Source organism: Humulus lupulus, chromosome 3 (assembly GCF_963169125.1).
Source record: "Humulus lupulus chromosome 3, drHumLupu1.1, whole genome shotgun sequence".
Lineage (NCBI taxonomy): Eukaryota > Viridiplantae > Streptophyta > Magnoliopsida > Rosales > Cannabaceae > Humulus > Humulus lupulus.
The window spans coordinates 189,469,367-189,541,455 of record NC_084795.1 but is presented as its reverse complement, the minus strand read 5'-3'; positions in this window follow the sequence as shown (position 1 = coordinate 189,541,455).

The following is a 72,089-nucleotide window of genomic DNA, read 5'->3' as shown; positions in this document are numbered from 1 at the left end:
CATGGGATGCTATATTCAGGGTGGGACCCAAGGGATACATGAGTTATCCTCGCGGTGAGAACCGATACCCCAGGGCTTTGGTAAGGGTCCTGGGGCGGCATGGCCGTGTTTGCTTAGTCTAATGATTGACTTGTTTATTGTGGATTATCTGTTATGATAAACTGTATACATTGCATATGTTATGTTCTGCATGAGTTTTCTTGCTGGGCTTCGGCTCACGGGTGCTCTGTGTTGCAGGTAAGGGCAATGACTGAGTCAACCAACCATGAGTACGGAGAGCGTGAAGCGACGCGTACATGTTTGGCCTGCCCGACTGCTTTGGTTGGGGGTTTATTTGAAAATGGCTGTAATAATCTATGATTTTTATGATTTATCAACTGTGAACTCATTTTTTTGATGTAAATAGTTTTCAAACCTTATTTTGGGATCCCAATGTTTAATATTATGAGTTTTATTGAAACAACGCATTTTTCTAATATTACAGCCTTAACTTTTAATTAGTCACACTTTCGTTTCAAAACCTCGGTTAGCGGGATCTTTGCACACTGATTTGTCTTAAAACTCACTAAGTAACGGCTCTAAGGAAGTAGGGCGTTACAGGACAAGCAGAAGAGTCATTCAAGAAGCAGAAGCTATGATCCATTCGTTCCTAGAACCAACTCTCTTCCTTCTTCCAAAGACAATTCATAGTTGCTTGGAAGGTGAAATTTGAGGTCAATGCTTTGGACAACATAAAGTAGAGACCACTTGAGACCCTTAAACCCTACATCAAGTGCTTTAAGGAAGAAGCAGATAGGACCAAGAGGGTCGATGATGGCCAACAACTGGTGGCCTTATAGGCTAACATCCGAGCAAGTACCCTACTATGGGATGAGCTCCAGCGAAGAGGATGCCACAGGCTTGACGACTTGATACATCGAGCCTAAGAGTACATCAACTAGGAGGATGCCTAGATTGGAGCCTTTGGAGGATCAGTCCCTTTCCCCGCTCCGTTGTTCCCAAACACCATGGCTCCGAGAACCCAATATTTGCCATACACTCCAGCCCAAACAAGTGTTATGAGCTATCCACACTTCAACCCAGCTGTTCCACCAACTGGCTTTAGTTCCGTTCCAACAGTTGGTTTCGGTAGCGTTCCCACAACCAGCATCAGTACTGTTCCCACGACTGGTTTTAGTGTCGCGCCCTTCGACTATGGAGCAACTCCCATTGGATACAATTATTTTCAGTCTGCATTCAATGCATGAACAACGAATCCAACCCCAGCAGCGGCACCCATAGAGAACCCTAGCGGTAGCAAACGCGGGGGAAATGGGAAAGGTAAGAAGCCCAAGAAGAATAGATCAACTCCAGATGAGAAGTATGCTCTCCAGTACTCCAAGTACACTGGCTTGGTGAATACTCGGGAGAATATTTTCCTGGCCACGAAGCAACAGGTCCACTACCGGAAACCGCAACCTATGTGGAGGGATCGAGAGAGAAGAGATTCCACTAAGTTTTGTCGTTTCCACAATGATGTGGGGCACCACACCAACGAGTGTAGGAAACTTATAGATGAGATTAAGAGTCTAATCAAACTAAGGCACCTCCACCAGTATTATAGGGCCAGAGCACACCCAGCTCAGGCTCCAGCTGCAGGATTGCCTCCACAGCAGGTGGTTCCTCATGCTCTGGGCCAAGCGCCCGTGACCCCACAGCATCAGGAAGCCTATGGACCTCCACCGGTGAATGGGAGAGTAGGGACTATCTCAAAAGAGCCCCAGTCAGGGGGCACTATGAGGGGCTCGGATAATCATTATGCGCGAGCCCTAAACCATGACGACGAAGTGTTTGCGCTGGCTCAGCTGCCAGGACAGATGCCAGAAATGACAGACCAAGTCATCACCTTCTCCGAGGATGATTCTCGAAGAGTGTATTTTCTCCACCACAATCTCTTAGTGGTGGAGAGCCAAATATCGAACAAGATGGTAGCTTGGATCCTGGTGGATAACAAGAGTTCAGTAAACATCTTGTTCAAGATAGCCTTCGAGAAGATTGGGCTGACTACGAGTGACCTGTCTCCGTGCACCTCTACTCTCTACGGGTTCTCGGGGGAAGGTCTTATTCCAATGGGGCAGATCAAGCTACTAGTGACACTTGGAGAAATACCTTGTCAAGCCTTCAGGTACTACACATTTATGGTCGTAGACTGCTTTTTCGCTTATAACGCCATTCTGGGATGTCCAACCCTGGTGGAGTTCAAAGCCGTCACCTCAATACGCCACTTGTGCATGAAATTCCCCACAAAGGCAGGAATAGGTACTATTCGCAGAGACCAAAAATAGGCTCGTCAGTGCTACAATGTGTCATTGAAACATCCCGTGATGGTTGTTGAAGAAGTTTCCCATGAGCAGCCTCTTCTTGAGGAGATGAAGGTCCAGATTGTTCAAGAGGAGTGGGAGTCCAACGAACTGGACCCCAGGGTTGGAGAAGAAAGGGTTGTTAATCCCATGGAGTAAGCTGAGGAGATCACCCTAGACACCTCCAATCCTGATAGAAAGACTAAAGTCAGGACTAAGCTCAAGGTGGAGGTCCGAGAACCTTTGGTAAGATTTCTCAAAGAGAACTAGGATGTCTTTTCCTGATCCCACTCTAACATGACGGGCTTGACCCTAATATCATATGCCATGCCTTGAACATTGATCCAAGTGTTTCCCCAGTGCAACAGAAGTGGAGGAGAATTGACCTGACTCGGGCAGAGGCATTAAAGGCAGAAGTCGACAAGATTCTCACAAATGGTTTTATCTGAGAAGCCCAATACCTAAAGTGGTTATCAAATCCGGTCCTGGTGCCTAATCCAAATGGAAACTGGAGGACATGTATAGACTTCTCCAACCTTAACAAGGCTTGCCCAAAGGATTGCTTTCCATTTCCCAAGATCAATCAGATGGTCGACACCACCTTCAGGTATGAGCTTTTGTCCTTCATGGATGCATACTCGGGGTACAACCAGATATCCATGCATGACGCGGACCAAGAACACACCAGCTTTAGAACAGAAAAGGATGTCTACTGCTATAAGGTGATGCCTTTTGGCCTCAAGAATGCTGGTGCCACCTACCAACAATTGGTAGACCACATGTTCAAAAGCCAACTTGGATGGAACATGGAGGCCTACTTGGACTACATGCTGGTGAAGTCAAGAAAAACCCCCAACCATGTGAAAGATCTGGAAAAAGTATTCTCAGTTTTGCACAAGTTTGGGATGAAGTTTAATCCCTAGAAATGCACTTTTGGTGTAGCCTCCGGGAAGTTCCTGGGATTCATTTTCAGTGCCTGAGGAATAGAGGCTAACCCCGAGAAGATAAAGGCTTTGATAGATATGACATCCCCCAGGAAGCACATGGATGTGCAGAGCTTAACTAGTCGAATAACAGTCCTGAGTCGTTTCATCTCGAAGGCGATAGATAAGTGTGTTCCCTTCTTCAACACCCTCTGCGGAGGTCCGAGATTCGAATGGATGAATGAGTGCGAACATGTATTCCAGCAATTAGAGGCTCACATGGAGAATCCCCCAATTTTTTTGAAGCCCATAGATGGAGAACCCCTCATTATCTTTATTGATGTCTCCAAGAACGCCATTAGTTCTGCCTTGGTTCGCGAGGAAGGCCGTGTCCAGCATGTTGTTTATTATGTGAGCAAGTAGCTCCTTGGAGGTTGGCTTCCTACTTGATGATGGCTTCTCGTAAGCTAAGGCATTACTTCTAGGCGCATCCCATCAGGGTCCTTACCAACCAACCCTTAAGGCAAGTCCTTTAGAAGTCGGTGTCCTCCGAGAGACTCATCCAGTGGGCGGTTGAACTGAGCCAATTCAACTTCACTTATCACCCAAGGACTTCCATAAAGGGACATGAATTATCAAATTTCATTGCCGATTCCACATGAACACATGAGCGACTCGGGGAGGCCTTGGTGGATGGGCACACGTGGAGGTTGTTCGTTGATGGGTCCTCCAATGAGAATGGGGCCGGAACAGGTGTCATCCTACTATCCCTCAAGGGGCACAAGGTCCATATTTCTTTAATGTTAAGTTTTGACACCTAAAAAAAATGAAGTCGGATACAAGACACTCATTGCTGGTCTCTGAGTAGCCCTAGAACTATAAGCTGAAGGCCTTGAGATATTCAACGATTCGCAGCTCGTGGTAAACTAAGTCCTCGGAGAGTATCAGGCTCGGGGAACAAGGATGGCTGGATATTTGGCTAAGACCTGGGAAATGTTGCACAGCTTCAAAAGGTTTACCATCCGACAAGCACCAAGGGAACAAAATTCCAATGCTAATGCCCTGGCCAAGCTTGCAACCACTAAGGACGCTGAGTTGATTAATATGGTCCCTATTGACCACTTGGCTGCTCTAAGCATCTCAGCTCCCAAAGAGGTAGATGTAGTCCAGTCTCAGGACGATTGGATGGAACCAATAGTGAAGTATCTTGCCTCCAAAGAGTTACCACAAGACAAGAAAGCAGCTCAAAAGTTGATTTACCATGTGCCTCGGTACGTGATCATGGACAGTAAGTTGTACAAGCAAGGATATTCATTACCACTACTCTGGTGTGTGTCCAGGCAGGAAGCCAACCTCATTCTCCGAGAAGTGCATGAGGGCTTTTGTGGGGACCACGCTAGGGGGCAGAGCCTCACCAAGAAAATTCTTAGACATGGATACTTCCGGCGCACGATAAATGGTGATGCAATAGATTATGTCCAGAAATGCGACAAGTGCCAACGCTTCGCCAACATACCTCGAGCTCCTCCGAATGAGCTCACGCAAATGACAAAGTCCTTGACCCTTCATAGTCTGGAGCATTGACCTGATCAAGTCCTTTCCCACGGGAAATGGAGGGGTGAAGTACACTATTGTGATAGTCGACTACGTCACGAAGTGGGTTGAGGCCGAACCTCTTGCTACAATAACTTCCAAGAAGATGTTGGACTTTGTCATCAAAAACATCGTTTACCACTACGGGCTCCCAAGGAAGATTGTCTCCAACAACGGCCTGCAGTTCGACAGTGAGTTGTTCACAGATATTTGTCAAAGGCATGGAGTTATGAAGAGTTTTTCCTCCGTAGCTCACTCGTAGGGAAACAGACAAGTGGAAGTGGTCAACAAGACACTTAAGGCCACTTTAAAGAAAAGGTTGGAGCATGCGAAAGGCGCCTGGCCCGAGGAGCTGCCTAAGGCATTGTGGAGCTACCGCACCACTGCTAGGACCTCTACTGGCCATTCGCCATTCTCCATGGCCTACGGATATGAATCCATGCTCCCAGTTGAGGCAACAATCTCCACGCACCGACGAGACACATAAAATTCGACCACAAATCATGCTTTACTCCGAGAATATCTGGACCTTGTGGAGGAGCTTCGAGAAGCTTCACACATGCATGTAGCATCCTACCAGCAAAAGGTGGCTAGATATTTCAACTCTAAAGTGAAGGACATGAAATTTGGGATATGAGACTTCATGTTGTGAAGAGTTTTCTTAGCCACCCGAGATCCTAGTGCTGGATTATTGTGCCCAAACTAGGAAAAACCATATCCAGTCAAAAGTAGCGAATGTCTAGGGACATACAAATTGGCCCGACTAAACAGGGAGCTAGTGCCCCATGCCTGTAATGTCAAGCATCTCTGCCACTATTATCAGTGATATAAGCAATGTATTTTCCCAGTTTTTAGTCATTTTGGCCGCCATGCACAATTAATGGAAATCGTTTATGCAAAACACGATAGACGAAATTTAGAAAAATTGCTTTTATTTTAGTTTTAATTTTAGTAATTTCACATCCCAAGGTGTATCAACTCGCTGGCCTAAACAAGTGAACGCAGACAAGTCTCCAATCACTTGGGGGGATTGTTAGGTCTCCTCGCAGGATAAATGCTTGTGGAGCATGACCTATGAAGTTAAGCTTATTATGAGTGGGGCAAGACTAGTGTCAAAGCTGGCGAGAACAGGCTAAAAGCTAAGTAACCTCCGGGGCGAAGAACTTGAATTATTTCCTGAGGACTATGCGCCCAAGGACCAAGTAACAAGTTCTCAACTTCTGATAGGCGAACATACCCTCAAGTTCTCAAGAAATGAGTCATGGTGCGCCTACCTAGAAGGTAGAAAAAAAGGGGAACCACCATACTGATGTGGGGCGTGATTTAATATGTCCTCTTTCCTTATTCTTTTTGTGACACGTTGGGGACAATGTGTACTTTAAGTTTGGGGGAGAGTTTATTTTATTTTTAGTTATTTTTCATATGTTGCATGTTTTTAGTTTATAGTTTTGAATCAAGTTATTTTGAAACCGATGATACTTATAACCATGTTATGTGACTGATGTTTTTAGAACTATGTGAATCCGTGTGCTTGGTGAAATTAATTTAGTGATTAGCTTTGATCTGAGTTTTAATTTCCATGAAAGCTTTAATTAATAAATTTCTTACAATCCTTTAATATATGCATGTTAAGTGGGTTTGTGGAATGAAATTTGAAAAATATTTTAGAAATTGTATAGTTTGTTGATTAAGCTGAAATTGGAATGATGCATGCTTAGGAAGATGATTTAGGCAATTCTTTGGACGATTGAGCCTATCAAGCGAACCTTAATGTATTAAATCCCTAGTTACCCAATTTTGAGCCTAACATGATTCTTTTGTTGTTTGACACTGATTTTGAGCCTAATTGAAACCTTGTTATTTATCTTTCCTTTTGATATGCCATGAGCATATGAAAAGTGATTGGGAGATGGTTTGTAATGGAGTTTATATTTAGAAATTTGTGTCAATAGAAGAATAATAAAATTGAGAGAAAAAATATATTGAAAATGAACTACACTACAAATAAGAATATAAAGAAATAAGTTTAGGGGAGTGTAGTATCATTAGAAAATGAAAAAAAAATCAAAATTCAGAAGGATGAATTCTCTCAAAGCAGGAAATTTTGAGAAATTTGGGGATTGTTTTGTGGGTTTTCAAGCTGGAAAAAAGATCTGGTTTGATTTATGATGTGTGCTTATGGTATATGTGAGCCTAAATGAATTTTATTTAACTACCTAAGCCTAAGCCTTTCGTTATAGGCTTAAAAAGTTCTTTTGATTCTTGAGTATGTGTTATCGTATTAGGGGAGATTGATGAATTATGCAACCATATGAAATATTTAGTTTTGATGGAATGATTAGGAAGATTTGACATGTATATGGTATTGTGATTGTGTTATCTATTGGTCAAGGCTGATTGGTGTAGCAAAGATCGAAGTTGATTATTGAATTGATTTTACTGAAATTCTGGGTGAAACGTAGTTGAAAATTCTGAGCTTGTATTGCATAGTGTTTTTTAGGTTGAGGCTTGTTAGGTTATAACTTGATTCATGTTTTTTATTAGTTTGTTTTAGAAAGTGTCAATAGGTTTTACTCGAGGACGAGTAAAAGTTAAGTTTGGGGGAGTTTGATAGAGTAGATTTTATAGTGTTTTAGAGAGTTTTTTTAGGGAATCTTATTTAGTTATTTTTGTGCAGTAGGATGCTTTTGTTGCCTTTTTTTGGTTAATATTTTTAGGATTTATGGAAGAATTGATGAAAAGATTGTGTTTCACCCAAAAAGAAGTAAATTGGCGAAAATCAAACATTAGAGTTGCGGTGCTGAGTATTTGAGCTGACCTCCCTCTTGAGGAACTCCACCTCCTATTGAAGAGACTTTGCCCCCTCCGCTGCTTGGGTGGCTTTGTCTTCGCTGACTGTAGCTTTGCCTAGGGCAATCACAGTTGCTACTTCCGCCATGGTGACCTCCTTCGCAGCTCGGGTAACTTCGCATGCAAACTTTGCAGCCTCATCCTTGGTTCTCTAAAACTCCTCCCTGACGACCTGATGTTCCTCGAATGCTCTATGGGCTGAATCTTCAAGCATCTTGGTCCGAGTCTGCTTTGCCTCGAGAAAGGTCCGCAGGCGAAAAAGTTCCTCCAGAGGCACTCTGACCTATTTCCTTGAGCGAGGAAACCTTTGCCATAGCTCGGTGAAGCTCATAGGACTTTTCCATCATTATGTCCTTGAGACGTTGGTAGGCCAAAGCCAAATGAAAAACAAGGCATACAGCTGATTAGCTGGTACCACTTACAAAAATATGGTAAGCTAATGGTGAGCAAACTTAAGCAGACGATGGCATATTGGCAAGAAGTGACAAGGGTCGCCTCATTGCTGTCACCCAACTGGGCAAAACTCTGATTGGTGAGCAGACACATGGCAGAGCTCACCCCCTGGAGAAGCTCCGTCGCCAGCGGAGCCACCACCTCTCCCAACTTGGCAAAGAACAGGGTCTCTAATAGAGTAGTTTTTATAGTGTTTTAGGGAATTTTTCAGCTTATTTAGTTATTTTTGTGTAGTACTACACTTTTGTTGCCTTTGTTTTTTAATATTTCAAAATTTATGGAAGAATTGATGAAAAGATCATGTTTGGCCCCGAAAAGAAGTAAATTGGCAAAAATCGGGCATTAGAGCTGCAATGCTGTGATGAAACAGAGAGTTGAAGGTTCTGGGCAAACAAGGTCCGCGACGCAACCTTTTGGAGTTGCGGCGCTATTAATTGAGGAATCAGAGCTACGACGCAAGCATAGTAGGGCTGCGACATTGGTTGAGTCAGAGACGAGATGATTTCAAATCGTGGACAAGGACCGCGATGCATACTTGTGGGGCTGTGGCGCTTGAGGCTGATAATGTGCAGATTAGGGCATTTTAAGCAAGGGAAAAAGTGGAATTTCACGTTCAAAGCACAAACTACTATTTAAGCAACATTATGACGGTTCTTGGAAAAAAACCCCTAAGAAGAGACTGAAGGAAACAGTCTGTGGAGGCAAAATCTTGGAGACTGACTAATTCTATCATTCTTTTTCTTCTTCTTTTACTTTCTCTTGTAGTAATGTTTATATTTAGTCTGATGGATTTGATTGTGTTTAGCATGGACTAATTTTCTTATTTAGGGTGTTAATGGATTCTCTTGAAACCTTATGATGATTTAATGAAGTTTTATTGTATTTCCTATCAATATTGTGAATTATTTGACTTGTGTTTAATGCTTGTGAATGCTTGATCACCATTTGCATGATCTATATAATTTTAACCTGAGATCTGAGAAGTAAATAATAAATATGCTATAGTCAAATAATCAATGATTTATATTGGATGAGAGTACCTGTATGCTTTGTGTAGCTTAGGGATTACATGTTTAATGATTGCAATATGTTTGTAATGCCTTACTACCTTAGAGCCGTTACTAAGTGAGTTTAAAAACGTGCAATCACTCGCTAATCGAGGCTTTTTAAGCAAAAGTGTAATTAAGTCATAAACAGAGTGGCAACTTTAGAAGTAACTACATTTTATTGAATATCATAAAAGTTTAACACTTGGGATCCCAAAATACTGTTTAGAAATATTTACAACATATAAGTACAACCAAGTCGGCTAAATGACAAAATCTAGGTTTTATTACAATCATCTCCCAAAATTCACTGGGTGTGGCAGCCAGGCAGGCCAAACATGTACATGCCGCCTCATGCCTGCTACACTCATGGTTGGTTGGCTTTCTCCTTGCCCTTACTTGCACCACAGAGCACCCGTGAGCCGAAGCCCAGCAAGAAAACCCATAAACAGATAACATATGCAGAATCAACATAGCATATAAACAGGCCATCAATAGGCTAAACACATACGGCCAAGCCATCCCAGGCGCTTTACCAGGCACTGGGTTTGCGGTTCACACCGTGAGGATATCCCAGGTATCCTTTAGGGTCTCGCCTTGGCAACTCGCACTCCACGTGCTCAACGCTGCTCCCGGCCCCTGCCGACCTCGGCCTGCACCGTTCCTGGCTCTTGCCGAACATTTACACCATAGCATTCATAGCATAATAAACAAATACTGAACACTAACAAATTCAACCAAAGGGCTACGCCCTGCAATTCAGACATATTGGGCTCAGCCCTGCATACAAGCTCTATGGAAACAAGGGTTTTCTTACATGCGTTCCGAGTTCTCCGAGCACCGATATCCCGAGCACAGCCCTCTAACTTGAGCCTCGCCGAAACCCTAGTCACAACACATTAACAATATCCATCCATCAAGTTCTAATCCATTAAGTAACTTTGAATCACAACTCTAATCTCCGGAACCTTGGATTCTATCAATCCGGGTGATAAAATCCATCCTGAGCCTTTGAGTTCCCAAGCCTAAACACACATTAATACACAAACTGTCACTAAGAGCCGCGGCCCCACCCATGAGTGTCGCGGCTAGCCTCAAAACAGAGGCTAGCACTTCACTGAAGCACACACGGACCGCGACGCGCATCCAACTCCTTGGCCTCCCATGGCCGCGCGCGCACACGGGCCGCGGCATGCCCCTCCTAGGGTTGCGGCCCTCGCCTCCAAACCCAGAAATCTCCATCCTTTTCCTGCGTTTTCTTCAAACCAACTCATCCAAAATCACCTCAACCCAGCAATTTAACCCAAAAATTAAGCTTAAGTCCCTCAACCACACCATCTAAACTTTGCTATAAATTCACACAGCCATGAAACTCAGCTCACAATAAAACTTAACATCATAATCCCAATTCACATGCAACTCATGATTTAAACTACAATTCTACTGAAACTCAAGAAGTTTGAAGGTTAAACTCCTTACCTCAGTTGATAGTTCCTAGCCTTCTTTGCTCCTCCACCTTCAAAGCTCTCCCAACAAGCCTCAAGCCCTGGATTTCTGCTGTAAATCTCCCAAGCTCATACACCACAAGCCAAAATAATAAACTGACTTTGAGAGGATTAAGCTGAAAAACTGATTCTTCCCTTTGATTCCAGCAGTTTCTTTTACTTAACTATATCTAACTTTATTCTTACAAAATGACCAAGCTGCCCCTTAAGCTTAGCCTCTATCCCTAATTGACCCAAGGGAAATTTAGTCATTTACCTAATCCCACTAAGTCCTCGAGGTCCAAAATATTAATTCCCCAATATTCTTTCCTATACACTCTAATCTCAAATATATCTCCGAATATTTATTTTCATACCCCAATAACCCAATAATAACTAATACCCAAATTACCCCTCGACTCGCCCCGAGTCAGATTCTCAACCCCGTTGTGACTTTCTGGCTAATTGCTCCCCAGGATTGTCTCGGGTCATGCTACACAGAAATATATCACATGCATATCATATTTATCACATTTATGCCCTCAACGGGCTAACATCACAAACATACCCCTAATATCCAAACGGGGCCCACATGCACATTTAACTCAACTAAACATGCATCTCTATCACATACTCACATAAATTCACATATTAACACATTAAATCATTTATTGCCCTCCAGGCATGCTAATCTAGGCCCTAAGCCCTATTAGCAAATTTGGGTCATTACAATGTTAATTTACCACAAAGATGTAGGAGATTTACTTATTGAAGAGAGTTATAAGTCCTAGGAAGAATATAATTTACAATTGTAATCCTCTATCACAATAGAGATAGGAATTCTTAAATTCGCATTAGAGAGGTGTAGGTGGATAGTTGATGAAGTTAGTAACCGTAATTCTTATTCCATTAAAGTAATATTTAGTATTGAGTTCTCTCTTGTTCTATTTTATTGTTTTATTCCTTTAGTTATATAAATTCAGAATTCATTATTTGTCAATCAATTAGAATTAAAGATTAATTTTTCGTTGTTAATAACAATCTTCGTGGGAACAATACTTGATTTATCACTTTATTACTTGTTACGATTACGTATACTTGCGTAGTTCAAAATTCTCACAATAGTCTCCAACTCTGCACAACTAACTGGGGGCTCAAATGGCCTTTCCCTTGGAGGATTTAGTTGTTGCAGAGCCTCCGCAGTCTCGTGGAGGGCCCTGTTCCCTTCCTCCATGTGGGCGTCAAAATTCTGGAGCATGTCTTAGTAGCGATCTAGCACCTCCCCTTCGAAAGTTTGTGAATAAACTAGGAGTTGGGGGCAGGTCAGCGATTGCTGGCTCTCTACTCCCGACACCTCCTCGCTAGCTGGAGATGGATAAGAAAAATCTCATGCATAGGCGTCCCCTTAGCCCGAGGAACCTCTCCTTGGGGGAAAAAGTTTGCTGCCAATTTGCTGGTGAAGGGGTCCTCTCACTGAGGATGAACCCGGAGCCCCTTTGAGTCTGAGAGCTGATCGGATAATATCTGCTAGTCCCATGTGATCTGCAAAGCAAAAATGACTGTCAGCAATTGCATGGAGACAAAGAGTAAGCATAAGTCGAAAGCACGAGGGCTTTTCGAAAGCCCTACCACTAAGCTCCTCCGGGTGAAGGACTTAGTGTGCGAACTCCCTAACTAGCCTTCCCATTTCCTGGGTAGTGTTAGTTTCGTACTAGTAAAACCATGCCGTGTGGAAAGATGTCACATCGTCCAGAGGCACAAACCCCCGCAGAGGCAACTGTCTTCGCGGGTGGTGGAGATAGGTATTTATAAAATCTTGGTAATCCTGAAATTCCTCTGTGGTCTAGTGGCGGTTGGAGATCAGGCCACACCGAAGGAGCGATGGAGAAGCCTCTACGTGCTTAGGGCTTATGACATCCCCTACTTGTCTAGCTTAATAAATTACTATAGGAGTTTTACCTTGGTCTACGAATGAGCTCTTTATTCCTGCTTGGAGTTCCTCGTTGAGCTCCTGGTCTACCCGGGCTTCTTCAGCCACTTAAACTGCTTGGACATTCTCGAACCGATCCTCCAACAATTTTTGGTTGAAGATTTCAAGGGCCCACCCATCCATGTACTTGATGTGCCAGGAAGCCAGTTCTTGAGATTTGTGGGAGCTCTTTAAGCCAGTCAACTGCATGTTGCTAATGTGTTGCTCTAGTTGAAGGAGACCCACTTCTCTCAAGTTCTCCTCTGTCAACAGATGGCTTAGTTCTAAGTCGATGTGGGGAAGAGCCTTCATCTCCTGCAAGCGGTCCTTGTACGCTTGGAAAAATGGGTTTCGACAGAAATGGCTTATGGCGACAAAAATTACTAATTATGGGACAAACTATGGAAACATGAAAAGAACAAATTTTAACTAAAATAATACTTGCCAGCCCTAGAGAACTCGAGTAAAAGTGTGAGGTTGGTGTGAGTCATGAAGCTGTTGGTGAATAAAATTTGGTCTTTGTGGTCCCGAGAATGATTCTCATTGTGGTGTTGTGCCTTATAGTTCAACGAGGGTTGGCTATACTTCTTCAATGTGTAATACCCATCGAGATCACTCTACTTCTTCCTTGGCGTATTTTGGTAGTTTTCAAAATACAAGATTTTTTGCAGGAGAAGGTGTTGGCCAGTTCTTCGTCTGATATAGGATGTACATGCATGCCAAGACCCTGTACGCATTGGGGGAGAGTTGGAAAGGATCTATTCCCATGTACTTCAAGAAATCCATGAACTATTGGTGCAAGAGAAAGGCGGCTCCAGCCATCAGGTGTGCTTGAATCCATGCTCCGAGACCATGGATGTTGCGGTTCGCTCTCTATGTCTCTCGACAAAGGCACACTAGTAAGTCCTCACCAATTCCATAATGCTTCACTATGCACTCCAAGGCAAGAGGATGCTTATGCTTGCTAGGGTATTGCTTCACCTTAAATCCCACAGCCTCATACTTTTGAGTGGGATGGGAAATAGGGGTTTAATTCACCTCCGCCTTAGTCAAGCCACGTTGTACTTGTGATGCGGGCCTCTCGACAAATGGAGCCACTTCTCTTACCACTAGTACTCATGAGGGCCTCTGCCCGAGAAACTTCTTGTGGCCTATGATCTTCTTGGGTCATTGTCAGTATCTCGTGATCAAAAGAGTAACGCCTTTTTGGTGCAAGTGTTGGAGCTCCTCGGACATCTGAAACAAAGCCAAGCACTTAGAATCTTAACTAGAAGAAAAAAAGGCCAAAATATGAGAAACACTAAGACAACTGCTCGAGAAGTGTAGAAGGAAGAGAAATCTAAGGGACTAGGGTGTCCCCAGATCCTTGGGTCCGATTCCAGATGGCACCACTGGAATTCAAGAATTTGGAAATTTTCTAGATTCCAGTCGAATGTCTGAAAATGCAAAAATAACGCAAACCTAAATGGCCCATTTTTCATAGCCTTATTGTGAAAATGGACCTAAAAGGACCCTAAAGGGGTCGAAATGACCTCTAATACTTTGAAGACAACAAAATACATAAGCATGCAAACTACAAATCATCTCGAATAATCCAGACAGGAAAAAAAAGGAAAATTCTTACCCGGGATGAACCGACGATAAGTGCTAAGTCGAGTCTGGACGCAAAGATATTTAGTGTCGTTGACCCAGAAATATCTTGCTTCCCTCCAACTGTCCAGAATTGCTGGTGAAAAGGTTTCTGGTGACGATGTCGATCATGGGACGATGAAAGGGCTTGTGTGAGCTATGGTTTGCGGAAATTTCAAATGTTAGTGTAAAAGAATGGGAGGCAAATTTTGAGTTTTATAAACCAGAACATTGAAAGGATGTTACTCTTTCCTGACCGTCGATCACCTATGGAGTAGGCACGTGAGCATGATCCAATGGTCACAAATATCGAGACATGGATCGTAATCATAACACGGGAAAAGGACGCCTCGAATGCAGCATGAAAGGACACTTTGGGTACGGAATAGAAGTTTTGGGTATGGACTAAACCCTTCATTAAATGGAGTCGATTGATGGGTTAAATAGTAGGAGGCTGAAACGTGGCTTCACCTTTTGGTAGGTTTGATGTCTCGAGGAGCCCAAGTGTCTCCCCCCTGGGTTCGTTCCTTGAAAGTACTACTCTTAGTCTAAGTCTGTACTGTCCGAGGATGAGTGAAGACTTGGGGAGCAAATGTTGTCCGTGTTTTCACCAAGTGACACATGGAAATCTCTGAGAGTAGTAAGGTTCTTCGAGAGGGTTTAGTGATCTTTATTAAGCTCATTGTCTATTCGGAGGATAGGCTTCCTCCCATGTTTGGAAGGCTCCTGAAAGTTATCCTCTGACAGGCCACGCCCCGAGAACCTTGGATATGTTAGCTTGAGGTTCCTCCATGTGAGTCCCTAGGTTCGCAAGAAGGCCTTTTGAAGTCTACATGGTAGCTCTAGGTGTCGAGCGTAGATACCCTAGCCCATAGGTATTTGTCTGACAAAGCTACTGTCCTACAGATCGTGGTGTCAAGCCCGTATAGGCAACAAACAACATGTTCCAATGTGCCGCCTGGCGTGGGAAAACGTGCGGTCACTATATGAAACTGCCAAGAGCGTGTCTCCTTAGAAGATGGTGGGATGCAACCTCGTAAATGGGCCCTGTGTGATATGCACGGGCTCACCACTACATATATTAGAAAAGGAATATTAATTAGCTTTTAATCCCAATTATTTGGGAATATTATTGTAATAACGTCCCATTAAGGAAATTAATTTTTCTCATTGTAAGGGGATCCCTAATCTTTTGTATTCAAAGCATTGCAAAACCACTACCTGAAACTCCATAGAAGCTTGCCTAACCAAGCTTCACCAATCCTAATACAATAGCCTCGTGGACTAGGGTTGATTACTAACCTAAACCATGTAAATATCTTGATCTTTACTGCATTTTCTTAAAGTTCTATTTTTTAAAGTTGATGGTGAAAAAGACAGTCAACAACTTTCTCTATAAACACACACACACACACACACACACACACCTTTGCTATGTTAACTTAACACCCCAGTGTCTCGCTTTGCCTCGTTCATAGAATTTCTAGAGAATGAATCTCAATTCTCATGAGGGGCAGCACCACCCCTAGGTCTAGATATGTAGTTTTCTTACAATATTATTATACCCTAAAATACTTGTCTTCTTAAGATTGGGTTCTATTAAAAATCCTTTCGGTTTTAACCCTCGATTTGGTAACACACTTGTACTCATATCTCAGATGAGACACTTTTTGAGTACTACTAATATTCACTCGATTGAATTGTTACTACCTATTGAACCTAATATTTGTTAAGTAACTAGTATTAAGAAAGGTTACCATAAACTGTGATTCTCTTTAGAGAGTTTTAGTCAAAAAAATTTAGTTATTTGTCAAGTTTTCACTTAACTTCTCAAAATTAATTCCATTTTGAATCACTACTTTTCTTACGCGTGCATCTCTCTTTTTTTTTATTCAAACTTTATGCTAGTTATAATTTGACTAAAATAGTTACCCTTTTATCAAAATAGTGAGTTTGAATATAGTCAACACCCCCACTATTTTCACATTTCAATGCTCAAGATAAACATATTTTCTTACATATTGAATTAAAAAACCTCTTTGTTTCTATAACTCCATTAATCTTCTAAATTGATTCCTTCTTGAATCTAAATATTTCATAAATTAACCTTAGACATCAAGCATGTCTAGATAGATTATCCATATTATACATAAAGCTAAAATAATTTAGAATGTAGAATTCCAAATCACATAACTTGTATGCATACATTTAATAAGATGACCAAATTAATCAATCATTTCCAAAAATCAATTTACTAATTTTGGAGCATCACCCCTAGATTTCTCATAGATGATGAAGTATAAATATAAAATAGAATTCTCTTCATTTCTATTATGTCCTTTACATTATCTTCCAAGGTAATACCAGACCTATAATTCCCAAAAGTCATCACGAGTACTTAAACCACATGATGATTTCACAATAGGTCAAAATAAATATAACCTTAATGTTAGTTTATTTTGACTCATTTACTTGCAAAAGCAAGACACACTCCTATAATGTCCCAAATTTGCTAGTAAGGCTTAACGCCTTGATTACTGTGCGAGGATGGCATAATTTGATTTTTATGTGCTAATTGTGATTATACATGTGCAATTACATGAATTATATGAGTTATATTATGATATGACTGCTTATGCATGTTTAGGAGTATTAAATGTGCTTATAGGCCCGATTATATTAAAAATGGCATTTTCATAAATTTCAAACTCGTTGAGGGTATATTTGTATTATGCATGCGTTATGAGTGAGACCACGTTAATATGTTGATATATTTGAGATGTGTGGCCCGAGGCGATCCTAGCGAGCAATTTGACCGAAAGTCACATTGGGGATAAATACCCAGCTCGGGGTGAGTTTAGGGGTAATTAAGTAATTTAGTACCTTACTGGGAATTGGGAATTTCTTTGGAGATTATTTGGGCATGTTGGGATTCTAGGTATAATTTGAGGTTTAGTGGGAATTGGTGGAAAATGACGATTTTTCCCTTTGAGGCATCAAAGGACTAAGGTTGAGGCTAGGGGAGTTTTAGTCTTTTCCCTAACTTTAGATAGACATAGGCTTTGGAAGCCTTTAGAAAATCATAACAAAACAAAAAAACAAGGAATCACTCAATCACCTCCTCTCCCTCTCTATTCGGTTCTCTCTCTCTCCCTTGAGGCAAATAGGGATTATTTTTTGAAATTATTGGAGGGGGATTGCTAGGGTATTGAGGGCTTGGGCAAGGACTTGGATTAGGAGGCAACTTGGGGTCATAAATCACAGGTAAAGTAAAACCTGTCCTCTTTTTTCTTGATGGAATTCTGTTATGGTTTAAGTGTTGTTGAGTTTTAAACTTTAGTTTCTGACTTTGAGTTTTGGTAAGGATTTGGGTTAGTTTTGGGGGCGTTTATGATGCTTAGGTTGTGTTATTGAGAGTCCTAGAATCAATTGGGACTTAGGTTCAACTTTGGGGCTAATTTTAGGAATTTTGGTTCGAAGGAAATAGCTAGAAAATGTTGGAAAAATCTGAGTTTGCGGGGTCACGCCGTAGCATTGTGCTTGGAGCACCGCGACCTACATGAACTCAGGGGCTAGAGCGGTTCTCTGAATTGCCTTAGTGGCACAACACTGAGTGGGCTGTGTTGCGGCACGCGTTCAGGGAAAATTAGGCATAGGCTCTCTAACTTGTAGAGGGTCGCGGCGCTTGTGAGGGGCGCCGCAACTCAAATTGGTGATTTGGCCAATTAGGGTTTTTAAGCTGGGGAACTCAAACCTAAAGGCTTGGGAATGATTCTTCTACCTAATTTAGTTGAATTCGAGGTTCTGGAGGCTAGGAATTTATCTTTAAGCTTTCAAATAGTTTAGTTCTTGATGGTTATCCGCTATTATGTTGTGACTAGGTTATACCGTCAGGCTTGGGAATAAGGATCGTGCTCGGGGTTGCTATACACTATCTGCTCGAGACTCAAGGTAAGAAAACTGCACCTTAGTTGTAATTGGTGCTTGGACCCCTGTTAATGAATATGACTATGACTGAACTTGTGATAATCTGGTTAGGCAAGCTTGTGTATGTTGCATCTGATTGTGTGTTATAAAATCTATATGTTTGATTATATATAATCTGAAACCTCGGCCTAAGAGAGTCGGGGCCGGCAACAAGCGTGCGGAACACAACTTGACCTAAGAGAACTGTTGACCCAGATTTTGGTCAACTGACACGGAGTCAGAATATGCTTGATATGAATTAATGGGCTGAGAAGAACATAATGACAAAAAGTAATAAGAACACAATAGTTTTATAGTGGTTCAGCCCCAGAATCTGGTAATGACCTACGTCCACTTAGACTGTTATTGATATAAGAATCAAAGGAGTGATCAAAGAACAAGGGTTCAATGAGTTTCACAAACCTCTGAAGAACAATACAATATTCCAAGGAGAATTACTCTAATCTCAAATAATTCAAAAGCCAAAAAGTCCCTTCCTTGAGCTATATTTTTCTATTTATAGGCTCAAGGGGGATTACAAAAGATTGGTACAGATATTCTCTCCTGAATAATCGGATACTCAGGAGATTGTGTGAGTTAAATTCGGGATTCACAAAGATCTTCACAGTAATGTTACTTTGTATGCGGAACCATCGACCAGACTGGTCGCAGGTAAGACTGGGCTGTTTACTGCTTCTAGTGCGTCCTCTGGTCGATACCCTAGCAGAGTTCTTCCAGGTGTCGGCCACGTGTCCAGGGATCACTTGCCACGTCATCAATGCTAATTTTTTGGATAACATTTGCCCCCCAAGTTTATTTATCACGAGCAATAAATAAACTTTTGAGTGAACGACTCTTCGGTAACCCCGCCTTACGTGTCAGAACCCTTCGTGTGTTCTTGGAGAAAGCAACCTACTCCTGTCTAATCATGACTTTTCGGTTCCCTAGTAATAATTCGACGGCCATTCCGCTTCCCCATACTTCGAAAAAGGAAAACTGATGATTACACCTTTTTAATGCCACAGACAAACTTATATAATACCTCCGAAATCTCCTTTTTCATTTTACACACGCCATTGCCTTCTCAAGAAACCCTAAAAACCAGAGCTTTAATTGTCTCCGGAGACCATTTCTTCTGTATTTTCAAGACTTAGTTCGAGAGTTCCTTGATCTCCGAAGACCCTTTTTCCATCTCCACGATCATTTTCTTGGTAAGTTTTCGAATTCTTATGCTTCAAATTTTCACGATGCATGCTTCTGTATGTTAACTGTTTGAGTTCATCTGCTTCTGGTTTGAGACACTTGTGAGTAGAATGTTCTGTAGGCAAAAAAGGGTTACGAGTTAGTTTAATAGTCAGGATCATACTTTTAGGACGTAAAATCGAAGTAAAAATTCGATCTTTAGGCTAGTTGGAAAATAGGTTTTTCCCGCCCTAAGGGGAGTTGAAATTGCTTTCTTGAAAAACTTTTTACTTTCACCCTTTGATCCGTCTTTCAAACTGTCCGTGCGGAAAAATTAGCTCTTTGGTAGAATGTTGTTGTATAAAAGCTTGGCTTTTATACTCGACCAGTGTTAATCTAAAAAGCCTTTAAAAATTCTTTATCCTCACCTCCCCATTCTTCTGTTTCCAGACATTGATGCCAGATTTGTGGGGAGGTGAACGGCCCATCGACGACGATCTTCTCGCCCAGTTGCTCGAAGGTGAAGAACAACCGGCCGACCGAGTCCACGAGATCCCCTTCTCACGATCCTCTACCAGACCTCGTCCTTCTCCTCCTCAAATGGCCCGTTCCAAATCTGTAGGCAAGAAAAGACCTGAATCTGACGATAGTCCAAACCTTCCTGCCCAGCCTGATTCACAGGCTAGGGCTCCCTCGACCAGTGGTCGAGACACTCCTGTTCCTGACCCTAACATCCAAATTAGAGCCTGCCCTCACCATCAGAATCTGCCTGATGTTGAGTGGTATACTTCCCCGACCAGCGTAGTGACCCTTCGGATGGTTGCAAACTATTTCAGGAAGTACCCTTTCACAGGGGTTTCCATTAAAATTCCTGCCGCAGACCAAAGGGCTAACCTCCCCGGAGGTATATATAGTGCCAGGTCTCGGTATCATATAGAGGCGGGGGCTTTCCTCCCTCTACATCCTTTTTATCAGGGGGTGGCGAATTATTTCGACGTCGCCCCTTTCCAAATTACTCCAAACGGATATAGAATGCTGGCCGCACTCTATATCCTGTATAAACTTAAAAAATGGCCAGAACCTACTCCCCACGAGGTCAATTATCTTTTCGACCTTAAATCCAACCCGCAACAATATGGGACGGGTTTCTTCCACTTCTGTCACCAGGAGACGAACTGGACATTCCTGAGTGACACTACGCACATATCGAATGTGGGGCAGTACAGTAAGGAGTACTTCCTTACACTGGATATAACCAGCAACAACCTGGCCTTCGCTCGAGGAGGTAAGTGCCGTCTTTGACTGGTCGATACTTTTAATCAAAGAGTCTCCTTTCATTTTTCTCAAACTATACTTTGTCTTTCAGGCCCATGGTTACGTCCGACCCCAACACCAGACATGGTGTTGAGGTCCAATACTTTGGCCAGCATGACAGACGCAGAAAAAAGCGTCAAGTCCCTGGTTACTGATGAAAACCTGAGGCTATCTGGCCTCCTGGCTCCTCGCCATGAAACAAGAGGGTCTGTGGTAGCCGATGCCACTGGCGAGGGTGTAACGCCCTACTTCCTTAGAGCCGTTACCAAGTGTGTTTAAAATCGTGCTTTCAACTCGCTAGTCGAGGTTTTAATTCAAAACGTGTAACTAAGCCATAATTAAAAAGAAAACATTAGAGAAAGTAGTTTTTCATAGCTAATCATAAAAGTTTACATCTGGGATCCCAAAACATAGTTTAGAAAATATTTACAACACAAAACTAATTAGAGTCGACTAGACGACAAATTCTAAGTTCATTTACGAGCATCTCCCAAAATCCCCTAGCTGTGGCAGCTAGGCTGGCCGGACATGTACACGCCGCCTCACGCCAGCTGTGCTCATGGTTGGTTGATCTTCTCTTTACCCTTACTTGCACCACAGAGCATCTGTGAGCCGAAGCCCAGCAAGAAAACCCATAACAGATAACATATGCAATACACGAATCAAACATATAAACAGGCCACCAATGGCTAAACACATACGGCCTAGCCTTCCCAGGCGTTTACCAAGCCCTGGGTTCGCGGACCACACCGTAAGGATATCCCAAGTATCCTGTTAGGGACTCGCCCTGGCAACTCGCACACCACGTGCTCAACGCCGCTTCATGCCTCTTGCCGTTCTCGGCCTTGCACTCATCGTGCTTGACGCCGTTCCCGGTCTACACCGTTCCCGGCTCTTGCCGATCACACACATAATATCAAACATGATATAGCAATAAGCACAAAATTCAAGCATAAACAGATAAAGAGCCATGCTCTACAATTCTAACATATAGGGCTCGGCCCTGCATATCATTTCCATTCAACACATTGGGCTCAGCCCTGCACACAAGCTCTATGGAAACAGAGGTTTTCTTACCTGAGTTCCGAGCTTCCTGAGCACCGATGCCCCGAGCACAGTCCGCTAACGTGAGCTTCGCTGAAATCCTAGTCACAACACATAACAATATCCGACCATCAAATTCTAACCCAACAAATAATCTCAAACCATAACCCTAACTTCCAGGACCTTGAATTCTATCAATCCGAATGATAAAATCCATCCCGAGCCTTACCCTTTAAGTTCCCAAGTCAAAAATATCATTAAAATCCTCACTGACACTAAGGGCCGCGGCCCCACCCTCTAGAGCCGCGGCTAGCCTCAAAACAGAGGCTAGCTCTCCACTGACCCCTACGCGGGCCGCAGCGCGCCCTGCAAGCGCCACGGCGCACTTAAATTCCCTCAGCCTCCCATGGCTGCGCGCGCATGCGGGCCGCGGCACACCCCTCCTAGGGCCGCGGCGCTACACAGCGAACCCAGATTTTCCATCAGTTTTTCATCCTTTCTTCAAGCCAATTCCCACCAAAGCTAAGCCAATAATCCCAGATAATAATACCTTCATTTCAGCTCAATATTAACACCAAAACTCAACAGAATTCTACTCCAAAATACAACTAGAACACCCAAAAACAGCCTAAATTCTATCCACATACAAAGCTTAAAACTTGGCTGAAACTTGAACATAACTTGCATGGAAAACTTACCTTTTGCTGAATTCAAACCCCTGATGTTGAACCTTAATCCACAAGCTTTAAGCTTCTGAGTTAACACAACTGAATCCCCTTGCTTATGCTAGCTTGCACCAAGAATTTCCTATGAGTTTCCTCTTGAATTTTACCTTAGAGAGTGTAAGAGAAAGGAAAGAAAAAGCTAACTTCAGTTCTAGGAAAGTATGGGTCGGTTTCTCAAGGTTTCTAAACAGTTCCCCCTTTTTTTTTTGTTTTATATAACTTAAGTCTAAAGGTTACCTCAAGGCTCGGGGTGCCAAAACGTCCCCGAGGGCAAAAATGGTAAATTCCCCAAATATTCCCACCTAAGCATTCTATCCTCAAATATATCTCCAAATATTTATTTCCATGTCCCGATAATCCCATAACTCAACTAATACCTGAATTACCCCTCGACTCGCCCCGAGTCCGAATCTCAACCCTGTTGTGACTCTCTGGCTAACCGCTCCCCAGGACTGTCTCGGATCGTGCTGTACAGACATATCACACGTATACAACATATACTTCATTTATCACATTTAACTCAATTAAACAGGCATCATAATCATATATACACATAAATTCACATACAAGCAAATTGAATCACTTATTGCCCTCCAGGCACACTAATCAAGGCCCTAAGCCCAATTAGCAAATTTGGGTCGTTACAGAGGGGGTTCCCGAGCAGCAACCCCCTGCGTCCCCTCCTCGAAGGAGGCCAACGGGGGTTACAATTAGGGAGCCCACGGGCAATACTTCCACAAAAAGGCCTTCTGCCCCCCAAGGCAAGGGGAAACAAAAGGCCAAAGAGCCAGTTGTGGACCTGGGGGAATCCTCTGATGAGAACGGTAAAATTATTTTGCTTTTAAATAGTTTGCCAATTCCCTGTCCTCAGGCTTTGCTATCTGCCACCACTGCTCGTACCCGCACCCAAGCCACCATCGAGCAGGCTAGGGTAAAGGCTATTGAGAGGCACCAGGTGAAGGCAGCCGAGGAACTTTCGGCTGCAGAGGCCAGGCGCACAAAGGAGTTGGAGGCGATGGCTCAGCAGAGGGATGCCGCAGTGACAAAGCTATTAGAGGCTGAAGCTACAAAGGCAGCTACAATAAAGCAGAGGCAGGAGTATCAAGATGCCAGCCAAACCCATCTTCGCAAAGTCAAGAGGTTGGAAGAGGTGCTTAAGTCCAAGGACGATGCCATTGCCACTCTTGAGGGAAAAGTGGAGCAGCTAAAGATCGATAACTCCAAGAATCTGGAAAGGTACAAGAAGACGACGCTCCGGTGTTTTTATAACTTCTGGAAACACAATCAGGGCGCCGATTTCAGCTATCTTTCAGAAGATGACAGGACTGCTGAGCTGGCTCGCTGTACTGCTCAACTGGCTGAGGAGGAGGCAAGAGCAAGGATCCCTGCTTCCCTAAGCCTGGCCGATGCTGAAGAAGAAGGATCCCTGCTCCCAGTGCCTTTTGAGCTTTTAATATTTTTTCTTTCTTTCGATTATACCACCCACGGGCTGTGATGTAAAGACAATTCCTTTTTTGAATTTGCTGCATGGGCAGCAAACCTTTTCTTTTATTTGAACATTTACATCCAAGTAGTGTAAGAGATTACATCATGATGCTATAACATTTTTATTTATTATAACATTTGTTCGTATGACCGAACTTAGCATAGTACTTTGGCTTGATTTAACAAAATATAAATTTTGAAAAATACTCTAAGTACCTTAGCATGCTTTCACTCATTTTGTTCATGTGTTTACATACTTCATGGTATGCTTTGCTATCGATGTGCCTTATATGCCTCCCAAGTGATCGAGGAGCTTTAGGTCCTTGGTCACTTGCCTTGCCCACGACCTGTTCGAACATTTCTGCTCGGGCGAAAAAGTAATACTTATAATATAGCAAAACAACACACGTAATGAACAAATACTTGTAAATATAAATTCACAAAGGTTGGCAAGAATGAGTGGCTGCGCACAGTCCCTTATAATCTCGTATTAATAATGGACTAAACATGTCTTTACGAGTGATTCTAAAATAGAATCTTACATATACAAGCGATTAGCCATACATCGTGGCTAGCCCTCTTTGCTAAACTTGTAAAAAGTAAAATTTAATACAAGCCTGTCCTTTAAAAAGGACTGTTCACTGATAGTACTTGCGCAGGTGTTCTCCATTCCAATAATGTGGAACGAGATCTCCGTTCAAGCGTGCAAGTTTGTAAGTGCCCGGATGAAGGACTTCTTCAATCTGGTAAGGTCCTTCCCAATTAGGTCCGAGTACTCCAGCAGTGGGGTCGCGGGTGTTTAAGAAAACTCGTCGTAGCACCAAATCTCCGACGTTGAATTTTCTTTCTTTAACTTTGGAGTTAAAGTACCACGCGACTTTTTGCTGGTACGCAGCAACTCGGAGTTGGGCTTTCTCCCGTATTTCGTCAATCGAGTCTAGGGATTCCATCATTAGTTGGCTGTTCTGGTCTTGGTCGTATGTTAATCATCGATGTGGGGGGGATCTAATTCGATAGGCAACATCGCCTCATATCCGTAGGCTAAGGAAAATGGGGTATGTCCTGTCGCTGTTCGGTGAGACGTTCTATACGACCAGAGGACTTCAGGCAGCTGCTCTGGCCACGCTCCCTTAGCTTCTTCAAGTCTCTTCTTCAGGGTATCTTTAAGAGTTTTATTCACGGTTTCGACCTGCCCATTCGCTTGGGGGTGTGCAACTGAAGAAAAGCTTTTGATAACTCCATGTTTTTCGCAGAAATCGGTGAATAATTCGCTGTCAAATTGGGTTCTGTTGTCTGAAACTATCTTTCTAGGCAAGCCATATCGACAGAAAATGTTCTTGATAACAAAGTCAAGAAATTTCTTGGTCATGATGGTAGCGAGCGGTTCAGCTTCGGCCCATTTGGTAAAGTAATCGACTGCTACGACTGCGTGCTTTACTCCGCCCTTCCCTGCAGGTAGGGATCCAATCAAACCTATCCCCCATACTGCAAAAGGCCACGGACTTTGAATCTATTTTAATTCATTCGGAGCTGCTCGTGGAATCTTGGAGAACCTTTGACATCTATCGCATTTTCGTACAAAATCCACCGAATCCTCGTTCATAGTTGGCCAGAAGTAGCCTTGCCTTAGAATCTTCTTTGCCAAACTCTGCCCCCTAGCGTGATCTCCGCAGAAGCCTTCATGCACCTCTTTCATGAGTTCCTTAGCTTTTTCCGGTGTAACGCATCTGAGTAGGGGCAAGGAATATCCTCTTCGGTACATAACACCATCGACCAGTATGTACCTAGCAGCTCGCCTTTGTAGAGTTCTGGCTTTGTTTCTATCCGTTGGTAGCGTACCGTTTGTCAGATACTCCAAATAAGGTGCCATCCATGTATCCTCCATTCGAATCTCCATACTGGATTCGACCGCTTGTATGCTTGGCTTACTCAGTCTTTCCACTGGCACAATGTTCAAAGTGTCAGCATCCTTCGCGCTCGCGAGTTTGGCTAAGGCATCTGCGTTTGAATTCTGATCCCGCGGAATTTGCTGAAGGGTGTACTTCATAAATTGGGCTAGCAAGTCTTTTGTTTTATTCAAGTAGGCCACCATTTTTAAGCCTCACACTTGATATTCTCCTAGAATTTGATTCACCACCAGCTGTGAATCACTGTAGATATCAAGCGTCTTTATGCTCATATCTTTCGCCATTCTCAACCCAGCGAGGAGTGCTTCGTATTCCGCTTCATTATTTGACGCGGTGAAGTCGAACCTGATGGCGCAGTGAAATCGATGCCCTTCTGGCGTTATCAATATCACTCCCACTCCAGCGTGGGATTCGTTGGATGACCCATCCGTGAATAACTTCCACGAAGGAGATTTGTCTTGAGGCTCAGGCACTTTAGGCTGTTCGCACTGTTCGCTGTCTGGGAGTTCGGTGAACTCTGCAATAAGGTCGGCCAAGATTTGTCCCTTGACTGCTGCTCGCGGTGAATAAGTTATATCGAACTGCCCTAATTCGACTGCCCATTTTAATAATCGCCCAGCCGCCTCTGGTTTTTGGAGGACTTGCCGAAGGGGCTGGTTAGTTAGAACTGTAATAGGATGGGCTTGAAAGTAGGGGCGTAGCTTCCTAGAGGCCAGGATTAAGCAATATGCTAACCTCTCGATTGGTGGATATCTCAATTCTGCCCCGATCAGTCTTTTGCTGACATAATAGACTGCTTTTTGTACGCCTTCTTCCTCTCGTACTAGTACCGCGCTAGCAGCAACTTCAGTAATCACCAGGTAAATAAACAAAGTTTCTCCTTCGATCGGCTTTGATAAGATGGGAGGTTGTGCCATATGGGCTTTCAAGGCTTGGAATGCTTGCTCGAAGTCTCCTGTCCATTCAAACTTCTTATTTCCCCTAAGTAGATTGAAAAAAGGGACGCACTTGTCTGTTGATTTCGAAATAAATCTACTTAGTGCTGCGATTCTCCCGGTTAAACTTTGTACATCTTTGATCCTTTCTGGCGACTTCATATCGATCAGGGCTTTTATCTTGTCGGGGTTGGCCTCGATTCCTCTTGAATTTACAATAAACCCCAAAAACTACCCTGATCCAACTCCGAAGGAACATTTAAGGGGATTTAACTTCATTTGGTATTTTTTCAATACATCAAAGCACTCTTGTAAATCCCTTACATGTCCTTCTGCCTTCTTAGACTTTACCAGCATGTCGTCCACGTATACCTCCATGTTTACTCCGATCAACTCCTTAAACATGTGGTTGACTAGTCGTTGGTAAGTCGCACCTGCGTTTTTCAGTCCGAAGGGCATTACTTTGTAATAGTATAAGCCCGTATCGGTCCGAAAGCTGGTGTGATCCTCGTCAGGGGGGTGCATGCTAATCTGGTTGTAGCCCGAATATGCATCCATGAACGAGAGGATCTCATGCCCTGCAGTTGCATCGACCAGCTGGTCGATCCTTGGGAGTGGGAAGCAGTCTTTTGGGCAGGCTTTATTGAGGTCTGTAAAATCCACGCAGGTCCGCCACTTGTCATTAGGCTTGGGAACCAACATTGGATTAGAGACCCACGATGGATAAAATGCCACCCTGATGAACCCATTCTCCTTTAGTCTTTCAACTTCTTCTTTTAAGGCTCTCGATCTATCTTTATCGAGCAGCCTTCTCTTTTGTTGCACGGGTGGAAAGGTCTTGTCTATATTCAGGACATGGCTGATAACTGCAGGATCTATCCCAGCCATGTCTTTATGGGACCAGGCGAAAACCTCCTAGTTCTTTCGCAAAAATTCCACCAGTGCGTGCTTCGTGGTAGGCTCTAAGTTTTTCCCAACCTTTACGACTCTGGTCGGGTCTTCTTTGTCGAGTTGGACCTCCTCCAGGTCCTCGACGGGTCCAACATTTTCTTCAAAATCCCCAAAGCGAGGATCTAAGTCTCTATCCTCACTTTGGGCAACACCCTATTTGGTGACTTCATCACCGGATTGGGCTTGTGTATCAACTGCCATCTGCAACCTATCTGAGGTAGTGCTCTTCGACGTTCCATTCTTCGCCTTTGTGATTGAGGCATTGTAGCACTCCCTGGCTTCCATCTGGTTTCCCAACACGCGTCCTACCCTCGCGTCTGTTCGGAACTTCATGGCCAATTGCCACATAGAGATGACAGCCCGTAGATCAACCAGTATAGGCCTCCCAATGACGGCATTGTACGCTGAAGGACAATCGACCACTACAAAAGTGGCGAGTAATGTCCTTGTTGCAGGCGTTGTACCCATCGTCACTGGTAGTTTGATCAATCCGGCGGGGGAAAGTCCTTCTCCAGAGAAGCCATATATCGTTTGGTTGAAGGGCTCCAAGTCCTTAACGGACAATTTCATGCGTTCCAGTGTTGATTTATACAGGATATTCACTGAACTTCCTGTATCGACCAATACTCTCTTCACCATCATGTTGGCCATCTGGATGTCCATGACCAGTAGATCGGAATGTGGGAACCGGACGTGTTGGGCATCGCCATCAGAGAAGGTTATCTCACCTTCCTCTGACCGAGCCTTTTTTGGTGCACGGTCCTCCACAGTCAACATCTCGATGTCCTGGTCGTGGCACAGAGTCTGAGCATATCGTTCCCTGGCCTTTCCGCTATTTCCTGCAAGGTGCGGGCCTCCACAGATGGTTAAGAGTGTGCCAGTCACGGGGGCAGGCTGTAAGGGTGGCGAGCGTTGGCGCGTGGGCGCCTGCTCGTTGCTACCCGGAGCTTCTCGTTGGGAATTTCCCGAGGCCTGTACGTATCTTCTCAAGTGTCCTTGTCTAATAAGGAACACGATTTCATCTTTCAACTGGTTGCATTCGTTGGTGTCATGTCCATAGTCGTTATGATAACGACAGAACTTGGTAGTGTCCCTTTTCGAAATATCCTTTCGAATGGGGCCAGGTTTTTTATAAGGCACACTAGAACTTGTGGCCTGATAAACCTCTCCCCGAGACTCAATGAGGGCCGTGTAGTTAGTGAACCGAGGTTCATAACGATTACCCTTGGCTCGTTTATTGTCGGAGGTGGAAGGCTCGCTATACGGCCATTTTCCACCATTCTTGCCATTGCCGTTGCCTTTGCCGTTGCCATTAGGTTTGGAACCATTGGCGGCTTTGTCGGGTTCGGAAGCCTTCTTATCCTTGCTTGAGGGCTTTCCATCGTCAGCAATGGCTTCTTCGAGCTTGATGTAGCGATCAGCCCAGTCCAAAAATTCTTGGGTAGTTCTCACTCCTTCCTTTCGGAGACTTTTCCAGAGGGGAGAACGACGTTTAACCCCTGCGGTTATGGCCATCATATTGCCTTCGTCCCCCACCGTTTTCGCTCCAGTTGCCACTCACATAAAGCACTGGATGTAGTCCTTCACTGATTCTCCATCCTGCGGGCGAATTTCAACCAGTTGGTTTGCTTCGGTCGGATGCACAGGGCCTGCATAGAAATGTCCGTAAAACTCCCTTACGAACATTTCCCAGGAAACTATGCTAGCGGGAGGGAACTTAAAAAACCATTCCTCCACGGCTTCAGAAAGTGTTGCAGGGAAGATCCTGCACCGAGCGTCTTCGGACACTTTCTGAATGTCCATTTGTATTTCAAACTTATTGACATGAGACACTGGGTCTCCATACCCGTCAAAGTTTGGAAGTGTAGGCATTTCGAACTTGCTTGGAGTTTCGGCATTAGCTATCCTTTGTACGAAAGGAGTGCCTTTCCTCCTATCGTGGTCGATATAAGATGTCCGTCCCCCGACCAGCTGCTGCACTGCTTGGTTGAGGGCATCTATTTGGGCCTGTACAGCGGCAGGAATCGCTGTGGCATCTGTTGCTGGGGGGATGTTCTCGCCATGCCGCTCCCGGCGATCGTTGAGTACGTCTCTCAAATCCTCGTATCTTCTCCGCTGCTCGCTACCCCCGAGCCGGTTGAAGACATTATTTTGCCTGGGCTGCCCCCCAGCATCCCGTCTATCAGGTTGGTCATCTTGAGGTACCTGGCTCCTGCCTTTACCTCTTTCTTCATTCCTTCGGCCAACGTTTCCCTTCCTTGAGTCGGCCTCATTATACCCATGGCCATCTCTGAACCTTGATTGGCTATGGTGGGATTGAATGTTCCCTCGATTTCTGTCCCTGGCTGAAACGTTCCGAACGTTAGAGGGCGGCCTGCGCTGGTCGTGGTGTCCCCGTGAATTATCATGCCGTGGGGGACCCCGAACCGCAGAGCCTAACTCTGAGTCCCTCCTGTTACCAGGGGGATACTGACCTCTGTTCGGTAGGTTTGGCTCATCGCCCCTACGGCGTCTAGGACTACGAGGCTGATGCTCGGCCCTATTCTGCCTATGTTGCGGGGGATTGCCGCGACCAGCTTGGGATGGTGGCTGCGCCTCAGGGTCCAGTGGGACATCGTCATGGGGCACCTGAGGCTACTCGGGCCTTTGCGGACTGGAAGGCTGGATTGGTGGGCTGGGATTAGGACCCCTCTGGGGTGGCCCATTGACAGGTTGGTCAGGCTGCGAAACAGGTGCAGCCTGATTCCTTGCCAGTTGCAAGGCCGCCTCAAGGGCTGCAATGGCTTCGCTCTGGCGGCGGTCCATCTCCGGCTGCCTTTCGCTTAATTCCGCGCGTTGCCGTTCAATCTCCTGCTGCTGCCGCGCCACAACTTCGACAACAGTCTCTTGACTGGCTTTCAGACTAGCCAGCTCCTCCTGCAATGCCCCCAGGGTACTCTTCAGCATTGCATCATCCATCTCTTCCTCCTCAAAGTCCAGATGTGGCTCATCCTCTGCCACGCTCGTAGGGGGAGGAGGAGGTGGGTTTGATGGCGCAGCAGCGGCTGCCTGTCCAGCTTTCCTTCCAGTTTTCGCCATTGATTTTCTCAACAATGATCAATCAAGCTCTCAATGAAAGCACCATAATGTTGACCCAGATTTTGGTCAACTGACATGGAGTCAGAATATGCTTGATATGAATTAATGGGTTGAGAAGAACGTAATGACAAAAAGTAATAAGAACACGATAGTTTTATAGTGGTTCGGCCCCAGGATCTGGTAATGACCTACGTCCACTTAGACTGTTATTGATATAAGAATCAAAGGAGTGATCAAAGAACAAGGGTTCAATGAGTTTCACAAACCTCTGAAGAACAATACAATATTCCAAGGAGAATTACTCTAATCTCAAATAATTCAAAAGCCAAAAAGTCCCTTCCTTGAGCTATCTTTTTCTATTTATAGGCTCAAGGGGGATTACAAAAGATTGGTACAGATATTCTCTCCTGAATAATCAGATACTCAGGAGATTGTGTGAGTTAAATTCGGGATTTACAAAGATCTTCACAGTAGTGTTACTTTGTATGCGGAACCATCGACCAGACTGGTCGCAGGTAAGACTGGGCTGTTTACTGCTTCTAGTGCGTCCTCTGGTCGATACCCTAGCAGAGTTCTTCCAGGTGTCGGCCATGTGTCCAGGGATCACTTGCCACGTCATCAATGCTAATTTTTTGGATAACAAGAACAATGGTTAACAATAAGATCTGAAAGCTCGCCCTAAGAGAGATGGGCCTGAACACCACCTAAATAATCAGAAGTGCAGTCTGCACTTGTCTAACTCATTGACTGTTAAAGTGGATTATAAGTTTGTTTGAGTAGACTGTTGCGGCTAAGCTTGTTGTTTATATTCTATTTTTTATTGAATCTGTTGATTTAAGTTTTCTTGTTGAGCCTTGGCTCACGGGTGCTTTGTGGTGCAGGTAAGGACAAGGATAAGATGAATCAGCCATGAGTTGGAGAGCTTCAGGAGCGGTGTGTGCATATGTAGCCTACTTGACCGCCACAACTAGGATTGCTTAGGAGGAACTAGGGTTGAACCCTATTTTGTCAATTACGACGGCTAGTGTGTTTTTATTTGTCTTTTATCAGTCTTTAACCACTTTTTGGGATCCCGTGAATACACTAAATACTTTTAATGAAAATGATTACTTCATTGACCAAAATTTTTAATATCTAACCTTGGTTTGTTTTAATCACACATTCAAGTCCAAATGACCTGCTTAGCGAGTTAAGCACCATTTTAAACACACAGTGTAACAGCCTTGGCTAATCAGGTCATTACAACTTGGTATCATCATCTTCTAAGTGTTCCAGAAGACTGGCTGGGCATGTACACTCGTTGCTAAAGATAAGCTCGACTCACAGTTTTGTATCCAATAACGTGATTATAGGCTTAATTGTTTATTTTAGCATATGTGCCTTATTTTCATGCTAGAATAGAGAGCATGACCTATATATATGTCTTGTGGAAGCAAGGCCTGTTAATTGATGCATGAAAGTTATAGACCCATGTTCTGATATTACTACTATATGTAATTGCTATGTTTTTTGTTATGTTTGTGGGATAGTTTTGGATATGATTATCATGCCTGATAGGTTAAGTCATTGACTGCAGGCAGATTTTAAAGTTATGTACCCGAGGCAGTTAATTGGATTAGGCATTGTTAATATCGGAGCTGCATATAATAGTCTGGGCCAGAATCCTCAATCTATCCCCTGAAATTGGCAGCAGATGTTTGTTGGCATGTAAGCAATATTGCAAGGGCAAGAAGAAGAGATTAATTAGCTGAGACAACGGGTTTCGGCGGGGAATGCTGCTTCGTTTGTTTTGCCAATAGTGGCACTATTTTTGGCTCAATCTGAGGATGGGAACAGATGGGGACTACCGTATGAAAGATTCCAGAAGCATTATCCTCCAGCCTTGGAGGGAGGCCTGGATCAGTTCAGAGCTGACCAAAGGATGGGCATGATTAGCTTCATCCTTGACTATATGGGAGTGGTAGACAATGATAGAGTGGCTTGTGCCACGTACATTCTGCGGGAAGATTCCCGAACGTGGTGGGAAGTGGTATCCTAGACCCGGAATGTTGTCATGAAGGGTTGGGAAGAATTCAGATAATTGTTCAATGAGAGATATTATTGTGACGCAGTTCAAATTGTGAAGACCAATGAGTTTATGAACTTGGTTCAGGGTAGTAAGATAGTGACAGAATATATCAATGAATATGATGAGTTGGTCAAATTTTCTTTTGATTTGGTACCAACAGATGTCACTTAGAAGGAGCGATTCATTCGAGGGTTGAACTCTGGGATTTCCCAGAGTGTTAGGATCGCTCCAGTACATGAAATTTCTACCTATGCTCAGGTAGTAGGGAGGGCCCTTGCTATCAAGGATGAAATAGATGAGATATGGAATGGGAGCGCCATAGGGAAAGAAGCTCAAACAATGGTACCCCTAATTATGGAATTCGGTAGGGGCGAAGGCCCTAGCAACTAGAAAAGAAAGATCCCTGATAGTTCTACTACCCCTGGTCCTGACAGGAGGGGTCATGGTACTCAAGGTGGCAGCCAGGGTAGCAACGAGGCCTGGAGAAGTTATCCAGTATGTGCCAGGTGCAGGAGACGCCATTTAGGAGAATTTCGAGCGAATGCATGTTTTATATGTGGAATAATTGGGCATTTCAAGAAAGATTGCTCGAGATCGAAGAAGGGAGAATAAAGGAGTGCAGATAGCTCGACTCTGGCTCGAGGGTCTGCCTTGATGCAGTTAGAGCCTGAGGCTAGTCGCTCTGTAGCGACATGGTAGCTTTCTAGTTCTCAATCTTTTATAAGGTGTTGATTGATTATGGTATTACGTATCTCTTAGTAGAGGCATAGATATTTTGTGCATACTATATGATTATTACGCTATGGGACTTGAAATTTTAGTGTCTGCCATGGGAAGTTGGTAGTTTCTAGGAGATGGGTCAGAGTACTACTGGTAGAGAGTTAGCAGTAAAAATTTATTGAGGTAGTTATATGAGGAATTTGATATGATTCTGAGTATGGATTAGTTTGCCGAATAAGGGACAACCATGGACTATAAGAAAAGATGGTGACTTCTGAGTTTAAAAGGAATGGATCTGTTTGCGTTCACGAGATTCCTAGCTATTGTAGTAGGTGTTGGGGTTTTGTGCCCTAATTAAAACTCAAATTCTTTGTAATATCATTTTATTATCAATAAAAGAATAGAAATCATTTTTTTGACTTGGTCAATCACTTTGCTCACATATTTTATTTTCATGATTATTTGTTTAATATAAACTTCTATTAAATCCCGAGCATATAGCTAATCATATTTATAGTGACGTAATCACAGTGGAATATAAATATGATTATATGTTCAAAATAAGTTAGTCCTAATATTAGTCAGTGCACAGGATTTACACTGACTTTCCAATCTACGATATGATCTACTTACACATTGGGTGTTATGTTCTTTCCAGAACATTAGCAAAGTAGATAAGATCGGATGTATTTGTTACATCGAACAGGACCAATATTGACAGTTGATAAGATAAGATACCGTTATTATCTATTCTATTCATATCATATAGTTGACCATAGGTCAATTCAATCTCAATTTTGAGTGGTTAGTATTCTAACTGATTGTATTATTTGAGTTCTTTGACTTGTTCGTTACCAGCTTACCCTACGGACTAGCACATACTTATATCTTGGGAACTCGATAGTATAATTGAGTGGGAGTGTTAATCATAGATATGAACATATATAACCTCTGATGAAGAAGTGAAACAATGGTTTCCTTTTAGTTTGGTTCAAGGTGTTAAATGATAGAGATCTCATTTCAGTAATTAAATTAGTTTACCAAAATATCATTTACAAGGAACTAAGTGTTTTAAGGATAAAATACAATGATGGGTGTATGCCCTAATTATCCACGGGCTATTAGCGAGCTGAGAAATGGCATAATTATATCAGCCACGTGGATGCCACGTATTCGGAGCTGCTGTTACCAGGTCCTACCTTTTTAGCTCGAGGTAACCAAAGGCTTTATAAGATTACTAAGGAGTCGGGTCAGAAGTATGGACACCACGGGCTAAGAGTACAACAAGCTCGAGGTACAAGTTTGGGTTGGCATCTCTGACCCCTTGTAAAGTGAACCACGCAATGTAAACGTGCATATATCAGACATCACGTGTCTGATATATCCCTGAATTCTCAGACACGCAGCATAAACGTGCGTGTTTAGGCACCCACGACTGGGTTGGGCCATGCGGCCCATTATCCCCCTTACCTATTGATTAGACCACACTTCATTGTCAGGTTTTAGGAATTAATCATGAATGTCACAGAAGTGACATGATGGGTAAGAAGGTCACGGGATGACCCCCCTTGCCAACCCCCAGGTGCCCTCTCCCTATAAATATGGAGACCCTGGGAGTTGCAAAGGGTTGGATTCTATTGTGTAAAGAAATACCCTGTAAAGAATATCATAGAGATAACAATAATATTGGCTGGTGGACTAGAAGTATTTTAACCTTTGAATCACCTAAAAAAGCATTCGTGTCATCATTTTATTTTAATATCATTCATCTATTACGGTTCATTACTTAGCACTAATCCCACTCTTTATTCTGTTAATTATCTGTTGGCGAAGAACCACGTCAACAATGGGTAAAACGGTATTTTAGTCCCTTCTCATTGTAGACCGTCTATAGAGGATTGAGTGACAATTATGGTTGTAACAATGGATAATTAATAGCGTATCTATATTTGTAATAGAGTGTTCTATGAATTCACGAGTGCAATTACGAGTCTATAGTGGAGTCACGAGGAATTAATAAGTTAGTAAATTTATTTGTTAGATTTATGATAACTTATTGGAGCTTGATTTCATAGGCCCATGGCCCCATTGTACCTTGGATAAAATCATCTAGATAGTCTCAATTAATTGATTTAATTATCAATTAGAATTATCAAAGTTGACCAGGTCAATTTTGGATAGTTTCACAGAGTTATGTAATTTTGAGAAGAAAAGATAAATTAGGGTAGATTTATTAATTAAGATAAATTGGTATCTAAATTAATAAATGAGATTAAATCAAGGTTCAAATTATAAATAATTAATTTGATAAAGGATTTAAATAATTATTTAATTAATTAAATCAATAGAAACTAATGCATGCATTAATTTTAAAGTCCAATGGGCATATAATCAAATGGAAAATTTCACGGGCCTAAAGCCCATGATAATTTCGACCTAGGGATTCAAATTGACTATTATTTTATTGATTTTTCAATTAAATTAAATGGCCTAATTGAGTCTATAAAAGGAGTGCTTAGAGAGAAGTCAAAACACAAGTTTGACAAGTCACAAGTCAGATTTTCTGATAGGTTTTAGATTCTCTCTAAACACAAATCTTTTTCTAAGCCTCTTTGTTATTTTCTCTTCTTCTCTTTGTATCTATCTCATGTGTTGAGAATTTCTCACTCTAGTCTAGGTGATTCTAAGGATACTTTGGAAGACTGTGAAGAAAATAGAAGATCGGTTCAGTTTCTTGATAATACTCTACGACAGAAAGGATACAAGGGATAAAGAAACTGAAGGAAGGGCTCATTCATTCCGCTGCCTATACTGTAAGTATTCTTATCATTGTGTCTCTTCGAATTCAATTTTAGAAATATGTTCTTTTTTATCTCAGATTAATTTGTTCAATATTAGATCTACATAAAAATAAATAAAGATCATGTATAAGTTTCCCAACAACTGGCCTCAGAGCCTTTGGTAATCTTTATTTTCATGCATGAACATGTTAAAAATTGGATTATTTGATGTTTTTGAATAATTGGATGGTTTTCATGTTTTTATGAAGTATATTGATTTTATGTAATTATTAGAAATTTTTAGGTTATTTTGTTGTGCTTTTCTATGCTATTATTTTTTATATATGCTTTATTTTTGGCCTGGCTGCCCATGTGCGCGCACGCCTGCGCGCACGCACGCGATGACTAGTACCGTCTAATTTTTTTTAATTAAAGAAAGATAAAAATTGTGAAAATAAATTATTTATAATCAAAGCCAAAAATGTCAGTTTTGTTTTTGTATTTAAAATTGTTTTTTAAAATAACATATTTTTGTTAGTTGAGATTTAAATAATTAGATATTTTCTACAAAGATTCAAATTCAAATTTAAAAATAGACTAACAACTTAATTTTAAATCTTTTAATATTTTAAAATATTAGAATTATGATATCATATATTTAAGATATTTTCTTTTAAATTCTTGATATTTTTATTAAATCTTTATTTGAAAATATAAATATCTTTTTATTCTATAGTTTTTAATATTTAAATTATTTGAAATTTGAATATTGTTAGTTAGATATTTTTATGGATATTTGAATTTGTTTAACTGCTTTAAGATATTTTAGGATTGTTATAACTATTTATATATATTTTTTTAAATGGTTAAAATATTAGCTAATAGTTGTAACAAAACAAGATATATTTTTTTTGAAAAACAGTTAAGATATTGATTTTAAAATTTTAAAAATGTTAATTTTGAAAAATATCATTTTTTTCAGCCAATTAATAAAATATTTTTTTAATAAATGGGATTTAAATTAACTTTGGTTAATTGTTGATAAATTCTATTTAAATTAAATTAATATTTTTCAAATTAACCTAAAACCAAGATGATTGTTGATAAATGAAATTTAAATTAACTATTGTTAATTGTTGATAAATTTCATTCAAATTGACTTATTTTTGTAAAAATTTAATTAATTTGAATTTTTTGATAAATTCTAGATAATGAATTGTGGCATTTTTGCAAATGAAATAAATTGTGGTATTTTTGCATAAATTCATAGAATTGCTCATATAGTAACATGATTAGGCACATCCAATTATAACATGTATGTTTGTACTATATGTTGTATTTTTGCAATTGGGCTTAAGATGCATATAGTGGCCCATATATTTGTTAGATATATGGTTTTTGCCAAATAAAATATTCATAAAATGATAGGTTTTATTTAGGCCCATTAGAAAATGTAAAGTTTAAATTCCTTTCTTGTGGGTGATTCCACTTGCGAATGCCCATTTGCTTTGCATGACTGTTGACGGTGAGAACTCGTCAACTAAGTTAAGTTGAAAAAATTGCAAAGTAAAGATTATTAATAGAAAAGCCTTCGAAATTTAAGTATCAACTCCCAGAACAATTGCAGAAGAACAATGGTGAAATCAGTTTTCATTCACTATGGTGCACTTGCTACAGTAAATTTTCCAACCCCCTTCCAAATGGAAGTGGAGTTTATTTTATAGTGGGCTCTAATGGCCCTAGATACACTGTGGTCCAGGGGACCAGGTAGTACATAAGTACACTGTCAGGAGAGTGATTTCAGAGGTAGTGGTCTTGCAACCAGTACTGGGACAGGTGCTAGGAGGATGTCACCACTACCTGACCATACGAATGTCAGAGGAGTGGTACAGGTGGTAGTGGTGTCGGCTCTGGCATCTGGTTGGGAGCATGCAGGCCATGTCCTCTCTCCTAGTGCTCCAGCCGCTTGTCTAACATGAGGGCCATGGTCAGGCGTACGGGGTCCTAAAAGTCGTACCTCGTACAAGATTATACTAGCATGATCTTTCTGAATCATGCTTGGTCAGTCCCCTTCATACGGTGGGGGTGTCTCTCGCGACCCCCTGGTGCAGCTTGTATGCGGGCGAGGCGCTGGCCTTGTGAGCCCTTGGCGCAGAGGGTGTGCGGGCGTGACGAGGGTGTGGTGTCTACCTCGTGTCCCCCAGGCGCGGCTGACCTGTTGGCGTGCTGTGGAGCGAGACGGGCGCCTCGCGTGGGTGTACCGTGGAGCGAGGCGGGGCCTTCGAGTGGGTGCGCCGCGGAGCGAGGCGGGGGTCGCGTGGGCGCACCGTGGAGCGAGGCGGGGGCCTCGCGTGGGCGTGCCGCGAAGCGAGGCAGGGCTCGCGTGGGCGCACCGTGGAGCGAGGCGGGGGGCCTCGCGTGGGCATGCCGCGAAGCGAGGTGGGGCTCGCGTGGGCGCACCGTGGAGCGAGGTGGGGGTTTCGCGTGGGCGCGCCGCGGAGCGAGGCGGGGCTCGCGTGGGTGCAGCGTGGAGCGAGGCAGGGGCCTTGCGTGGGCATGCCGCGGAGCGAGGTGGGGCTCTTGTGGCCGCACCGTGGAGCGAGGCGGGGCCCTCGGAGGCGCGCCGTGGAGTGAGGCGGGGGCTTCGCATGGGGCACGCGGAGGAGCCTCGCGTGACTCCTCGGATCTCCTGATGCATTTTTATTGAGGCCTCCTATGAGACATGGGTTGAGGGAAAAATATCGGGTTGCTTGAACCGTCTGAGGCTAATGAGGGTCGACCTCCATATTTTCCCTTGGTGGGATTTGAGCATCCACACTTGCCCCCTAGTCTAAGAGAGGACCTTTAGGTGCTCTTGTAGACTCTTCTCTTTAATTCTTATAAATAGGCCTTCATGCAAGGCTTATTATTTTCACCTTACTTCTTTGGAATCCTTCCTTTTTCAAGAGGTAAGGGGTTCAATCCCCCACATCCTCATTTTTGCCATAGTTTCCTTCATTTTATTTTTTCATTTCATTTTCATCATTTTTTTTTACATATGAGCTAATTTTTGGTATGTCTATTTGGAGGCTAACACATCCTTTTTGTTTATTTCTGCAGACACGTGCTTTCGACCACTTAGCTCTTTTTTGACCCTGCTGGCGCATTTGGCCCTCGACCTCCTATAGACCGCGACTGCACTCTATTTTTCCTGCTTGAGGTATATTTTCTTTTTCCCTCATATTCATTGGGTCCAAATTAGCATTAGTCGGGATGGGGTACCTTGGCCTGAGCTTGTAGTGAGTTTGCCCATTTGCATGCCCCCCTTTTTTATACCCCGTAGTGAATCATCTAGGGCGTTTTCATCTAGAGGTTCTAAGCCCATTCCTTTGTGTTTTGTAGCTATCCCCTCATTTACACGTGAACCCCTTTTTGCTTTCGGGACGAGGCCTCATGGCTAGTGATCCGTTCGACACACCTCCGGGGGTTGAGTTTATTGACCTGTCCTCAGACTCAGAGTTCCCTGAGGAAAACCCTTACCAGGACTATGACTCCTTAAGGCAGGCCCGTATCCGCCATCTTGAGCACATGGCTGAACTTAGGCGTAAAATTTGGGTGGTGGAGAGCGAAATTGACTCGGTGTCGAGAGGAGATGGAGCACCTTTCCCCCCAGACCTTAGTGACCATATAGCGAGCCTTAGGGTGACCCTTTTAGAGTTGCAGAGGGAGTTGGAGTTTATGGAGGGACACCTTCCGCCTGTGCCCTCCAGCCCATCCTCGCCTGATGACTGTCATGGGGCTGCTTCCGCTTCTCCTCAGCCCTTAGTCTTGGTTTTTCCTATCCTAGCGCTTCCGCAGTCGCTCCCCCGATGGAAGACTCTTGCTAGGAAGAAAAAATAGAGGGTCAAGTGTTCTGTCTCTTTCTTACCTTTTTCTTTTGGTTTTGCAGATATGCCGAGGGCACAACGACAGGTAGCCTCCAATGAACCGGACGATGTTCCTTTACTGGCATCCGAACTGGTGTCGCATGTGTCCGAGAACAGACTGAGGGAAATTGTGCATCAATATCGCGTTCCCCCGGAGTACACTCTATACACTCCTTTGGAGACATGCCGGGCCAACTGCCCTAAGACCGGTTATGTGGCCATTAGCGAGCACATCCTGAAAGCGGGTGGTACCATCCCGCTACACCCATTCTTTGTTGCGGTCCTCAACTACTTCGACCTGGCACCGCTTCAGCTGGCACCCAATGGATGGCTGACTTTGAGCTGCCATTTCGTTGCATTTATGAAACAGTTTAAACGCGCTCCTACGGCGACAGAGGTGCATTTCCTTTACAACCTCATGCGTACTCCCAAGTCAAAGGGCTTTTACTATTTGCAAAAAGCCAACAGCGAGGCCTCTTTGATAGAGGACTCAGTGTCCAACCCGGGGTCCTGGAAGCAGGACTTTTTCTTCGTGGAAGGCCCCCTCTCTGTCCGCGAGGACTTCTGGGCCACTCCCAGTAAGTACCCTAAGCATCACTTTCTCTCTTTTACTTTCTTGCAACTTATTGTTTCATGACTTACGTTCATATCGACCATGGCGTGTATTATGCAGAGCAATTTTTCGAACCCACAGTCATCGGGCCGGAAGCGATAGATCTGAGGAAGTTCCTCAACGCTGACCCTGATATGAAAAAGGCGGTGTACTTATTCACCGTGAAGAATCTGAACCTCCATAAATTGTCCCCTGTCTCGGACCCCAAGTTGCTGTGGACCATCTCTGGGTCCAAGAAGATGAAGGGGGTATTGGCCGAGCCTTGCCCAGACGACGATGAGGCTGGGGAAGAGCCGGAGGAAGCCCCCCTTGACCGCGGGGGACCTCACCAGCTGCCTCCATCTCCTGGGGGATGCCCTCCATGTGCCTGTTATGATCCGGACATAGCCCCTCATTCTCAAGACCAGCAGGTCATTCCGGGGTGTTTTGTTTGCATCGACCCTGAGGGCTGTGATGCTTTCACTCAAGCTCCCCTCGACCCTAGTCCATCGGGGGCTTACTTCGCCGATCTTCCAGAACCCCCCTTTGATCCACCGGAGCCTCACTTTTCCACTTTTTCTGCGCCCCCTCCCATTTCAGCGAGCCAACCGTCTGTCCTCACCCAGCCAGGTGCCCCTGGTGCGGATGGGGAGCCCTGGGTGACTCGGATGGTGATGTCTTATGGGCAGCGATACGTCCAACTTGCCTTGGGCCTCCCCCTATCTGACTGGAACGGTCTTGGGAATGTTGCTTAGTCGGACCTTGGGGAAACCCTAAGGCGCACCATAGCTTGGGTGAGTTCCTGCACCTCGCGTCGGCCCTATTATGTATAGATGTACATGCATTTTTTTTTTGTTTCTTATTGTTGCTGTTGTTAACTTTCTTATGCAGGCCTATACTGTGGCTCTGCGATTTGTCGACTCGTCTAGCAACCTCGCCGCATCTACTACTGAGAGGGACTGCCTCACAGCTCGGGTCCAGGATCTCGAGAAAGAGCTTGAGGAAACCCAGACTGAGCTAAAGAAGGTTTGGACCAAACTTGTTGCCTCGTCGAAAAGGAAGTTGAAGGCGGTTGCCAAGGCCACGAAGCTGCAGGGCCAAGTTACCAGCCTGAAGAGCGAACTCCAGGCGACCAAGGCTATCGTGGCAGTGTTGCAGGAGAGGGTTACTTATTTAGAGGCCGAAGTCGAGGCTACCAGGGGCGAACTCCAGGCTGCTAGGGCCGATGTCGCCTCGTTGCAGGAGAGAAATGCTTCCTTAGAGGTGGAGAAGACTGCCATTGAGTACCGGTCCATAGACCGCGCCCTTTACAGCGTGTGGTGGCAGGATCCCAATTTTTATTTTTCTTCTTTTGGTGACCTCGCCGTTGCTCGAGTGGCCGTGTGGCGTGCCCGTGGTAGGAGGCCCTGAAGTTGTTATTTCATAACTTTTGTTAGCTAGCCCGCTATGGGTGTACGCTCTTTTTTGAGACTTTGTAATATCATTATCATTACTATTTTTCTTTTGTAAATCTTGTCATGTCCTCAAGACTCCCTTTTTTGTTAATGTATATATACATGTGTGGTTATTTATATCTTATTCCACTGCATTTGAGGCCCTTTTGAGCCTGTATGATGGGATTTGGCGGGTTCCCCTCATTTATTTACCAGGCTGGAGGTCCTTCGGAGCCCATGTGGAAGGGTTCAATGGGACCTGTTTTGGTGCCTCTTGATTACTTTTATAAGGATATTTTGACCCCTTGGGTCCTAGCTATCCTTTTATATATTCTTGCGCGCGCTTATTATTTTTTGCGAGAAGCGTCCTTCTCGTCGTTATTCATAGTACTTGTAACGCCCTGGATAGCCAGGACCGCTACACTGTGTGTTTATAAAGTGCCAGACTCGCTAATCAAGTCATTAAAGTAAAAACGTGTTATTGAAATAGTAGAGGAACTAGGGTTAAAAGCATTTTGGTCTCAAAAGATACATTTTCACTGCTAAACATTGTTTATGTACATGGGATCCCAAAAATGATAGTTTTAAAGCCATACTACAAAAGTTACAAAGTTTATATACATTAACAGCCGTACTAAGGCAAAATGAGCAGTTAGGTGATCTCCGTCCTGACACACTCCTCGATCGTAGTGATCGAGCGGCTGGCTATGTACATTTCACTTCGGAGCTCTCCACCTCAGGACTGGTCCAGCTTGCTCTTGCCTTTACCTGCACCACGTAGCACCCGTGAGCCAAGGCCCAGCAAGAACACATATCAACAATAGAACATGCACATTTAGCTGTCAAGTCAATCTCACATATGGCATCTCATAAACTTCAAGCATATCAATAGTCAAGTATTTCATATACAAAGCATATCAGCTCATGTAACACAATGCACAAATGATAACCAGGGCTAGCGCTCGCAAGCTGCTCCCTCTGTTATCCTATTATTTCTGGCTCTCAGTGGCCAATTCGCGCCCCGTGCGCTAAAAATCATGAACGGTACTCTTAGACCGCTTATACGTGTCCCTTGGCATAATACCAACGATGACACAAAACAGTTCTCGGGAGCACTTAGTCCCATCACAATCATACACTCGGGTGCAGTGTTCTTACCTTTCAATTTACTGATTTCCGATGCCACGTAGCCACAAGCACGGTCCTCTACCCCGAGCCTCTCCAAAATCCTAATCAAAACACAAATATAATATTCTTTGTCATTAACCAATCCAAAACTACCTTCCCGGTACCTAATCCACACTCTCGGAACCCCCAAAACCTTAGAACAACACCCCGGAGGCATCCCCCGAACCCCCAGAGCAAAGACCAAAAATTGCAAAATATCACTCCCTGAAATTTGCCTTGTGCCACGGCACCCACCTCCAGAGACCCCTAGGCCGCGGCAAGCAAAAGCCATGCCGCGGCACACCATCGCAGACCCAGATTTCTGGGTTTCCCTTCGCATTTTCCCGAGCTCCAACCTCTCCAAATCACCCCAAACTCTATCCTAAGCCCCAAAACCAACTCTAAACCTCTAACAAACCTCACAAAAATTCAAAGACATCATGCCCAAGCTCACTCACACCTTCAATCCTAAAATTCACTCTTGAATTTCCCACTTGACAACTCAAACCAGAGAAATTATGAACTGCTTGAACTCAAGCACAACCCACACTTCAAACTCCCTATACCTTAACAAAACAAACCTAATAAACATACAGAGACCTTACCTCAAGTGATTGGTTCAACCTCCAGCTCTTGACCTCCTTCCCCCTTGGTTCCCAATTCTCTGAAATTACATAAAACCAGCCACCAACTCATCTCAATTCACCTTCCTTAACTAAATTTCAGACTTTAAACTTGGATATAACATAATCAAAATCTTACCTCTGAGTTTTCTTGGCCTAAGCTTGGTTGATAACTTCAAACATCCCTTGATTCTCCTTCCAAGAGTTTAGATTTCTGCTTCTCCTTTCTATCTCCTTTTTGCTCTTATTCTAGGTCTCCACAATTCAGCATAACCAACTCCCAAAGTGTTACACGTATATGATATTCCCTCTTCAGCTGAAACTCATCTACTAACTGCCAAAATACCATTTTAACCCTCCATTAATGTCACTTACTAACTAGACCTCAAGGGCTTATTTGTCCTTTCCCTAACTTTGCAATTCTACCACTTTCCCAATAAGACCTGTTACTCTCTATAGTTACTAACGGTTACGCAGGTTACCAAATCACCAGTTACCATTATCTAGTTTCCTAGGACCGTCTTGGCACGTGCATCACGTTTGTATCACAGCACCCACACAGTACAATTCACATATCATAATTATCACATAATATAATTCACATAGTCATATAACATGCTTAAAATCATAATCATACATCTTAATCATAATAACCACACATAATTCCCATCTTGCCCTCCCGACACACTAATCAAGGCCCTTAAGCCTTATTAGTGAATTTGGGTCGTTACAGTACTATTTTTGCAAGGGTCTCTATTAGGACCCTTTTTGGCTAGACGGCATGGTGGCCGCTCTAGACTTATTATTGTTGTTACTGTACTTTTTTTTTGTTGTAAGACCCCTTGGCCTCCTTGATGTTCACAAGGGTAGCTAATCCTTGTGAACCCAAGGGATGCCTTGTAAGGTCCTCTCCCTGTTTTATACATATAAGGACTTCGCTTAAGGCCCTGATACAAGGGGTCCTTTTGGGATCATGGTCCCTTTTATGGTCCTCTTGATAGAGGGTCCTTTTTAGGATTCTCCTGGTGCATAGGGTCCTTTTTACGATCCTCCTGATAGAGGGTCCTTTTTAGGATCCTGGTGCAAGGGGTCCTTTTTTAGATCCTCCTGTTTGCTGGGGGGCCCTTTTTAGGCTCCTCTTGTTAGAGGGTCCTTTATTTTTTAGGATCCTCCTGTTAGAGGGTTCATTTTTTTTTTGCTTGCTATATGTCGTTACCTCCTGTCCTGCCCCCCAAGTTTTTGGTGGAATTTATTTCGGCAGGCACTTTGGCTGATGCTCGCATAGAGAAGAAAAATAACACGCGAAGTTGCAAACAGTTTCATTCATAGCATGTGGTTTACAATGGCATATTTAAAAAAGGGTTACATCTAACTGGGAGGTTACCTAGGTAGCCTCTTTGATTCTTACTTACTATGCTAACATTATAAGGAACAAACTAAACATAGGTCCACTTTGCACCAGGGGCCGAAGCCCCACTGGTAGCATTTCTCGAGGTGTTCTGTAACTCGTGGGTCCAGCTCGTGTGGGTCGCGCCTTCATACACAACCATTGCCATCGGCACCGATGGTTTTGTGGCTGTGCGGAGGGACATGTTATAGCATTCCCTCGCTTCCTTCTGCTCCCCTTTCATGCATGCTACTCCCCCAGGGGTTGGAAATTTCATAACCAAGTGATACACAGAAGTTATTGCCTTCAATTCTCTCAGAGAGGGTCTCCCTAATACCGCGTTGAAGGCTGAGGCGCAATCCACCACGACAAAGTTTGCCATTATGGTGGTTTGCTTGGGTTGTTCTCCCATGGTGAGGGCTAATTCAATCGCACCTAGGGGCTGTATCGAGTCCCCTGTGAATCCACAAAGGGAGGAATTGCAGGGTTTCAAGCGTCGGACGCTCAGTCCCATCTTCTCCAAAGCGGGGCGATGCAAGATGTCCACAGAGCTTCCATTATCCACTAGAACTCGATGTACTCTCATGTTCGCAAGCTGGACAATTAGCACCAGGGGGTCGTTATGAGGGAAATGCACCCCCTGCGCGTCTTCTTCAGTGAAAGTTATTGAGTCATTCTCACCCTTGAAACTCTTCGGGGGGCGTTGCTCCAAACTTAAAACGCACGGTGGTGGACTTCGTCATGCCTCCTTGGTGTATTTGTCTCGTCCTTTCCTTGAATCGCCTCCGAATCCTGGCCCTCCAAATATGGTCCTGACCTCTCCTTGTATTTCTGGGGTCACCTCTCGCGCCCGCGGTGGGGACGCTCCTTCTTCTGGCCTCTGGTTCTCCTTGTGCACGTACCTGCCCAAATGTCCCCTGCGAATGAGCTCCTCAATTTCCACCTTCAAATGGTTGCATTCCGCGGTGGTGTGGCCAACATGCGTGTGATACTAGCAATACCTGCTGGGGTCTCTTTTGGACCGGTCTTTTTTCATTGGCGGGGGCCTTTTGAAAGGGACCTGGTTTTCGTGCTCAACGAAAATATGCTCCCTCGCATGGGTGAGGTCAGTGTAAAAGGTGTAGGGGCCCCGTAGGCGCTCCTCAGAGCGTTGATGCTTCCGGGGTCAATCATCTCTTGTTCCCTCATAAACCCCCTTCTTCTTTGCACCGCTTGGGTTTTCTCGGGCTGAAGGTTTCGGGGGCGACGAGCTTTTTTCGGCTTTGAGGTTCTCGTGACCATCCTCCACGCGAATGTATTTTTGGCCCCGCTCGTAGAAATCATCCAAGTCTGTGACCTCCCTCTTGAGCATGTTATCCCATAACTTGCTTCCTGGGCGTACTCCAGTTGTGATGGCCATTTTTAGCTCTCGGCGGGTCAGGCTCCCTACTTTAACTACCTCCATATTGAACCTGTGAATATAGCTCTTCAGGCTCTCGTTTTCTCCTTGCTTCACATTTGCGAGGCTGGTGCCTGGCATCACGTAGTCGCGCACGGCGTGGTGCTACTGGAGGAACTCATCAGAAAGCTGTTGCCAAGATCTGATGGACCCCGGCCTAAGTCTTTTGAACCACTTGTATGCAGGTCCTTTTGAGGTGACAGCGAAGTAATGACATCTCGCCCCACTGCCAATTCCCCACAGCTTCATCAGGTCGTTAAATGTATCTAGATGGTATTTTGGATCTGTGCTTCCTTCGTAGGGGGTCATATGGGGCTCCTTAAAATTGGTAGGGAGCTGGATGGCTTGGATCTCCCTAACGAAGGGTGACTCATGGTTGAACTCTTCCTCAGCAACTTGACCTCCAGAGGCGGTGACGATCTTGCTTCGCAGGCTCCTCATTTCTGTGTCCAGGTCTTGTCTCCTCTTACATAGGGAGTCCCTTAAAGCGGACGAGTTAAGATCCCCCTTTCCTTTGCCCGCTCGAGGCGCCATAGGGGGCGTGGTCCTTTTACTCGCCCTCTTTTTGTTGAGCTCCTCCCGTAAATCTGAGGGTGCTCTCTTAGAGGTGACCTCGTCCTCGTTGCGATGGGCCGCGTTGGTCTTCGGCTCCAGTTTCTAGGCCTGCTTTGGTGGCTCAGGATGTTCACGTTGCTCCGTTCCGGGGGTGTTACTGGTGGAGTGTCAAGTCCTCCCATCGTCTACTGGAACGGTGGTCTCTGCCCCCTCACGACCTTTCTCTTTTCTCTTGGGCAAGGTCACATTTGACTTGCCTTGCAATAGGCCATTCAGCACCTCTTGCATATTCTCCAGGGTAGTCTCCAACCTTTGGTTCTTACGGTGCAGCTCACGTATTTCTTCTTCATAGAATCAAGATTTAGAACTCGAGCTCACGGAATGGACCCGGGGATGCTTATTATGTCTATGCATTGAGGAGCCCAGGTCCTGCTGGCCGGAGTTCTGTACTTGTGGCGGTTTAGGAAGCGGAAACTCGTTGGCATTTCCCGACAGTGCCCTTGGAAGACTCTCTCCGGGCGGGACGGCCGGTGACGTGACCTCTCTATCCCCTCGTGAACTTCAAGGTCCCTTGGGGTCTCTACATCTCTGGGTGGAGGAGGGTCCTTCATGGAGGCCTTCAGCTGGACTCCGCTAAGGTGGACCTCCACCTCTCGTTGCTCCCTGGGTCGCTTTGAACGTCTCGGCATTTCTCCTTGCCGGAAGTAATGGTAGAACAGTAGCTTGGTACTTGGATTCCCACAGACGGCGCCAAACTGTTGACGGTGAGAACTCGTCAACTAAGTTAAGTTGAAAAAAATTGCAAAGTAAAGATTATCAATAGAAAAGCCCTAGAAATTTAAGTATCAACTCCCAGAACAATTGCAGAAGAACAATGGTGAAATCAGTTTTCATTCACTATGGTGCACTTGCTATAGTAAATTTTCCAACCCCTTCCAAATGGAAGTGGAAATTATTTTATAGTGGGCTCTAATGGCCCTAGATACAGTGTGGTCCAGGGGACCAGGTAGTACATAAGTACACTGTCAGGAGAGTGGTTTCAGAGGTAGTGGTCTTGCAACCAATATGGGACAGGTGCCAGAAGGATGTCTCCACTACCTGACCGTACGAATGTCAGAGGAGTGGTGCAGGTGGTAGTGGTGTCGGCTCTGGCATCTGGTTGGGAGCATGCAGGCCATGTCCTCTCTCCTAGTGCTCCAGCCGCTTGTCTAACATGAGGGCTATGGTCAGGCGTACGGGGTCCTAAAAGCCGTACCCCATACAAGATTACACTAGCATGACCTTTCTGAATCATGCTTGGTCAGTCCCTTTCATACGGTGGGGGTGTCTCTCGTGAGCCCCTGGTGCAGCTTGTATGCGGGCGAGGCGCTGGCCTCGTGAGCCCTTGGCGTGTCGGGTGCGCGGGCGTGACGAGGGTGTGGTGTCGACCTCGCGTCCCCCCGGCGCGGCTGACCTGTTGGCGTGCTGTGGAGCGAGACGGGCGCCTCGCGTGGGTGTGATGTGGAGCGAGGCAGGGCCTTCGCGTGGGCGCGTCGCGGAGCGAGGCGGGGTCACGTGGGCGCACTGTGGAGCGAGGAAGGGGCCTCACGTGGGCGTGCCGCGGAGCGAGGTGAGGCTTGCGTGGGCGCACCGTGGAGCGAGGCGGGGGCCTCGTGTGGGCGTGCCGCGAAGCAAGGCGGGGCTCGCGTAGGCGCACCGTGGAGCGAGGCGGGGGCTTTGTGTGGGTACGCAGCGGAGCGAGGCGGGGCTCGCGTGGGCGCACCGTGGAGCGAGGCGGGGTTCTTGCGTGGGCATGCCGCGAAGCGAGGTGGGGCTCGCGTGGGCGCACCATGGAGCGAGGCGGGGGCTTCGCGCGGGGCATGCGGAGGAGCCTCGTGTGACTCCTCGGATCTCCTGATGCATTTTTATTGAGGCCTCCTATGAGACATGGGTTGAGGGAAAAATATCGGATTGCTTGAACCGTCTGAGGCTAATGAGGGCCGACCTCCATATTTTCCCTTGGTGGAATTTGAACATCCACAATGACTATAGTGGGTGTAACGCCCTACTTCCTTAGAGCCGTTACTAAGTGAGTTTGAAAACGTGCTTTCAACTCGCTAATCGAGGTTTTAGGTCAAATAGTGTAATTAAGCCATAAACAAAGGAAAAAAACTTTAAAAATAACACCATAGCATTGAAAACCATAAAAGTTTGACACCTGGGATCCCAAAATACAGTTTAGAAGTATTTACAACATAAAAATAGAGCCAAGTCGACTAAATGACAAAATTTAAGTATATTTACTAGCATCTCCCAAAATCCTCTGGCTCTGGCAGCCAGGCTGGCCAAAAATGTACACGCAGCCTCACGCCTACTATACTCATGGTTGGTTAGCCTTCTCTTTTACCCTAACCTGCACCACAGAGCATTTGTGAGCCGAAGCCCAGCAAGAAAACCCACAAGCAGATAACATATGCAACACATATAACTGGCATATAAACAGGCCACTAATGGGCTAAACACATACGGCCTAGCCGTCCCAAGCGTTTACCAAGCCCTGGGTTCGCGGACCACGCCGTGAGGATATCCTAGGTATCCTTTTAGGGACTCGCCCTGGCAACTCGCACTCCACGTGCTCAACGTTGCTCCTGGCCCCATGCCGTACTCGACCTGGCACCCAACATGCCTAACACCGTTCCCGGCCCTTTGCCGTTCCCGGCCCACACCGTTCCCGGCTCTTGCCGATCATTCACATAATAGCATACATAGCATAACAAGAAAGTACAGAATTCTAACATAATCAATTAAAGGGCTACGCCCCACAGTTCAAACACATTGGGCTCAGCCCTGCATACCAGTTCTATTCAAACATATTGGGCTCAGCCCTGCATACAAGCTCCATGGGAACAAGGGTTTTTCTTACCTGAGTTCCAAGCTCTCCGAGCACCGATGTCCCGAGCACAGTCCCCTAACTTGAGCCTCTCTGAAACCCTAGTCACAACATATTAACAATATCCATCCATCAAGTTCTAATCCGATAAATAACTTTAAGCCATAACCCTAACCTCCGAGACCTTGAATTCTATCAATCCGGGTGATAAAATCCATCCCGAGCCTTAACCATTGAATTCCCAAGCCTGAACACCCATAAAAATGCAGACTAGCACTAAGAGTCGCGGCCCCACCCTCAAGGGCCGCGGCTAGCCTCAAAATAGAGGCTAGCACACCCCTGCAACACACATGGGCCGCGGCGCGCGCACTAAGTGCCGCGACGCGCATGAACTCCTCGGCCACACTCGGCCGCGCGCGCACATGAGCTGCGACCCTCACCACCGAACCCAGATTTTCTCACCATCTTTCTACACCTTTCCTCAAGCCAATTCACCCAGAACTTGGCTAACAATCCTGGATAACTAACACAATTATTTCAACTCAATAACAGCACCAAAACCCCATTAAAATCTTCTCCAAAACTCAGCTAAGACACTCAAGACAGATCAAACTTAACCAACATGCAACTTTAGCAAACCAGCAGCAAATCTAAACATAATCTCTATAATTAAGGCTTACCCTTGCTAGATTAAGCTTCAGAACCAGTTCCCTATGCTCCAATCTTCAAGCTTCAAGCTCCCTTAAATCCCCCAGCTGCAATCCCTTAGCTTTAAGTTAGTTTCCCCCAAGTTTTCCTTTGAATTTGCCTTAGAGTGTGAAAGAGAGAAGAAGATGAAAGCTATCTCAGCTGTGAAAGAATGTGTATGTCGGTTTCTCCAAGTTTCCCAACTATTCCTCTACTTTGTTTTATTTAACTTAATCTATGTGGTTACCTCAAGGCTCGGGGTACCACAACGTCCCCGAGGGCAAAATGGTAAATTTCCCCAATATTCCCTCCTAGACATTCTATTCTCAAATATATCTCCAAATATTTACTTTCATGTCCTGATAATCCCATAGCACACCTAGTACCCAAATTACCCCTCGACTCGCCCCGAGTCCGAATCTCAACCCTGTTGTGACTTTCCGACTAACCGCTCCCCAGGACTGTCTCGGATCGTGCTGCACAGACATATCACATATATATCTCATTTATCACATTTATAAAACTTATGCTCCCAATATCCAAACGGGGCCCACATGCACATTTAACTCAATTAAACACGCATCACTATCATATATACACATATTAACATATTAAATCACTTATTGCCCTCCAGGCACACTAATCAAGGTCCTAAGCCCGATTAGCAAATTCGGGTCGTTACAATGGGCCTAATCAATTAATAACAATTAATAAAATGAAGGTTTAAATTCTTGTCTTTTGGACCTTGAATGGAAGATTGGGGGCCTTTGTAGTGGGAACGACATACTGGACCCAACCCTCCTCCATACAAGCCCAATTGTTAAGGCCCATTTACCTAAGTTGGACTTAATTGTATAAGTTCATTATATTAGTTAAACCTAAATATTGATTAGCAATAAATTAATTCTAAATTCATTGAATTTGTTTCAATGTGACACTTTAGAATTAATAGGAAATTATAGGACTTTGGTTTTAAAAATTTAATCTGATTATTTTTTTTTTGGGAAAACCATAGTCATTAATTTTCTAAAAATAAATAATAAAAATACTATGTTTAATTTAATAATGAGATTATTTTAAGAATTTTATTCGATCTCCACCGTTGGTTTAACATAGTCAATAACTTAATGGGGCCTCGAGGCGCTTTAATTCGTCCCCTTACGAAAGGTGTTCATTAGTTATTTTGACAAGGTTAGATTTCGAAAGATAGATAATTATATGTCAAATTGTACTAGACTCAGCCGTACGGTGACTACTACGACTAAATCTATGATTGTTGAGACCGTGGGTCTAGCTCATAAAATAAGAAATTTTGTTTTCTTATTTTGATCGAATAGTAGGTTGTTAATAGTGGTGTCCATTATTAAATGAGTTCACAACTCTATTTAACTAGTGGCATTTTTTTGACTCTCGCCAACCAGGAAAATGATATCATAGATTAGTTAAAAACCTAAAGAAATAAAGATATGATTGTTTTTGGTACTTTTTCTCATATCTTACATATTTTTGGTATATGTTGTCCTATTTCTTGAAATTATGTGTGAATAGAAGTTTTATGAAGCAAATGTGATTGATTTATATTTTATTGGCAATTTGTAGTATAATTATGGCTATGTCTACTCCCATCCTTTCTCAACTTTCGATGGAGAAACTCACTGGAGAAAACTTCCTTAATTGGAAGCAGAATATCAACATAGAGTTAATTGGTGACAACTCCGAGTTCGTCATGATTGAGGAATCCCTAGAACGAGCACCGTGTCCGCACGTTCATGATGGCACTGTAAATGCTCGTGATGGCACCGTAAATGCTTGGATAGCACCGTCTCCGCACATACTGTAACACCCCAATTTGCTAATAAGGTTTAGGACCTTGATTAGTGTGCCTCGAGGGCAATAAGTGAATTAATATGATAATATATGAATTTGAATGAATATGTGATTAGAATGCATGTTTAGGTGGTATAAATATGCATGTGGGCCCCGTTTGTATGTTAGGGGTAAATTGGTAATCTTAGCCCACTGAGGGCATAAATGAAGTAATTGAATTGTATGATTAATACCACATGTGAGTGGTGATATTATTGTGATGCACGTGCCGAGACGGTCCTAGGGAGCTGTTAGTTTAAAAGTCACAATGGGATTAAATACCCGGCTCGGGAGGAGCCTAGGGGTATTTTGGGGATCTTATAATGTGAGTTTGGGAGCTAATGGTTAATGGTTAATTGGGATTGAGTAACTTGAGTAACCATTGGTAACTGTCAAGAGTAACAATTTTAGATGAGAAAGTGGTAAAATTGTAGGAAAGGTGAAATGACAAGATGCCCTTGAGGTTTAGTTAGGATTTTTATGGAGGGGTAAAATGGTCATTAGGCAGAAGTCTAGATAACCTTCAGCAGAGGGAAAAAGTGATTCACGTATTACACTTAGTCATAATTGGGTTTATGCTGAAATTTGAGGAAAAAGATAGAAGAGAAGAAGAAAGCTGAATTTGAAACCTAGGAGGAGAATCAAGAGGTTTGAGGCAACCAAAATCAAGATAAGGCTGAGATTGTTCAGAGGTAAGAGTTATGCTCTGTTTTTGGTTTAAGTTTAAGGTTGATTCTAGAGATTAAGTGTGGGAATTTAAAGAAAGTTATGGCTTGTTTGTATGGAATTCAGTTTGGATAATCAAAGGGGGAAGTGGCTTGAAGCTGAGATTGAAGAGAATTCAAGTTGAAGTGTTGATTGAGGTAAGAATTTTTAACATGTGTTGAATTTCGTATCTGATGTGGTTTAAGATTTTAGAAGCATGGTTTATACTTTTCAAGCTCTGGTCTAAGTTTTAGAAGCCATGGTTTAAGTTTCTGAAATCTAAAACTCAAGTGTGGATCTTGGGTGTAATTGTGCAATTGAGCTTGTTGTTGATGTTTATAGGTTGTTAAATGGTTTACTTGGGGTTTTAAATTGATTTTGGGGTTTAGGTATGTATTTGGGTTGAATTGGAGGTGTTTTGGCTTGGGGAAAATGCAGGGGAAAACCCAGATTACTGGGTTGGCGAAGGGGCGACGCGGCCCTGTTCTTTGGCACTGCGGCACGAGGATGTTTTAGAACTGAGGAGCTCTCTGACTTGCTGGGCACCGCGGCCCTCACAGGTAGCATCGCGGTGCTAGGCTATTTTCAGGACAGGGTAATTTTGCATTTTTGGGCATATGTTCCGGGGGCTCGGGGATGTTTCCGTTACGCTGTTTTGGGAGATTGGAGGTCCCGAGAGTACGGGATTGGTTCCGGGAGGTGGTTTTGGATTGGTTAGTATTAAAGGATGTTTCATATGTGTTGTGACTAGGTCTTCGGAGAGGCTCGGGATAGAGGACTGTGCTCGTGGCTTTGGTGCATTGTGAAGATCGGGATACAGGTAAGAAAATTGTAGCACCCGTAGGGCAGGGCATGGGCCCATAGTGTTGTTGCAGGGCACAACCCTAGATTGTATTACTGTTAGGGTGTAGCTTTAATTGAATTATTATATGTTTGAATGCTGTTTGAGAATGCTATATGTGGTTATAGCAGAATGAATGGCGAAGGAGCCGAGAACGGCGAGGGGCCGAGAATGGCGAAGGTCGAGAACGGCAGTGGGGCCGGGAATATCACTTAGCACATGGAGTGCTTGTGGTTAGGGTGAGACCCCAATGGATACATGGGATATCCTTACGGTGTGGACCAAGAACCCAGGCTTTGGTAACGCCTCTGGGACGGCATGGTCGTATATGTGTTTAAATCTTATGGACTGTCTGTTTATCTGTGAGTTATCTGCTATAGTGGTTGTATGATAGGCATATGTTATGTGAGCATTTTCTTGCTGGGCTTTGGCTCACGAGTGCTCTGTGTTGCAGGTAAGGGCAAGGAGAAAGTCAACCAGCCATGAGTACGGAGAGCATGGGGCGGCGCGTACATGTTTGGCCTGCCCAACTGCTTTGGTTGGAGGCATTTTGAGAAATGGCTGTATTAAACTACATTTTTTATAACTAGTCATCTGTAAACCTATTTTGAGTTGTAAATACTTTATAAACTTTATTTTTGTATCCCAAATGTTAAACTCTTGGAATTTTCAATGAAATAGAGTACTTTTAAAGATTACAGCCTTGATTTCTGTTTAATCACACTTTTGTTCTAAAAACCCCGTTTAGCGAGTTATTTGCACATTTTAAACTCACCTAGTAACGGCTCTAAGGTAGTAGGGCGTTACACATACGTGATGACACCGTGAATGCTCGTATAGCACTGTGTCTGCACGTTCATGATCAACTCAACTATGGTCTGACGCAGCTCATGAACGAGATTCAGATTTTTGAGCCTATCAGGGGTGGACCTAGTAAAGGAGGAGAAAATAAGACTACTGTTACTGCTACTGATCCAGCTAAGGCTGAAGCTAACCAAGCTTCATCTTTGAAAGCTAGAAACAAAAGGAAAGGTGGACAAAACAACAACCCCAAGCCTGCAAAGGCTGCAAAGACGAGTGCACAACCATATGCACAGACGCCTAAGGGAAAGAACAAGAAAAACAAGAAAGGTAAAGGTAAGTGTTTTCACTGCAAAGAGAAGGGGCATTGGAAACGATATTGCCCCAAGTTTCTAGCAGCTAAAAACAAAGGTAATGATTATAGTTCATTTATCTTAGAAACATGGGTTTTAGAGAATGATAAATCTGTTTGGATTATTGATTCTGGATCTACCAACCATGTTTGCAACTCTTTACAGTTTCTTGAATCGTGGAGGAAGTGGAGAAGGCGGCTAAAAGCTTAGAGTTGGGAACGGAGCGTTTGTTGTGGTCCAAGATAGAGGAAGAGCTCGTCTGAAGTTTGGAAATAAATACTTAATTTTAAAAGATGTATTTTTTCCAGATTTTAGTAGAAATTTAATTTCAGTTTCCATGTTGCAATTAGAACAATTTGTTATGACTTTCACAAGTTCTAAAATATATATTTCTTTCAATGGATCACAATTATGTATTGCATGTTTGGAAAACAGGCTTTATATTCTACGACCTAACAAACCCCTCACTCTTAACAATGTTTTATTCAAAGTAGCTAAACCTAGGACCAATAAACGTCAAAAGACCAATAACGATAATATGACTTATTTATGGCACTTGAGACTAGGTCACATTGGCTATGATAGGATTCGAAGACTTACGAAGGACGGACCTTTGAGGGAACTCACCTTAGGTGAATTACCTGTATGTGAATCTTGTCTAGAAGGCAAACTGACCAAGCGTCCATTCTTTGCAAAGGGTGATAGGGCCAAAGAATTACTTGGACTTGCTCATTAATATGTTTGTGGACCTTTGAATGTACAAGCCAGGGGTGGTTTTGAGTATTTCGTCACTTTCATTGATGATTACTCTAGATACTCATGTCTTTACCTAATGCATAGGAAATCAGAAATATTTTCAAAGTTTAAGGAATTCCTAGAAATGGCTCAGAACCAATTAGGTAAAACGTTAAAGACTTGTGATTTGATAAGGGTGGAGAATATTTGGATATGCAGTTCCAAGATCATTTAGCTAAACTTTGGATTTTATCACAACTTACTGCCCTAGGTACTCCGCAAAAAAAATGGTGTAGTGGAACACCGGAAGAGAAATTTATTGGAAATGGTTAGATGCATGCTTAGTTACTCAACTCTACCAACATCGTTCTGGAGACATGAAATTGAAGCCGCGAATGACATTCTCAATGTTGTGTCGTCTAAACAATTCCCCAAAACACCTTTAGAACGCTGAAATGGTCGTGAACCTAGTTTACGCCATTATAGAATCTGGGGGTGTCCCGCTCACGTCATGAGGAAAAAGGAGGGAAAGTTAGAATAGTGAACTGAAGTTTGCATGTTTGTTTGCTATCCTAAAGGTACTCGGGGTGGACCTTTCTATAGTCATTCAGAAAAGAAAGTGTTTACTTCTACAAATGCTACTTTTCTGGAAAATGACTATATCCAAAACTTCAAACCTCGCCGCAAAGTAGTTTTAGAGGAGATGGTTAAAGATTTGACTCCAACCAATGTTCCATCATCATCAACGCAAGCTGATGATGAAATTCCCACTCTTCATGTCCAACCAATGCAAGTCGATTTAAATGAAGAAAGTACCACTGTTCCTGAGCAAATAGTCACGGAGCCTCGTCGTAGTGGGAGGGTTTCTAGGAACCCAGTTTGCTATGGTTTGGATGGTGAAACCAATATGGTTGTTGGTGATAGTAGTCATGATGATCCGTTGTCTTTCAAATAGGCAATGGCCAGCCCTGAAAAGGAAGTATGGCTCGAAGCCATGAAATAGCAAATGGAGTCCATGTACTCAAATTTTGTTTGGGATCTTGTGGAAGCACCTGTTAGGAAAATATAAATTTGCCTCAATGGAAATAGTAAGAAATTACAACTCTATGCAATATATTACAAATAATAATGATTGATTAAAAGGAGTAACAACTCTATAACTGAAAATTACAAATAAACAAAGAAAATGAAGAAGATGATGAAGAAGAAGAGAATAGTAAAATACAACTCTAAGCAAAAGGTTACAAATAAAGTAAAGTGTTTGAAACAAAAGAAAAGAAAATATTACAACTCTTGAACAAGAAATACAAGTAAAAAGAACAAGAGAATAAGAAGAAAACAATACAATATAATGGAGAACAGAAATACAAGAAAACTCTCACTTACACAACCTAAGTGAAGAGGGTTGGGGATCACCAACTTGAACAAGGTTTAAAACCTTTGTCCAAAAGCTTATTTCCCCCTAACTCAAGCACTAAGGGATCTCTCTCAGATATTGGAAAAGCTTTCTGGAATTATCAAGCCTCAAGGTGTTTCTAGCCAAGTGCTCTAATGGATAGAAATGTTGTGTCTTACAAGTGAGCTATAGGCTCCTATTTATAGAGTTTAGAGACACCCTTTGAATTTCAAATTCCACCAACCCCCATGGATGTTACCAATGTTTAATTACATTAATATGGAATTAAAAATAAGATTTGGGAGTTATTTTGGTTTTTTGAGTCGTTCAACAAAGATTGAAAAAACTGAAAAAATGGTCAGTTTTTGGCCTGTGGTCGCAGCCAGAGACATTAGTGGCCGCGGCCACCGACCATTTTCAGCACTAAAAAATGTGTTGTTTTTCCAAACGGTCCCAAACCCTCCCAAATGATTTTGTAACTCCCAAAACACATTATTGGGGTTAAAATCATATCTCTAACAGCCATATCACATATGGCTTTATGAAATTCATCTCAATATTGTGTAACAACAAATTTACACAATAAAGGGTAATATTTGGAAGTTACAAATTTGTAACACCAAATATGTTACATTATTTGGATATATCTCATATATCTAAATATTGTAACTCTCTATTATATGTTACCATATGTGACACTCTTTGTCACATTTATTTAATCTAAAACATTATATTATAATATAATATAATATTAAATTATATTATAAAATAATATAACATCACCTAGTGACTTTAGGGCCATAGGGTGCAAGTGGATCTACAAGAAGAAACGAGGTGTTGATGGAAATATTGAGACTTATAAAGCTCAATTAGTGGCAAAGGGTTATACCCAAAGGGAAGGCATGGACTATGAGGAAACTTTTAGTCTGGTAGTCATGCTCAAGTCCATTCGCACCTCCTATCCATAGCAGCCGCTCTCGACTATGAGATCTGGCAAATGGACATCAAGACAACTTTTCTTAATGGAAAGCTTGACGAAGTCATTTATAAGGATTAGCCAAAAGGATTTAAAGTAGCTGGACAAGAAGGAAAAGTTTGCAAGTTGAATAGGTCCATCTATGGACTTAAGCAAGCTTCTCGTTCCTGGAATCTTAGGTTTGATGAAATAATCAAAACCTATGGCTTTGAACAAAATATTGATGAGCCCTGTGTTTACCAATTGAAGGCAAATCAAATAGTGGTATTCCTGGTTCTTTATGTATATGATATCTTACTCATTGGAAACAATGTTAATAAATTATCAGATGTGAAGAATTGGCTGAGCACTCAATTCCAGATGAAGGAATTGGGTGAAGCAAGTTATGTTCTAGGTATCCAGATCAGCAGGAATAGAAAGGATAGACTTTAGCTCTATCTCAAGCAGCTTACATAGATAAAGTGCTTGAACGTTTCTCAATGGCAAATTCCAAGAAAGGACATTTACCGTCCCGCCATGGAATTCATCTTTCAAAGAAGCAGTCTCCCCAGACTCGTGAAGAGGAAGATGCAATGAGAAAAGTTCCTTACGCTTCTGCAGTTGGAAGTCTGATGTATGCTATGTTGTGTACTAGACCAGATATATACTATTCAGTGGGAGTAGTGAGCAGGTATCAGTCAAACCCAGGACCAGAAAATTTGATAGTAGTTAAGCATATCTTGAAGTATTTGAGACGAACAAGGGATTATATGTTAGTCTACAAGGGCAGTGTTCTGAAACCTGTAGGCTACACCGATTCCGATTTTTAGACTGATGTCGATGACAGGAAGTCTACTTTTGGAATGGTGTTTACTCTTGGGGGTGGAGCTGTGATTTGGAGAAGCGTAAAGCAGTCTGCAATCTCAAATTCCACCATGGAGGCTGAGTACATAGCTGCATCAAAGCAGCTAATGAAATAGTCTGGCTAAAGAAGTTCTATTCAGATCTTGGTGTTATTCTAGAAATGGATAAACCACTTGTGTTGTTTTGTGACAATACAGGAGCGATTTCCAACTCGAAAGAACCTCGAAGTCACAAGAGGAGTAAGCATATAGAAAAGAAGCATCACATTATTCGAGAATATGTGGTTAGAGGAGATGTGAAGGTTATGAAGATTGCAACTGAAGACAATCTTGCAGATCCGTTTACAAAGACACTGCCAGAAGCTACATTTTATAAGCATATCAAGGAAATGAGATAAGTAGAATTAAGGCATTAGTTTCAATTAGTGCAAGTCGGAGCTTTTTGGGGTTTTATGCCCTAATTAAATCCCAAATTCTTTGTAATCTCATTTTATTATCAATAAAAGAATAGAAATCATTTTTTGACTTGGTCAATCACTTTTCTCATATGTTTTATTTTCATGATTATTTGTTTAATATAAACTTCTATTAAATATCGAGCATATAGCTAATCATATTTATAGTGACGTAATCACAGTGGAATATAAATATGATTATATGTTCAAAATAAGTTAGTCCTAAGATTAGTTAGTGCACAGGATTTACACTGACCTGCCAATCGACGATATGATCTACTTACACATTGTGGTGTTATGTTCTTTCCAGAACATTAGCAAAGTAGATAAGATCGAATGTATTTGTTACATCAGACAGGACCGATATTGACAGTTGATAAGATAAGATACCGTTATTATCTATTCTATTCATATCATATAGTTGACCATAGGTCAATTCAATCTTAATTCTGAGTGGTTAGTATTCTAACTGGTTGTATTATTTGAGTTCTTTGACTTGTTCGTTACCAGCTTACCCTACGGACTAGCCCATACTTACATCTTGGGAACTCGGTAGTATAATTGAGTGGGACTGTTAATCATAGATATGAACATTTATAGCTTCTGATGAAGAAGTGAAACGATGGTTTCCTTTTAGTTTGGTTCAAGGTGTTAAATGATAGAGATCTCATTTCAGTAAATAAATTTGTTTACTGAAACATCATTTATAAGGATTTATGTGTTTTAAGGATAAATACAATGAGGGTTAAAACGGTATTTTAGTCCTATCTCATTGTAGACCTTCTATAGAGGACTGAGTGACAATTATGGTTGTAACAATGGATAATTAATAGTGTATCTATATTTGTTATAGAGCGTTCTATGAATTCAAGAGTGCAATTCCGAGTCTATAGCGGAGTCATGAGGAATTAATAAGTTAGTAAATTTATTTGTTAGATTTATGATAACTTATTGGAGCTTGATTTCATAGACCCATGGTCCCCATTGTACCTTGGATAAAATCATCTAGATAGTCTCAATTAATTGATTTAATTATCAATTAGAATTATCAAAGTTGACCAGGTCAATTTTGGATAGTTTCACAGAGTTATGTAATTTTGAGAAAAAAAGATAAATTAGGGCAGATTTATTAATTAAGATAAATTGGTATCTAAATTAATAAATAAGTTTAAATCAAGGTTCAAATTATAAATAATTAATTTGATAAAGTATTTAAATAATTATTTAATTAATTAAATCAATAGAAAATAATACAGACCTTGATTTTAAAGTCCAATGGGCATATAATCAAATGGGAAATTTCACGGGCCTAAAGCCCATGATAATTTCGACCTAGGGCTTCAAATGGACTATTATTTTATTGATTTTTCAATTAAATTAAATGGCCTAATTGAGTCTATAAAAGGAGTGCTTAGAGAGAAGTCAAAACACAAGTTTGACAAGTCACAAGTCAGATTTTCTGATAGGTTTTAGATTCTCTCTAAACACAAGTCCTTTTCTAAGCCTCTTTGTTATTTTTTCTTCTTCTCTCTGTATCTATCTCATGTGTTGAGAATTGCCCACTCTAGTCTAGGTGATTCTAAGGATACTTTGGAAGACTGTGAAGAAAATAGAAGATCAGTTCAGTTTCTTGATAATACTCTGCGACATAAAGGATACAAGGGTTAGAGAAACTGAAGGAAGGGCTCCTTCATTCCACTGCGTATACTGTAAGTATTCTTATCGTTGTTTCTCTTTGAATTCAGTTTTAGAAATATGTTCTAGGTTATCTCATATTAATTTGTTTAATATTAGATCTACATGAAAATAAATAAAGATCCTGTATAAGTTTCCCAATAGCAGGTACCACCAGGGTTATAGCAATTAGACAAGAGGAAAACTAGATCGGCCAATGAGGTTTCAGATTGGTTTTTTGAGGATTCACTGGGATTGTTGTTGTGTCTAGGAATTGAGTGTTGTACATGACTTATTGAGGGATAGAAGCGGTATCCAAGACATCATGTAGAATGGTACGAGCTAAGTGGATGGACTTAAAGGTTTAGTCGAAGATGTTACTCGACTTGGGAAGCCTCCGAAACAAACTACAAGGAAGCAGCCAAGCTTCAAGAGGATCTAGAGGCAAGCATGAAGGAGTTGAACAGCCTAGAAGGACGAGTGAAGCTGCTCAAAGAGAAAAATGCCCAAAACCTAGAGAAGTTGAGGAGCCTCCTTCACCTGTTTTTACATGTTCTGGAAGAACAACCCAGAGGCAACTTTTGACTATCTTCCTGAGTAGGTAAAACAAGCCAAACTCGCCAAGTGTGCTGCTAGCCTAGAAAAGGAGAAAAATGCCCAAAATGCCTTGGATTCTCCTGAAATTTACTTGGGTGACAGGAATCGATGGTGTTGACGAAGAAGTCGAACCTTCAGTCGACCAACAGCCTCAGCAGAATCCCCCTTCAGTTGCACAGTAAAAATTTCTGTTTATGTAATTAAAACACCCGAACAGTCTGTTCGTGGTGTTGAGACAATTTGCTGCCTAAGCTAGTTTTATTTACATTTTAATATTTTTAATTACATCTGAGCAGTAATTTCTCGTGGTGTAAAGACATTTCATTTTGATATTATAACTGTCACTTTAATATTTCTATTATAACAGCTGCTCGTATGACCGAATTTAGCATAACACTTTATTATGATTTCACAAAATTAACTAATTTTTTTGAAAAAATACACTAAGTGTCGTAGTATGCTTTCCCTTATTTTGCTTGTGTGTTTACATATGTTTATGATATTCTTTTCTCACTTAGTATCTTATATGCCCCCAAGTGATCGAGGAGTGTAAGGTTCTCAGTCACTTGCCATGACCAATACCTGTTCAAACATTACTGCTCGTGTACTTATAAATGATCAATGATATTATAGCAATGAGAAAATACTTGTAATAAATGCAATAATTGGCAAGAATAACTGGTTGCACACAATTCCTTTTATTTCTCATAATAAAATGGACAAGATTCGTGTATGTACAAGTGATCGAAAATTTATCTTACACTTATAAGAGAACAGCCATCGAATTGACCAGCCCTTGTTCAAAAACTTGTAGAAAGTAAAATTAATACAAGCCAAGTCTTTAAAAGAATTGTTCATTGATAATACTTGCGCAGGTGTTCTCCATTCCAATAGCGAGGAATGAGAACTCCATTTAAGCGAGCAAGTTTGTATGTGCCTGGTTGAAGGATTTTGTCAATCTGAAACGACCCTCCCTATTTTTGTCCGAGTACTCCAGCAGCCTGATCGCGAGTGTTAAGAAAAACTCTTCTAAGTACCAAATCTCACACATCAAACTTTCATTCACTTACTTTAGAGTTAAAATATCGAGCGACATTTTGTTGGTAGGCTGCAACTCATAGTTGACCCTACTCTTGCCTTTCGTTGACCAATTCCAAAGACTCCATTAATAATTGGTTATTCATGCTCTGGTCCTATGTCAGCCTTCTATGCGATGGTGGATCTAACTAAACGGGTAACATGGCTTCATACCCGTTGGCTAAGGAAAATGAGGTATGGCCTGTGGCTGTTCGGTGAGATGTCCTATACAACCAAAGTACTTCTGGAAATTATTCTGGCCACACTCCCTTTGCTTCTTTGAGCCTTTTCTTCAGTGTGTCCTTCAGAGTTTTGTTGACAGCTTCAACTTGTCCATTGGCTTATGGGTGGGCGACTGATGAAAAGCTCTTCAAAATACCATGCTGTTCACAGAAATCGGTGAATAGGTCGCTGTCAAATTGTGTTCCATTATCTGATACAATCTTTTTTGGAAAACTATATCGGCATACAATGTTTTTGACAATGAAATCAAATACTTTCTTGGTCGTGATTTTTGCGAGTGGTTCAGATTCAGCCCACTTAGTAAAGTAGTCGATAGTAACTACTGCATACCTGACATTCCCTTTTCCTGTAGGCAAAGATCCAATTAGGTCAATTCCCCAAACTGCGAATGGACATGAGCTTTGCATCTGTTTAAGCTTATTTGGGTTGCTCGAGGTATCTTGGAAAATCATTGGCACTTATCACACTTCTTAACGAATTCCATGGAATCTTCGATCATTGTCGGCCAAAAATACCCTTGTCGGAGAATCTTCTTTGGCAAACTTTGCCCCCCAGGATGATCTCCACAGAATCCTTCATGTACTTCTTGCATCAATTCCTTAGCATTTTCATTGGAGACACACCGTAATTAAGGCATTGAGTATCCCCGTCTATATAAGATTCCATCGAACAAGATAAACCAAGCTGATTGCCTTTGAAGCATCCTCACCTTATTCCTATCTGCTGGTAATAATCCTTGTTCGAGATACTGTATGATGGGATTCATCCATGTGTCAGAAACTTGTATTACTAGCGAGAATTCTTCCACTTGAATGCTTGGTGTTAATAAATGTTTGACCAGTACTATGCTCAAAGTGTTAGCATCTTTTGCGACTGCTAACTTGGCTAAGGCATCGACATCTGAATTCGGGTCATGAGGTACTTGCTGGAGAGTATACTTCTCAAACTGTGCTAGTAAACCCTTCGCTTTGTTTAGATAAGCAACCATCTTAAGACCCCTAGCCTGATATTCTCCAATAATCTGATTAACTACTAGCTGGGAATCACTGTATATTTCTAGTGATTTTATGTTCATATCCTTGGCTAGTCATAATCCTTCGAGTAGGGCCTCATACTCGGCTTCATTGTTGGAGGCTGTAAAGTTGAATCTGATCACACAGTGAAACCGATGACCCTCTAGGGTGATTAAGATCAGCCCTACCCCCGCATTGTGCTTGTTAGATGACCCGTCTATGAACAGTCTCCAGACAGTAGTTTGGTTTTGATTATCTATCTCTATCATCTGCTCGCTGGCAGAGAGTACAGTGAATTCAACAACAAAATCCGCTAAGGCTTATCCCTTTATGGCTGCTCGAGGTGCATAGGCAATTTCAAATTGCCCCAGCTTAACTGCCTATTTTAATAGTTGACCAACAACTTCTGGTTTCTACAAGACTTGTCGTAGTGGCTGGTCGGTAAGCACTATTATGGGGTGAGCTTGAAAGTAGGGTTGCAGTCTTCTAGACACCAATATCAAGTAGTAAGCCAATTTCTCTATAGGCGGATATCGTAATTCTGCTCCCACTAGCCTTTTACTTACATAGTATACTGCTTTTTGAATGTTTTCTTCCACCCTGATTAGCACTGGCAGCATACTCAGTTATGGCTAAGTAGATGTACACAGCCTCTCCTTCGACTGACTTGGACAAAATGAGCGGTTGCAACATATGGGCTTTAAGCGCCTGAAAAGCTTGTTCGCATACGTCTGTCCATTCAAACTTTTGTTTCCTTTAAGTAGATTAAAAAATGGGGCACACTTGTCCATAGACTTAGATATGAATCTACTCAGGGCAGCAATTCTTCCTGTCAGGCTTTGTACATCTTTGACTTTGGCTGGTGACTACATCTCGATCAGTGCTCAACTTTTTTCGAGATTAGCTTCGATTCCTTGCAAGTTTACTATGATTCCTGAAAATTTTCATGATCCAACACCAAAGGAACGCTTTAGAGGATTTAGCTTCATCTGATATTTGTTCAGGATGTTGAAGCATTCCTGTAAGTCCTTGATGTGTTCACCGACCTTTCTCAACTTGACCAGCATATCATCGACATAAAACTCCATGTTATTTCCAAGCAGTTCTTTGAACATGTGGTTGACTAGTCGCTGGTAAGTCGCACCATCATTTTTCAAACCAAAGGGCATTGCTTTGTAGCAGTGAAGTCCCGTATCTGTTCGAAAGCTAGTGTGGTCTTCATCAGGTGGATGCATACTAATTTGATTATAATTGGACTACGCATCCATGAATAATAAAACTTCATGTCCTGATGTAGCATCGACCAACTGGTCGATTCTTGGAAGTGGGAAACAATCCTTCGGGCGAGAGCTTTATTAAGGTATGTGAAATCCACGCATGTCCTCCACTTACCATTTGGCTTGGGAACTAGTACGGGATTAGAGACCCAAGATGGATAAAATGCTACCTTGATGAATCCATTTTCCTTCACCTTCTCAACTTCTTCCTTTAGGACTTTAGATATATCTTTGTCAAGCAGCCTTCTTTTTTGTTGTATTGGTGGATGTTTTTTGTCTATATTCATGACATGACTAATCACTGTTGGGTCAATCCCAAAAATATCTTTATGCGACCAGGCAAAGACTTTCTGGTGCCTCCTCAAAAACTCCACCAATTTTTTATTTATTGTCGTCTTTAAGTTTTAACCGACTTTCACAACCCTGGTCGGATCTTTCTCTTCTAGTTGGACCTCCTCGAGGTCCTCCACAGACCCAATGTTATCTTCTTAATCCCCAAAGTGAGGATCTAAGTTCCTATCCTCACTTTGGGAAACACCCTATTTGGTGACTACTTCACCTGATTGGGCTTCTGCCTCATTTACCACCAACAACCTTTTCTCTGCCGCACTCCCCGATCAACCTTATCTTGCCTTCATGATCGAGGAGTTGTAACATTCTCTGGCCTCTCACTGATTTCCCAACACACACCCAACACCTGCATCGGTTGGAAACTTCATGGTCAGATGCCGGACCGAAGTTACGACTCATAGATCGACGAGTATGGGTCTTCCGATCACATCATTATGTGCGGACGGAGAATCAACTACTATAAAAGTAGCGAGCAGTGTCCTGTTCGCTGGTGCAGTTCCTGTCGTGACTGGGAGTCTGATCGACCCAGTTGGTGCTAGCCCTTCACTAGAAAAACTTTTGATGGTTTGGTTGCATGGTTAAAAATCTTGCACTGATAATTTCATTTTTTCCAGTGAAGATTTGTATAAAATGTTGACTGAAGTTCCTTTATTTACCAACACTCATTTTACCATCATGTTAGTGATCTAAACATCCACAACCAGAGGATCTGAGTGGTGGAATCAGACATGTTGTACGTCCAGCTCAGAGAAAGTTTGTAATTCTTCCTTTGTTGGAGCTTTTTTGGGAGTTCGCTCCTCGACGTTTAGCATTTCGATGTCCTGATCATGACGTAGGGTTTTGGCATACCTCTCCCTCGCCTTACCACTATCACCTGATATATGTGGTCCTCCATAGATAGTCAGCAATGTACCAGCAATAGGAGGTGAGCATTGGCACACAGGTGCCTGCTCGTTGCCTCCACGAGCCTCCTGCTGAGAATTTCCCCCTGCTCGTACATATCGCCTCAGATGTCCTTATCTAATAAGGAACTCGTTCTCATCCTTAAGCAGGTTACACTTGTTGGTATCATGGCCATAGTCATTGTGAAAATGACAAAACTTTGTTGTATCACTTTTGGATATGTCTTTTTTTATCAGGGCTGGTTGCCTAAAAGAAACGGTGTTATGATTGGCCTGATACACTTTAGCATAGCTATCAACCAGGGCAGTGTAATTGGTGAACCTTGGTTTGTATCTGTTATGTTTGGGGTGCTTATTTTTGGATGTCGTTGGTTCAGTGTTTACCCTTTTTCGCCCATTCTTATTGTTAACATTGTTGTTTCCATTGGGTTTACCAAACCCACTGGCAGCTATGGTCGAGTCTTCCTTCTTACCCTGGTCAGCCTTTGGGGACTTTCCTTCATTGGCTATAGCCTCCTCGAGCTTTACAAATTTGGCTGCTCGATCCAAAAATTCTTAAGTGCTCTTGACTGCATTCTACCGCAAACTACTCCAGATGGGAGAATGGCATTGCACTCCAGCTGTGATGGCCATCATCTTACCCTCGTCTCCAAAAATATTGGCCTAATCAGCTGCTCGCATAAACCACTGTATATACTCCTTGAGAGTTTCTCCTTCATTTTGTCGAATGTCGACCAACTGATTAGCCTCTATTTGATGTATTCGACCAAAGTAAAATTTTCTGTAAAACTCCTTTACGAACATCTCCCAGGAAACTATATTGGCCGGAGGGAACTTGAAGTACCCTTTCGTGAGCAGATTCAGACAAAGTGGTAGGAAAAATCCTGCACCGAGCATCTTCAAAAACCTTCTCGATGTCCATTTATATCTCAAACTTGTTTACGTGAGACACTGGATCATCTCCTCCAGTGAAGTTGGGCAATACTGGCATTTTGAATGTACTCGAGATTTCTGCCACAACAATTCTATTAACGAATGGGGTGCCCTTTCTTCGGTCATGCTCTATCTAGGACATCTTATTCTCGACTAGCTGCTGCACGACCTGATTCTATGCATCTATTTGAGCCTAATCAACATCTGGTATTGCTGGAGCGGCTGGAGCCGAAGGAAAGTACTCGTCGTGTCTTTCTCTTCGGTCATTGAGCACATCCCTTAGATCTTCATCCCTGCATCTCTGCTCACTTGCACCTAATTTGTCAAAGACGTTGGGTTGTTTAGGCTGTCTCCCAACATTTTGGCTCATCTGTCAGTTCTCCATTAGGGGAGGATTTCACTGTTCATCTTTTTCCTCTTGCTTCCGACCAGTGTTCGTCTTTCCAGAGTCTGTCTCATTGTAGTCATGCCAGTCCCTGAATTGCGACCTGTGAGTGCATGACCTGCTGTACGCAGTGTTCCCCTCTCTTCTTCTTGGTCCATCTCGGTAAATAGGTGGGGGCCTGCGTTAGTCGTTGGGTCCTCTAAGATTACTATGTCATGAGGGATCTCGGACCGCAGAGCTTGAGTCCACCTGCCTCCTATTTCCCGAGGGACGTTGTCCCCTGCCATGAAGGTTCTGTTCCCCAGTTGTTTGGCTTCTAGGGCTTCTGGGGCGCTGCTCGTCCCTATTCTATCTGTGTTGTTGAGCGTTATCTCGACCAGATTGAGATAGTGGTCGCTACTCATTGTTTTTGTTAGGATTTTGGGTTTGACTTTCTTGCTGTGCAATGAGAGGTTGTTCTGGTCTTTGTTGACTCCTTGGGTGTGGTGGATTGTGATGAGACTAGGGATGATCTGACTGTGGATTTTGATGAGGGTGAGTGTTTGGTGGCTGATCTGGCTGAGAGGTTGGTGCAGGTTGTCCTCGAGCCAAGTAAATGGCTGCTTCTAGAGCAATCGTGGCATCTCTTTGCTGACGATCCATGTCAGCTTGCCGCTCATTTAGCTCTCCGCGATGTCGGTCAATCTCCATTTGCTGCAGCACCAAAGTTTCAGCCACATTCTCCTGGTTAGCTTTCAGAGTAGCTAATCCCTCTTGCAACACTATCAAAGTTGTTCACAAGGGTTCAACATCCATCTCTTCCACTTCCAATTCCACTTGTGGCTCGTCCTCCGCAACACCTTGTGGAGGAGGTTGACTTGGCACACTTTCAGATGTCTGTCCAGTTTGACCCGCTCTCGTAGAGTTCTTTGCCATTGTTGATCTTGAAGTTCATGAGTTCAGCTCTCAACGAAAGCACCAAAATGTTGACTAGTGATTTAGTCAACAACACGGAGTCACTAAATACGATAAGAATTAATAAGCTGAATGGAGGAACTAAAACGACACAAAGGTTTTATAGTGTTTCAGCCCCAGAGATTTGTAATAACCTACATGCACTTAGTGATTTTATTGATGTAAACTCTGAAACCTATGATCAGCGAACTAGGGTTAACTAAGTTTCACAAGCTCCAAACTGGAATACAAAAGACGTGTATAAAAACACTTGTTCTCTCTGAATGCAAATTATTGCATATCCTTCAATGAATCCCATGAATCCTATTTATAGGCTCCAAGTGTACATATGGGCCTATGGTCGATGTTCAAGTTTTGTTACAAGCATATTTGAATAATAACAGAAATAATTATATTTACATATAAAGAGGGTCAAATATCTTAGAAATATCTAAATCATAACTGCATTTGAATTCTAGATTTGTTCCAACGATCAGATCTGGTTGCATATGACAACACATCTTCTTCCTTACTATTAAACATATTCCTTGCGCCCATCAAGCAACTTAATTTTCCTCATACTACGTGATCGTTGGTCGACCAGTTCTCCAACAATAATAAGCCATATGTTATCCACCTGCGCCTCGACCGTGCCACGTCATCATCCAAATATTTTGGGTAAACACTAACTTTTTATGTTTTTATTTATTTCTCTTTTTTTTTTGTTGAAGCATGAAATTAATATCTTTGATAAATTATAATTTAAAAATACTATGAGATGCGAAAATAATATTATATTTTATAATAATTTCTATATTAAACATTTAAAAAAGATTTATATTAATGTGTTTTGTTAGTATACTCAAATTTTTTAAACATTGTTGTATAGAGACTCGTGATGGTTCATAACACTCGAGCCAGGGGAGGTGGAGTTGTTAATCCACCAGACCCAGCCGAGATTGTGGCCGTTGACCCAGATGTAGGTTGTGGTCGAGGCAGAGGAAGGGGTCGAGGCCGAGGACAAAGATCACAACTGGAACCAAATCTGGCAACTCAGATAGAGGATCTGAGAAGGGTTGTGCATGGGAAGAATGCGACGAATGCTTAGATGTTTGAGGAATTGATGTGAAGACTTCCAAAGGTGCAACAAAACCCCGCACCCTAAGCACCTCAGGAAGACATTCCAGAACAATAGGATTTCCTGGCACAAGAAGACCCACCGGTGGGATTGAATTCGCCAGCGGATGGACCTAGAGCTTAGAACGCACCTGTTACTAGAGCTCCAACCCAAGTTGCTAGAGTTTGCGAGTTAGTCTGGCAGATGAATAATCTGCAAAGTCTAGTGGAGACACAGGGAGCCCAAATTGATAGAGGGAAAAATAGACAGGAGGACTCTGATGCCCTCCAAGTTGAAAGGTTTGATACCCTTTTGGGATGACTCCCCATGCCACCCAATAATGCTCAAAATAATGAATTACCACCTGCAAACAACGAAATACCACCTAAAAACAATGAAGAATAGAACCCTGGACCGTAGGTTATCGTTGAGCAACCTGTACCGCCAGTAGAAGCAACAAGAGTTGCCCGAGCGAAACCTATCTCAGAAAGGTTCAGAAACTAGAATCCACCTACGTTCCAGGGGACCACTGACCCATCAGTGGTAGAGGAATGGATCAGTATCTTGGAAAAGATCTTCAACTTCACTAGAACTACCGAGAGAGAGAGAGAGAGAGAGAGAGAGAGAGAGAAGGTAGTTTGAACGACCTATATACTGAGAAAAGATGCCCACATTTTTTGGAATGCAGCCAAGAAAAGGAATAATGTTGCCGAGATGGAATGGTCTGAGTTCTTGCCCTTATTCAATGCCAAGTACTTTAGTAAGGCAATGATCGAGCATAAAATGAATGAGTTCACAAATCTGAAGCAGGGAACGTCGAGCGTGGAGGACTATGTTCAAAAATTCGACCAGCTGTCTATGTTTGCAAAGAACCAGGAGAACACCGAAGACAACAAAATCTAGAGTTTCATGAAGGGCATGTGCAAATACATTGCCAAATGTGTAGACACTGGTACGACTGGCCTGGAAAATTATGTCGAAGTTGTGGAACAAGCTCTTCGCCAAGAGTCCATGGTCGTGTGGGACAAGCAAGAACAACTGAAGAACGAAGACAAGAGGAACACTCCCAACAACCCCAGACAATTTCAAGCCAATCAGAATGGGCCAAGGGGAATGTTCAACCCGAGGTTCGGCCAGAACTCGAGGAGGACAAACACTCCAAGAAGCTCAAGGCCGAATGTTGGGGGAAATAACAACAGAATAGGGGGAACTCCCAATTAGGCAATGGCTAGTCCCAACAAATAGCCGAGACGTGAGTTTGAACAATGGCTACCGTGCAACAAGTGCAATCGATGCCATCGGGGCGAGTTTGGGGTAAGTTATAACTATGGAAAGATGAGGAACTTTGCTAAAGGGTGTCGAATGCCAGCCAAGGGCAATGAAAATGACCAGCAAAAACAAATTGGAGCTTCGCCTCGAGTTTATACTCTTACACAAAGCGACAAAGGAACTAGACCATCTAATATGGTATCAGGTCAAATTCTTATCGCCCAAACCTCGACATATGCATTAATTGATAC